This window comes from Sus scrofa, chromosome 6, assembly GCF_000003025.6.
Source record: "Sus scrofa isolate TJ Tabasco breed Duroc chromosome 6, Sscrofa11.1, whole genome shotgun sequence".
Taxonomy (NCBI): domain Eukaryota; kingdom Metazoa; phylum Chordata; class Mammalia; order Artiodactyla; family Suidae; genus Sus; species Sus scrofa.
The window spans coordinates 13265416-13325137 of record NC_010448.4 but is presented as its reverse complement, the minus strand read 5'-3'; the positions used below and the strand labels follow the sequence as shown (position 1 = coordinate 13325137).

Sequence of the window (59722 nt, the reverse complement as noted above, 5' to 3'; positions counted from 1 at the left end):
AATGTTTGCCTCTGAACAAATATGTGAAGAAGCTCATTTTCTAGTTTAGACCACTGGTACTCCAAGTGTGATCCCCTAGCAGTAGCATAGATAACACTAGGGGGCTTATTAGAAATGTGCAAAGTCTCGAACTTTGCTCCAGATCTACTAAATCGGGATCTGCATGTTAAGATCCTTAGGTGATTCCTACAGCACTTCATGGTATGAAAAACAACTCTTCAGCCAATTCCATTTGACTTGATGGTAAATAAATGAACATTCAAAGTCCATTTTATAAATGATAAAAGTAGCTTAGGGAGTTCCTATTGTGGCTCAGTGGGTTAAGAATCCAACATAGTATCTGTGAGGATGCAAGTTTGATCCTTGGTTAAAGATCCAAGCATTGCTTGAAGTTGTGATGTAGGTTGAAAATGTGGCTTGGATCCCATGTTGCAGTGGCTATAGCATAGCTGCAGCTCTGATTCAACCCCTAGCCTAGGAACTTCCACTGCAGATGTGGCTGTGGGGGAAAAAAAGTTTGCTTAGGTGCTGTAGAACCTAAGAGTACTTCCTTCCAAAACTAAGTATATTAGTAGCACTATCTTGAGCCCCTGTTACCTTCATCTTGCCTGGAGTTGACGGTCAATCAATATTCTACTGCAGAGCAAGCTCTGTATGTAGCACTCACTCTTACCTGCAGGCTATTTGTTTAGCCCAGAATAAATTAGATGTTTCCTAAAACAGACAACTAGCATGTTGCATTAATATAGTTTTCCTGGGAGTTCCTGTCATGGCTAATCGGTTAACAAATCTGACTAGCATCCATGAGGACGCAGGTTCCACCCCTCTCAGTGGGTTAAGGATGGGCGTTGCCATGAGCTGTGTTGTAGGTCACAGATGTGGCTTGGATCCTGGAGTTGCTGTGGCTGTGGTGTAGGCCGGCAGCTACAGCTCCTATTTGACACCTAGCCTGGAAATCTCCACATGCTGCAGGTGTGGCCCTAAAAAAAAAAAAAAGTAAAAAAAGAGATAGTTTTCCTGGAGCTCCCGTTGTGGCACAGCAGTAACGAATCTGACTAGTAACCATGAGGTTTCCGGTTACATCCCTGGCCTTGCTCGTAGGTTAAGGATCTAGCATTGCTGTGAGCTGTGGTGTAGGTCGCAGACATGGCTTGGACCCTGCGTTGCTGTGGCTGTGGCATAGGCCGGCAGCTATAGCTCCAGTTCGACCCCGTAACCTGGGAACTTCCACAGGTGCAACCCTAAAAAAAAAAAAAAAGGATAGTTTTCCTTCTATGACTTCCCATTGTGGCTCAGTGAAATGAACCCAACTAGTATCCATGAGGATGTGGGTTCAATCCTTGGCCTTGCTCAGTGAGTTAAGGTTTGGGTGGTGCTGTGAGCTGTGGTCTAGGTTGCAGATGCAGCTCGGATCTGCTGTTGCTGTGGCTGTGGTGTAGGCTGGCAGCTGTAGCTCCAATTTGACCCCTAGACTGGGAACCTCCATATGCCTCAGATGTGGCCCTAAAAAGCCAAAAAAAAAAAAAAAAAAAAAAAGGATCCAGGGTTGCCACGAGCTTTGTTCGCAAAGTAGCTGCACCTTCGGCCCTAAAGGAAAAGATAGTTTTCCTTCTATTAAAAATATTTTCTTATGGCCACACTCATGGCATATGGAAGTTTCCAGACCAGGAACTAATCAGAGCCACAACTATGGTAACATTCGATCCTTTAACCCACTGTGTCAGGCTGGGGATCAAACTCGCACCTCTGCAGTGACTGGAGCCACTAGGAGTTGGATTCTCAACCAGCAGATTCTCAACCAGCAGGAAGTTACGCCCTACCCCACCATTTCTTTTTTTTTTTTTTTTATCTTTTTAGGGCCACGCCCGAGGTATATGGAGGTTCCCAGGCTAGGAGTCAAATTGGAGCTGTAGCTGGTGGCCTACACATAGCTCACAGCAGCTAACAGCAACACCAGATCCAAGCCCAGTCTGTGCCCTACACCACAGCTCATGGCAAGGCTGGTGCTTAACTCTCTGAGCAAGGCCAGGGATCCATTGTCCTCATGGATGCTAGTCAGATTCATTCTGCTGAGCCACTATGGGAACGCCACTCCCCCCACCCCACCCTATCCCATCCCATCCCACAGGCATTTCTTGTAGGAAATAGGCTTCATTCAGCCTCCTTGACCTTCTGAGTTCCAAAGGGCAGATTCAGTTACTAATCAGTGAAAGGAGGGAATGCCAAAATGAGAACTAAAGCCCCTACCCAGATGGAGGATGGTAACTTCAGAATGACAAAATTCTGGAACACCACTCTGTTACCTTATCACCAACCCATCAGAAGAAAATCACACACCCTGCAACCCTCATCCCAAACTGTCTATAAAAACCTGTCTCCCAAATTGTGGATTTGGGGGGTTTTAAACACAAGCCACCCTTTCTCTTTGCCTGGCCCCGCAATAAATCCTTCTCTGGGAGTTCCAGTCGTGGCGCAGTGGTAATGAATCCAACTAGGAACCATGAGGTTTCGGGTTCGATCCCTGGCCTTGCTCAGTGGGTTAAGGAGCCAGCATTACCATGAGCTGTTGGTGTAGGTCGCAGACGCGGCTGGGATCCCGCGGTGCTGTGGCTGTGGCGTAGGCCGGTGGCTACAGCTCTGATTCGACCCCTAGTCTGGGAACCTCCATATGCCACGGGAGCATCCCTAGAAATGGCAAAAAGACAAAAATAAATAAATAAATCCTTCTCTGCTCCAAATTCCAAGGTTTTAGTTTGTTTGACCTCACTGTGTGTCAGGCACGTGAACTTGTATTTGGTAACAATATCTTTAACCCAATTATGTCCAACAGCACAATTTCATACCTTCATATTTAGATACAAAGGTTAACAGTGGAGAGGTTGAGGTCATGGGCTCAAAGCACGGGTTTGTCTTTTTGCCTTTTCTAGAGCCGCACCCGCAGCATACAGAGGTTCCCAGGCTAGGGGTCTAATCCAAGCTACAGGATTACCTTATCACCAACCCATCCGGCAATGCCGGATCCTTAACCCACTGAGCAAGGCCAGGGATCAAACCCACAGCCTCATGGTTCTTAGATTCGTTACTGCTGTGCCACAACAGGAACTCCAGTATACACAGGTTTGAATCCTGGCTCTTAGGCTTACCTTTCAGTGTGAGCTTAGGCAAGGCGGTTACCTCATTTGGAAAAGGGATGCCAGTTGACTTGCCTCATATGCAGTTTAAAAATTAAAATAATCTAGGAAATGTTTAACATAATGACTTGCATATAAATATTTGCTATTTTCCTAAGGCAAATCGAGAACAGCCGCCAATTCAATTGTCTCGCAAAGAGTAAGTTATTTCTTACTCCACACCAAATCCAAGAAGGTCTGACAAGGACAACTGGACCCATGGGCACCACATATCAGAATCTCTAAGGTCTGCATACCACTCTGCAACTAAAAGGAACACAACTATACACTAAGAGCTGTGACCGCTACCAAACACACGTCACCCTTCCCCCTTATCAACCATGTCAACTATTAGGACTTTGCGTAAGGCTACTAAAATGTCGGTCTCCAGAGTCCGCATCCTTACTTGTCACGTGACACGTCCCAGTCCCTACTTTCTTGGCCATTGCATCAGCCAATTTAGTGCCGCCTTCCCAGAAACCAACTGACAAGCTGGTTCGTTCTCCAGTTGATTGGCATGTTGGCTGACCAATACGGTAAGGCGCGGCGGGGCACTTTCCAGCGGCGGGCTCTGGTTGGACCGGACGGTGCGTGTTGCGGCCGCTGGTGGCCAGGGCTCGGTGTGTCTGCGTGTCTGCGGGAACAGGTAAATGCAGTCTCCTGGCGGTGGGCTCTGAGGGAGGAATTAGGAGCCGCGGCCCCTGGGAGAAGGAGGCGGGGGCCCTGAGAGAGTTCTGGGGCGCCGCAACAGAGGCTAGGGCCCGTGTCTGGTACGTGGGCCGGGCTCCCTTAAGACCTCGAACCGGGGCCTGGGCTGGAACCGGGGCAACCGCTGGGCGACAGGGCAGGCGGAGAGCGGCCTTTTGTTAGACTTCAGCACCGCTGGGGGTAGAGGGACCTCGCCGAGGGCAAGACCTTGGAAGGATCATCGTTGTCATTGACCACCCTCCCAAAGCTGAGGTTTTTAATCGCCACAGGTTTTAATCCCCTAGGGACGGGTGGGGTTGCGCAGGTCCCTTGCGGGTAGGGTGGTCAAGACCGGTGGAATCAGGCTGTGAGCCGTCCTTAAAATTAGCTAAATGGTGATACTAGTCCAGGCTCCTCTGAAAGCACTTTCTGTGCTCCATCACGTTCAGCTATTATTTTTTCAGACGGTCTGCATTTCCGGTGTGCTTTAAATTCATTCGCTATTAAAGGATTATTTTACTGTGAAATACTTACTTAACAACCACCATATTGGGTGCTGAGGATATACCCGTAATGATGAGCAAAAACCATCAGTCTTGATTCCCACTGGGCTGGAACTTACAGCCTGTTGGGGAGATGGACGTTAAGCCCTCAGAGGCACGTGGAAATTGAGAAAGAAGGCACCTAGGGCTATGAGAATAAAATTGGGGGAGACTCTGGTCAAGAAGACTTCCTTAAATAGGTCTCTTTGAAACTGAGATATCTTGGAGTTCCCGTCGTGGCTCAGTGGTTAACGAATCTGACTAGGAACCTCGAGGTTGCGGATTCTATCCCTGGCCTTACTCAGTGGGTTAAGGATGCCGCGTTGCCGTGAGCTGTGGTGTAGGTCGCAGACGCGGCTCTGATCCCGCGTGGCTGTGGCTGTGGTGTAGGCTGGCGGCTACAGCTCCGATTAGACCCGTAGCCTGGGAACCTCCATATGCCACAGAAGCGGCTCTAGAAAAGGCAAAAAGACAAAAAGAAAGAAAGAAAGAAAAACTGAGATACCAACAATGAGAAATTAACTAGGAAAAGGGAAAGAGGAGGAATAGGGCAGTCAACTTACCTGGCAAGTCTAGAGCCTGTTGAAAGGTCTGGTGGCTGGAGCCTTAAACCCAAAGGCCATTGTGGTTTAAAGTACTTAAGATCTTTATGGCTTCTGCTGGCAAGTGGAATCTGACCTCTTTTGTGCTACCACTCCATCCAGTGTAGCCTTTCATTATACTTATGTTGGATGAATGGATGGTGATGGTGATGCAGTTTTTAATATCCCTGGCATCCACAGCGGTTAACATTAATATATTGGATCCTTTTACGTCATCCTGCAGTTCTGTGTATGACTCTCCCCCTGAGGAGCATAGACTCTCGTTCATCTTGGTTCCCAGCATATAGTATGTGTTCAGTATGTTGAGTGAATAAGCAAAAATGGAAAATTCACGTGTCTTTTGGAATGGAACTGCTTATTTACCTCCGGCAGCGCGTTTAGAGGAGAAACAGTGAACCTTCTGTAACGGCTGTGACGTTGCTGCTGCTTGGTTAGGAATTAGTACCATTTGTTCATTGTTGCCACCACTATTGAGATCCTTTGAGGGCCATGATGATAAGGGACAGGAAGAAAGTGGCATGACAGTTTCTAGAAATGCTAGCCTTGACTCCTCAGCATGAACAAACCTCAGCTGTGGAGATTTTAGTCAGCTCTTTGGCTCTGTCAGCCAGTGTTTCACCATCTTTTTGCCCAAAGGGCTTTGAAAAATGAGTTGATTGAGTTGTGAATAAATCAGTTGAAATTGTGGTTAAACATAAATCTAGGAGTCCGCAGGAGTTCCTGTCATGGCTCAGTGGTAAGGAACCTGACCAGTATCCATGTGAACTCGGGTTTGATTCCTGGCTCATTTCAGTGGGTTAAGGATCAGGTGTTGCCGTGAGCTGTGATGTAGGTATAGATGTGCCTCGGATCTCGAGTTGCTGTGGCTGTGGTGTAGGCTGGCAGCTACATTTCCAACTCAACCCCTAGCCTGAGAACTTTCACATGTTGTGGTTGCAGCCCCTAAAAAGGCTAAAATAAAATAAGGGGCCCAGTTTCATTATGTTCTTGTGTTCTCTTTGTTGTATCTTCCTCCTAAGAAGGAAGAAAACTTTGAGCTAAGTAAGGGAACAGTAACAGTATCCAGTTTGTTCCCATTTACAGATTGCTTCCCAGTACAGGATGGCTTTTGAGCCCCACACCTCAGGTGGAGTAGGCAGAATAGATACACTTTTTTGCCGAAAAGGAAACAAAGTTAGGAAAAAGTGACTTTTTAAAGGTTAGAGCTAGTTCAAGAATTCTAGGTAATGTTGTGAATGAGATGGTTCGTATTTTTCCAGACACTCAGTGCTACGAGGCATTACAGCTCCATGCCAGTGATTAATACCCTCTACCAAGGCCTGTCACTTCTTTCTAACCTGCCTGTTGGAGAAGGCATGTAATGTATGTGAATGAGCTTTGAAATTGTAAAGTTGTTTTATTTCCTGCTTTCCTTCTCTTCTGATCTGCTTTCTCTTTCACTGACTCTGCCCTCCCTCTTCAGTGTGGCTCCAGCATCCTCACTCGCTCGTGGTGGAAGCTGGGAAGGCAGCAGTTTACCAGCTGGGTTCTGGAGGAGCCAAGTGGAGGCAGGTACATTCTTGCCACTTGCAGTCCCTTGTGCAGATCGGCCCATCCCCAGGTTCCCTGTTGATGGCAGCAGCCTCCGCAAGATGGTCGGGCCAAACCTAGAGGCCCTGGCTTTGAGGATAGTGGAACTTTGCACTAGGCATGTGAGTTACTTCAGAGCAGGAAGGTTCCTTAGAGTTTATTTAGTATGGGCCTTTTGTTGGTGAAGTAAAGTAACTCCCTTAAGGACTTGGAGGTAGGACTGGAACCCAGGTTTCCTGAGCCTTCCCCCATCCCCAGTGGTGTCTCTGCTAGATTGAACTGAGGTTTTTTGTTCCCATTTCCTAATTCCTGGCCTAGAGTTTAGTGCAGAGGATGCTCCATTCATTTTTGCAGTGAATGAATGCATGAAGAACCTCCCTGCTGCTCTACCTAATGTGTTGATGTATTGAACCTACTGAGGTTGGCCTTGGGCAGGAAGAGCACGTGGGGCTGCTGTCTGCTGGTGCAGCAAGTTTTCCTTCGATGATGACTTTAGCCTTGGACATTACAACATAGAGGCTTTAAGATCAAACAGCACAGCAATGTCCTATTTCGACTTGGCCTGAGAAGCTAGGAGTCTTGTGTAATGCTTACTTAGCTCTTAGTTTCAATTCCCTTAATTTTCTTTTTTTCCTTTGGTAGGTTCCATAAGGTTATTTTCAAGATGCATTCAACCCTGACAGCAAGTGAAATCCGGCAGCGATTTATAGATTTCTTCAAGAGAAATGAACATACCTACGTTCACTCGTCTGCCACCATCCCATTGGATGATCCCACTTTGCTCTTTGCCAATGCAGGCATGAACCAGGTAAGGGTGTTTTCTCTTCCCCTTGGCTTTTTATCCACGTAGGAGGCAGCAAAGCAGCCCTGGAGTCAGAATCCAAGTTCTATAACTTAGTGTGTTACCTTGCAGAATTTACTTTATGTCATTAAACCTCTGCTTCTTTGTTTGTGAAATGAGGAATAGTAATACTGTCTGCCTTTAGGTTACACTGAAGAGTAAATAAAGTAGTACAGGAACTCCCACCGTGGTGCAACGGGATTGGCGGTGTCTCGGTAGGGCTGGGCCAGCACAGCGGCTTGGGTTGCAACTGCCTGCAGCTCAGATCTCATCCCTGGCCCAGAAGCTCCATATGCTGTGGGGCAGCCAAAAATGAAAAAAAAAAGAAAAAGAAAAAGTAGTGCTTTGTTTGGCACATACCTCAAGTGCAGCCCTAAGAAAAAGGGGGGGGGGAATGTTCACCAGTGTTTGAAGTCAGTACTTGAACATTATTATTTATTTATTTATTTATTGTCTTTTCTAGGGCTGTACCCACAGCATATGGAGGTTCCCAGGCTAGGGGTCTAATCGGAGCTATAGCCACTGGCCTACAGAACAGCCACAGCAACTCAGGATCTGAGCCGCATCTGCAACCTACACCACAGCTCAAGGCACCGCGGGATCCTTAACCCACTGAGCAAGGCCAGGGATCAAACCATGCATCATGGTTCCTAGTCGGATTCGTTAACCACTGAGCCACGACGGGAATTCCAACTAATATTTAATTATTGATGAAAGATCCTGATGCTGCTGGATTGAATTTGTTTGCCTCTCAGGAAACATACAGTCTGCATCTAGTCTATAAAGTTTTGCCTTTTTTTTCCTCCTAAGGAAAAAGCTGTATCTTATTAGAATCAGACTGGGTTAATTTTGCTGAGCCCTGAAGAGACTTGTTAACTCTGTTATTGCGGTTCTGGTTCTCCTTCATCTTTTTATTGTCCTTGTTTTCCCCTTTGTAAAATAAGTCAGTTCTTCAGGATTCTTTTAAAGCTGTGCTTTCATTCTTTTTTTTTTTTTTTTTTTTTTTTGGCTGTGCCCATAGCATGAGCAAGTTCCCAGGCCAGGGACTGAACCTGAGCCACAGCACCGACAACACTGGATCCTTAACTGGCTGTGCCTTTCATTCCTGTTCTAGGGCATGCATAGTTTTATTGATTTTTTTTTTTTTTTAACTTCATTGTTGTTATTGTTTTTGGCTGGGGCATGAAGCATCTTGACATGGGACCTTAGTTCCCAAATCAGGGATTGAACCCATGTTTCAGTGGTGAAAGCACCAAGTTCTAACCACTAGACTATCAGGGAATTCCTTAAACTTCTTTCTTTGTCATCTTTTTAGGGCCACATCAATGGCATGTGGAGGCTCCCAGGCTAGGAGCCCAATCGGAGCTGTAGCCGCTGGCCTACAGCTCATGGCAGTGCCAGGTTGTTAACCCACTAAGTGAGGCCAGGGATGGAACCTGCGTCCTCATGGATGCTAATCAGATCGTTTCCGCTAAGCCACAACAGGAACTCCCTGAACTTCTTTCTTAAAGCAGCTGCCGCCAGTGCCAACATGGATCCACTGCTGAAGAAATTTGGTTAGTGGGATTTATGTTTGGGACAGTTGGACTATGAAAGATACTTGAATGTTTGATTGTTAAAGTTTTCTCTTGAAATAATGGGAGCATTACAAGTTTGTAAAGGTGTTTAAGTTCTCCTGTGGTGCAGCAGCGTTAAGGATCCAGCAGCCCAAGTCGCTACTGTGGCGTAAGTTCCACATGCTTTGGGGAATGCCCCCCCCCCAAAAAAAGCGTTTATAAGAATTTTTTCAGTACGCCTGTGACACTGAAACTTCTTTTATCCACTGGAAGTGGATTCAGGTTAGATGGTGCCTTCAGGGGCTTCCTTTGGAGGTTCTCTGGGTTCCCGGCTTAGCCCATGAATCCACCATTGCCTAGGATGTGCCTCACTCTGGGCTAAGTTGGCATTTTCTTTTCTTTCAGGCTTCTTCTTTGACATGGAAAATTAGAGGCAGTAGGAACATTTTCCACCTTGTGCAACATGAATTACAGTGTTATAAAAGTGCTTTTCAGTTGTGAATCCCATGCATACACTTGGAAGTGGAGGCATTGATTTTAGGTGGACTTATCCAAGGTGATGCTCTTTCTAGAACACTGGAACAATTCTTTTCTACTCAGGCAATCTAGGCACAGGTTTTGTCTTCTCCCACATGAGCTGACTGTACTTGGCTGAAGGACCCTAGGGTAAACATTCTCTGAATAATAGTACTGGTAGCCTGCATGTAGGATTTACTACATGCCAGGCACTGTTCTGTGTCGTACCTAGATTAACTCATTTGATCCTCACTCTACCATCCTGCTGAGGCACTGAAGGCTTGAATAAACTGCCCAAGCTCCTGAGGCTGGTAACTTCTGGATCGTGGGTTTGAACACAGGCAGGCGTTTCCTTATGTGCTCTACTTATTGCCTATTAATCAGAAATACCTTGACTTTTTTTTACTTTTTTTTTCCTTTAAAAATTTTGAATTATTGGAGTTCCTGTTGTGCCCAGTGGGTTAAGAAACCAGACTAATATCCATGAAGACACAGATTCGATCCCTGGTGTGCTTGGTGGGCTAAAAAACAGCGTTGCCATGAGCTGTGGTGTAGGTCATAGACATGGGTGGGATCTGGCGTTACTGTGGCTGCGGCATAGGCTGGCAGCTGCAGTTCCAATGTAACTGCTATCCTGGGAACTTCCATGTGCCATGGGTGCAGCCGTAAGAAGGCAAAAAAAAAAAAAGAAAAAAAAATTGAATTAGTACTTGCTAGACATCTGTTCTTTTTCAGGTAATATTTTAAGTGCTAGATATACAGAACTAAGTAAGTATTTTTTGCTTTTAAGGAGTTTATGGTCTAGCACAGGACTGTATAATAGAAACTTCTCATTGAGAACTATGTCTAGACACTTACATCACAACACAGCAATGGGAGGAAAAAGTATGTATACATGTATGTGTAACTTGCTGTACAGCGGGAAAAATAAAAGAAATTATTTTAATGATCATAATTCTGTTTTTGTTTTTTGTTTTTTTTTAATTTTTTAATTTTTTAATTTTCCCACTACAGCAAGGGGATCAAGTTATCCTTACATGTGTACATTACAATTACATTTTTTTCCCCACCCTTTGTTCTGTTGCAACATGAGTATCTAGGCAAAGTTCTCAATGCTACTTAGCAGGATCTCCTTGTAAATCTATTCTAAATTGTGTCTGATAAGCCCAAGCTCCCGATCCCTCCCACTCCCTCCCCCTCCCATCAGGCAGCCACAAGTCTTTTCTCCAAGTCTATGATTTTCTTTTCTGAGGAGATGTTCATTTGTGCTGGATATTAGATTCCAGTTATAAGTGATATCATATGGTATTTGTCTTTGTCTTTCTGGCTCATTTCACTCAGTATGCGATTCTCTAGTTCCATCCATTGTTGCTGCAAATGGCATGATGTCATTCTTTTTTATGGCTGAGTAGTATTCCATTGTGTATATACATAATTCTGTTTTTTTTATTTTTTTATTTTTTGCTTTTTTAGGGCTGCACCTGTGGCATGTGAAGGTTTTCAGGCTAGGCATTTGATTGGAGCTGTTAACCACTGAGCCATGAAGGGAACTGCCATGATTGTTTTTTTGTGTTTTTTTTTTGTCTTTTTAGGGCTGTACCTGTGGCATATGGAGGTTTCTAGGCTAGGAATCGAATTGGAGCTGTAGCTGCTGGCCTACATCTGCCAGATGTGCGCCACATCTGTGACCTACACCACAGCTCATGGCAACACCAGATCCTTAACCCACTGAGCAAGGCCAAGGATGGAACCTGCATCCTCATGGATACTAGTCAGATGCATTTCCACTGAGCCATGACCAGGACTCCTGTAATTCTGTTTCTAATCACACACCAGCTGTGTGTGATTATTGAACTAATGTGACTTAGTGTGACCAAGTTGTATTGATTTTACTCCCATAAAGTTCTCTTCTTGGCTCAGAGGTTAACAGTTCTGACTAGTAACCATGAGGTTGTGGGTTCTATCACTGGCCTTGCTTAGTGAGTTAAGGATCTGGCATTGCCATGAGCTGTGGTGTCGGTTGTAGATGCAGCTCAGTCCAGCGTTGCTGTGGCTGTGGTGCAGGTCACGGATGTGATGCTGGATCCTTAACCCATTGAGCAAGGCTAAGGATCGAACCTGCAACCTCATGGTTGCTAGTCAGATTCGTTAACCACTGTGCCACCATGGGAACTCCCCAGCAGGTCTTTAAAAAGTTGAAATATTTCTGAGTTCACATTGTGGCTCAGTGGATTAAGAACCTGACATCATATCCATGATGGCAGGCTCCATTCCTGGCCTTGCTCAGTGGGTTAAGGATCCACCTTTGCCACAGGCCGTCGTGTAGGTCGCAGATGTGGCTCGGATCCCTTGTTGCTGTGGCTGTGGCATAAGCCGGCAGCTAGCTGTAGCTCCAACTTGACTCCTAGCCTGGGAATCTATGTGTGACGGTAAAAAGAGAAAAGAAAAAGTTGGTATGTTTCCTTTCTTTTGTAGTTCAAACCCATCTTTCTGAATACCATCGACCCATCTCATCCTATGGCAAAGCTGAGCAGAGCTGCCAATACGCAGAAGTGTATCCGGGCTGGGGGCAAACACAACGACCTGGACGACGTGGGCAAGGATGTCTATCATCACACCTTCTTTGAGATGCTGGGCTCTTGGTCTTTCGGAGATTACTTCAAGGTAAGTTCAAAGAGGAGACCATTGGGAATTTGAGCAAAAGGGTCATTTCTACTAAGGGCAATAGGGTCTCACTGCTTGTTTTAAATTTAAGATATTGTTCAGGAGATGCGGTAGTGAAGAACATTTATTAATTCTAAGACTTCCTGGATGCAGTACCTGTAATTTGATGATTTCAGTTTACATTTGGATTTCTTGTATAAATTGATCCTGAATTTGACTGTTTATGGTGAAGGTATTGTATCATTGTCTTTCGAAGATCTGGACCTCTCCTACTCATACTACATAGATTTTGTTTTTTGGCTGTGCCTGTAGCATGCGGAAGTTCAGGTTGGACCCACACCACAGTAGTGATCCAAGCCACAGTCTTGACATGTTAGATCCTTAACCTCTAGGCCACCAGGGAACTCCTCATACTAAAGAGCTTTTGGATTGGTCATGTTCCACATCTTTCTTTTTGATCTTTTTGTAGGAATTGGCCTGTAAGATGGCTCTGGAACTTCTCACCCAAGAGTTTGGCATTCCAGTTGAAAGACTCTATGTCACTTACTTTGGTGGGGATGAAGCAGCTGGCTTAGAACCAGACTTGGAGTGCAAACAGATCTGGCAAAACTTGGGGTAAGAATGCAGCTCACGTGTTGAGAGTATGAGTATGGCGGAGTAAAATGGTGCCAGGGTCAGGTGTTACAACCTGGCATGCATTGCCATTTCTTAATGTGAGGTGGAGGTGGCTGGGAGTACTTATCCTTTAGTGCATCCGTTGCTTCTTAGTAGGTGTACTTAATCATTCTGTTTTTTTGTTTTCTTTTTTTGGCCACCCTATGGCATATGGAGTTCCCAGGCCAGGGATTACATCTGAGCTTCAGTTACAACCTAAGCTGCTGCTATGGCGATGCTGGATCTTTAACTCACTGTGCTGGGCTGGGGATGAAACTTGAGTCTCCCAGGACACTGCCGATTGTGATGCGCCACAACGGGAACTCTGATCATTCTGTTTTTGAAAGCCAACATAAAGTCTCTCTCCTTTTTGTTTTTGTTTTTGTTTTTGTTTTTTTGCTTTTTACATATTTTTGGAAATTTTAGCAATTGTGCATATAGTGCATGTGTTGTGAAATTTCAGACTATATGGAAAAGTAAAAAATAGGAATAGGAGACCCCTTAGATTCATTATTGTTAATAATTTGTTTTGTTATGTGTATTTTGTATTCCCTGTAGTCTCTCTTGAAAAGAATCGCGTTTTGTTTCCTCAGCAGCCTTTGAATGCAGGCTCAGCATTAGTAATTGCCAAAGAGTGAGCCTTTTTTCAAGAAATGCATAAGGTGGATTTGATGGATGCGAGTCTGCAGAATCCTGTCAGTGGCTATAACTGGGCTTATCTTCCCCGCTCTGTACAGGCTGGATGACAGCAAGATCCTCCCAGGCAACATGAAGGATAACTTCTGGGAGATGGGTGACACGGGCCCGTGTGGTCCCTGCAGTGAAATCCACTATGACCGGATAGGTGGTCGGGATGCCGCCCACCTCGTCAACCAGGATGACCCCAATGTGCTGGAGATCTGGAACCTCGTGTTCATCCAGTATAACAGGTGGTCTTGGGGTCCTGAACCACTTCTGCCAAGAGCAGCACCTTTCCCCAAGCCGAGTAGCGAGAGAGGAACTCAGCACATGGCTGTCTTCTATCCTTCTCTCTGGGGACAGTGGGACAGCACGGAGCAGACACCGAAGGCATCGTGGGATCTCGTGGACGTTCATTAAATTTTATTTCTCAGGTTTTTCTCTCTGATCTGAGATAGGGCTGAACCTATTTTTTTATAAACTAGTTTTTTCCGCATAATACCTGCTCAGGGGCTATTTGTATAATGGCATTTTTGCTGTGATTTGGGCTGCTGTTTTCAAGCTCATTTCCTTGGAGCTTGAATCACTCTTTAATGGACCCCAGAGAGTTTCTCCCTTTTCTCCCCCCCCCCCCCCGCCCCAACAAAACAGTCAGAGGCAAATGGCAAATAGTTATGCCTGCAAAGTGCTAAGTGAGTTTTACCCAGCAAGGGAGAGGTGGCAGCCCGAGTCCTTTTTCATCTTCCTCTTTCTCTGGCTCTCACAGAGAAACCGATGGTGTTCTGAAACCTCTTCCCAAGAAAAGCATTGACACAGGGATGGGCCTGGAGCGACTGGTGTCTGTGCTGCAGAATAAGATGTCCAACTATGACACTGACCTTTTTGTCCCATACTTTGAAGCCATTCAGAAGGTACTGGTCCTCCTGCAGACTCCTGGGGTGGTTTCCAGGCTGACTCTCAGTGCTGTCAGATGAAACAGTCACATGCTTTGCCAGGTGGGGGGACCTGTGACATTCTGTCTACTTCGTTGTCAATAACACAGGTTCTAAGCACAGGCACTGTAATTTATCAAGTGTAGGGGCCTGGCTACTCTTCTCTCTTGCTCCTGTCTTCTTTCTAGGGGTTATAGGATCTGGCAAGAGGGTCGTCCTTTCTCCTTAGGCCCCCTCAGCCCTCTCCAAACCTCTTAGGGTAAAACAACACCAGAATGGCTGCTGCTTGGTGAGCTACCTGCTGGTTTTTTCTGTAGGGCACAGGTGCCCGGCCATACACCGGGAAAGTTGGTGCTGATGATGCTGATGGGATCGACATGGCCTACCGAGTGCTGGCTGACCATGCTCGGACCATCACCGTTGCCTTGGCTGATGGTGGCCGACCTGACAATACAGGGCGGGGGTAAGTGTGTTACATGCTGGGCAGGGTTATGATCGATACTGTGAGGTTTGTGGCTCTTTTTGGAACTTACTGTTTTCTGGGTAGTTGGAGAGATCTTTTTTTGTGGGGGGTGGTATAAAGGAAGTTTCAACTCATTTGATTGATTGATTGATTGATTTTGGCTGCACCTGTGGCATTTGGAAATTCCTGGGTCAGGGATCGAACCTGCACCAGGATTGAATCCGAGTCACAGCAGTGACAGCTCCGAGATCATTAATCTGTTGAGCCATCAAGAAACTCTCTCAGCTTATTTTAGCATTCGTCATATGAAGTCTTTGCTGCTAATAAGTACAAGATGATAAGGATTGTATGTAAAGTTGTGTGGTAAGATATTGGCACTGGCACGGGTGTGGTGGATACTGATTAACCCCAGGGAACTTCATTGCAGGCAGGACCTGGGATTGTGGGCATCAAGTCAGCCTTCTGGTCTGTACTTCTTGCCTCCATCTCTGGTTCAGCAGAACAAGGTTGGAAAATATACCAGGGTTACTCCCTAGTTATCCTTGATGCACATTTGTGGATGTATTACTGAGTTGCGTGCTGGAATTAATGACCGCGGGGGAATGCAGAAACAAGCAGTTTTAAGATAAAAGAAAGTCTCTGAAAGAGAAAGAAAAAGTTGGTCATGTTGCTTTGGGCAGAATTCCAAAGAACCTACTGCAAAGTGCTGGGCTGGGCATGTTGTCTAGCAGGGGACTGGGTTCTGCCTCACACAGGTACGTGTTGAGACGGATTCTCCGCCGGGCTGTGCGATACTCCCATGAGAAACTCAACGCCAGCAGGGGTTTCTTTGCTACATTAGTAGATGTTGTCGTCCAGTCCCTGGTAGGTATATTTCCTGCTCACCTCTTCTGTACTAAAGCTCACACTCTAAGAGGGCCGGGGTGGGAGATACCACACTGTTAACAAGAATTTTTAGGGGAGTCACAGCATGGTCCCTGACTTCACTGGGCTCAAATCTGTGTTTCCTGTTTGCCAGGGAGATGCATTTCCTGAGCTAAAAAAGGACCCAGATATGGTGAAGGACATTATTAATGAGGAAGAAGTGCAATTTCTCAAAACTCTCAGTAGAGGCCGTCGCATCCTGGACAGGAAAATTCAGAGCCTGGGAGACAGCAAAACCATTCCTGGTAAGGACCCATTTGTTCATCAGGCTGATTATCTTTCTAGAAGAGAAGCCCTTTCTCACAAAGTGACAGTGGACTCCCCTGTCTCCAAAGGCTGAGCATACCTTGATTAACCTGCTTTTGGTGTAAAATGGGGCTTGGAGTAAGATTATAAAAGTAATACATTATTGTGGCAAAGTATTCAAACAGTATACAAGAGTGAAAATCCTGTTTCCCAAACTCATTTCTGAGAAGTAACAACTCTTCAGATTTTGGTGTATAACTATTCAGGACTTCTCTCCTTTTATATAAATGTATATGGGTGGGTGTGGGTGTGTGCAAGCAAAAATGGGAATGTATAGTATATAACGTTTTGCAGCTTGCTTTATTTTTTGCCAGACAGGAAAGTTCATTCTAGAAGTTTTTACTTTTTTTTTTAGCTGTACCTATGGAATTTGGAAGTTCCCTGGCCAGCGATGGAACCTGGGCCACAGCAGTGGCAACACTAAACCCTTAACTGCTAGGCCACAAGGGAATTCCCTAAACATTTTTACAATTTATTGAAACATAATATGCAAGGTGAAAACCGAACACACTGGTGTTCAGATTAAGAAACAGAACTTTTCCAGGGACCTCTTGGGCTTCCAACTAGGTCGATCCCAAAAGATTTGATGGATTTTTCTGACAAGTACTCACAGTCAGTACTAACTGGCCTGGCTCTTGACTCCCTCCTGTCCTCCTGGGAAGGGCTGAGGATGGCAAAGAAGGGGGCCGTCCCTGTCACTCTTACACGATCCCTTTGTGCTGTGTAGGGGACACTGCTTGGCTCCTCTACGACACCTATGGGTTTCCAGTGGATCTCACGGGACTGATTGCTGAAGAGAAGGGCCTGGTGGTAGATATGGATGGCTTTGAAGAGGAGAGGAAACTGGCCCAGGTAAAGCATTTGGGAAGTAAGCAGGAAACTCATCACCAAGCAAGGCAGGACTTGGCTGCAAAGCAAGACTTTCCTTTCATTAAAGACTCAGAAATTCTGTTTTCTTCCCAAGACCAGTGAGTCTCAAGTTGGGGCAGTTTGGCCCACCAGGGGGTATTTGGCAGAAATGTATAAAGACATTATTTTTTGGTTTTTTGCAGTGGGGGGTGGGGAGAGCAATGTTACTGACATCTAGTGGGTAGAGGCGGGAATGCTGCTCAGCATCCTTCAGTGGCCAGGCGCCCTAGAACAGGCCCCAAATGTCAGTATTGCTGAGATCAAAACACTCTGTTTTAGGAGTTCCCATTGTGGAGTAGTGGAAACGAATCTGACTAGGAACCACGAGGTTGCAGGTTCGATCCCTGGCCTTCCTCACTGAGCTAAGGATCCGGTATTGCTCTGAGCTGTGGTGTAGGTTGCAAACGTGGCTCGGATCTGGCATTGCTGTGGCTCCAATTTGACCCCTAGCCTGGGAACCTCCATATGCCGTGGGTGTGGCCTTAAAAAAAAAAAAGATAAACCCCCCTCTGTTTTAGAGCTTTACATTGGGCATAGTTGAGAAGGTTTGAGTCCATCAGAGTTTTTCTCTGACATTAAGATAAATTTTGTTTATTTTTCTTACTGGCAGCTGAAATCACAGGGCAAGGGAGCTGGTGGAGAAGATCTCATTATGCTGGACATTTATGCTATTGAAGAGCTCCGGGAAAGGGGTCTGGAGGCAACAGATGATTCTCCAAAGTATAATTACCATTCGGACTCCAGTGGGAGCTATGGTATGATGCTGTGCTCTTTTGGGGTGGTTTTCAATAGATAAGTCTCAGGGTTAGGAACCCAGGATGTCCATGGTAGGCCTGGTTGTGCAGTGCTGCGCAGTCAGGGTGTAATGTTATAGAGACCCTTGGCGGTTGATTTTCTGACTATTTTGGAATAACTGTAGATTCACAGAAGTTGTAAAAAAAAAAAAAATTTACAGGGTGATTCCTTATACCTTAAACCCAGTTTTTCCTAATGGTAACATCTTGCAGGAAATAAGGAAAATGACAGTGATACCACCTATAGTGGCCGTTGAATTTTGCATCAGGATAGTAGTGTTCTAAAGTTAAGCCCACTAAAAGAAATGCATAGGTGGTACATGGTTTTGCTTTTTTTTTTGTTCCTGCAGAGATAGCTAATCCATCTGAGGAAGCCCACAAAATGAATACATTCTTTAGGACTTGATCTTGGAGTAGGGAATTTATTACTGCCCTTAAATACCTACTAATCCGATTCTCCAGGTTTCGGCTCATAGCTCAGGTTAGGGTAGCCAAGTGTACCATTTTCCCACAGTTGTTCCTCATGTCCTGGGAAACGGCTTGGTCCCAAGCAAACTAGGACCCCTGGTCACCCCTACTGAGTATTCTCTATAGAAAACCAGCATGTTAAGCCCTTTTCTGGAGTCTCATAGGCTTGCTTCCAAAATAAAATTAGACAGGGCCTAAGGAGAGTTTGAGAAATAGAATGCAGCCAAAGCCAGCTAAGAAGTGTGATGTTTTCCGCTTCTGTGCAGTGTTTGAGAGCGCTGTGGCCACGGTCATGGCCCTGCGCAGGGACAGGATGTTCGTGGAAGAAGTGTGCACAGGCCAGGAGTGTGGAGTGGTGCTGGACAAGACCTGTTTCTATGCCGAGCAAGGAGGGCAAATCTACGATGAAGGCTACCTGGTGAAAGTGGATGACAGCAGTGAGGACGTGAGCCAACTGTTCTTCTTTGTTAGCTGGGCCAGGGGTCCAGCGAGGGGCCGGGCCTGGACTGGGGCAGCTTCTCTCCCAGCCTTGGGGGGCACACACCACCGACCTCTGGGTCGTGTTCCATGGTCAGCATTTCTGAAGCTGGGGGAGCAGCTTCTTGTGTTGTATCGCCTTTAGGGCCCCTTGTAGCCAGATCCTTGCCACTGGGCTGCTTAGGTTGATGCTTGGCTCCTCCAGGCTTTCCTCATAAATCGGGAGAGACAGCTCTCTGGAGGCCAGCTGTCCTCATAGAAGATGCGGCTGTAGCTTTGCTACCACTGGCTCTGTGGTCTTGGATGAGTTAGCTCGTCTCGTGGGCTTGAGGTTCCTTATGGCGACTCTTAATTTTCTAAGATGCTCCTTAATGGAGTGTGTGTGGTGTATGTGTGTGTACACACACTTGTATTGTGTATTTAAAGTGGTGTGTTTATGTAATGATACATAGTAGTCCATGTGTATATATAATATATATCATGGTATTAATGGGGGGCTGTGTGTATAACATAAAAGAATTCATACACACACACACACACACACACGCATACGCATATATACGTGTACACATACACACATGTGTATGTTTCCGTTGACTTACCTGTTGGTCTTTGCCTTGACTCCTCTTAGAAAACAGAGTTTACAGTGAAGAACGCTCAGGTGCGAGGAGGCTATGTGCTGCACATAGGAACCATCTATGGCAGCCTGAAAGTGGGGGATCAGGTTCGGCTGTTTATTGATGAGGTGAGTTGCTTTGTGCCGGTCATCACTGGATATGGTTGGTAATCCTCTCCCCCTCCCCTTCTAAAAAAATTTCAGCTTTATTGAGGCATAACTGACATAGAGATTTATAAGATATTTAAAGTGCACACCATGGTGATATGATGCACGTTCTGTTTTTTTGGTTTGTATTTTTGGCCATGCCTATGGCGTGTGGTAGTTCCTAAGCCAGGGACCGAGCCTGCACCACAGCAGTGACCCAGGCCACTGAGGTGACAAAACCAGATCCTTAGCCTTCAGTGCCACAAGGGAACTCCTAATACATTCTAAAAAAATTAATCTCCTTCTCTGGCTTTTAATTGGTCCATCATTATTATCCCTAAAAGAGAAATTTTAAGTAGATTATAAGTAAAGTGTGGGAATAAATCTTATGAGAGACGTGAGTGAGAGGTAAATCTGTGTTCCCAAGTCAGACCATGGTGATGTCAGTTGAGATCCTGTAGTTTTGTTTTCACAGATTGCCTTTCTCCAGCTTAATCTCAAATACTTCTTCCGTAGCCAAGGATCTTTTATTAAGAAGTAGATTCTAGAGTTCTCTGGGGGTCTGGTGGTTAAGGATCCTGCGCTGTCACTGCTGTGGCTCAGGTTCAATCCCTGGCCTGGGAACTTTCTCATGCTGTGGGAAAGAAATAGGTTCTGCTGCATGTGACGGAGCTCCAAAATAATTGTAGTATAAACTGAGGTAGAAATACGCTTCTCATCTGAGAGTCCAGGCTGATCAGAGGCCTTTCCCACAGTCATAGGACCTAGTTCTCTGCTTTTGGTTCTACCATGATTGCTGGGGCGCTGCCCTTGGTGATCCAAAAAGGTAGCTATAAGATCGATTTTCTGGGCCAGATTTAGTGAACTTTTTTGGTAAAGTGCCAGGTGTTTGGCTTTCTGAGCTCTGTGGTCTCCATCACAATTACTCAGGTCTGCTGCTGTGGCACAAAAGCACCACAGACAGTATGTAAACACATGAGGGTGACTGTGTTCCAATAAACCTAGTTATAAAAATGGACCACAGCCGTTAGGATGCAAGTTCAATCCCTGGCCTGGCTTAGTGGGTTAAGGATCCGGCATTGCCGCAGGCTGCCATGCACTGTGGCATAGGCTCTAGCTGCAGCTCCGACTGGGTCCCTAGCCTGGGAATTTCTGTATGCTACAGGTGCGGCCCTAAAAAGGGGGGGGAGAAAATGGACCGCAGGATGGATTTGGGTCACAGGCCATAATTTGCCAACTCGTGCACTAGACAGTGGGAAGAAGGAAGGGGAGGGCATTTTCCTTCCCTTTAAGGGTAGGCATCACTTCTGCTCACAGCCCGTGGACCAGTGCTTAGTCACACACAGAAGCTGTAGGCTTTATTCTGGGCAGCCGTGTGGCCAACTGGAAACTCTAGTACTGGGAAGAAGGGGAGGGCAGGTTTGGGGGCTGACGAGCAGTTCACTCCAGACTCTCCACCAGTCTGCTCCTCCCTTTACAGCCCCGACGGAGGCCTGTCATGAGCAACCACACAGCCACCCATATCCTGAACTTTGCCCTGCGCTCTGTGCTTGGAGAGGCTGACCAGAGAGGCTCCCTGGTTGCTCCTGACGCCTTCGGTTTGACTTCACTGCCAAGGGAGCCATGTCTACCCAGCAGATTAAGAAGGCCGAGGAGCTGGCTAATGAGATGATAGAGGCAGCCAAGGTAGGCTGGGTTACAGGTGAGCTCCTGGGTCATGAGCTTCCCTCCTTCCTGCCCCACCACTTTCTTTCTATGGTCTCATTCTGTTCCGTGCTCAGATCTGCTTATAGAATGATTCTCAACTGCTGCGAAAGGGCCAGTGCTGGTGTTTAGTGGAGGGGCCTTAAAGAGGGCTTTCTCCACCCCCCACTCAGGACAGCCAGAGCTCTTCGAGTTACGACTGTTTGACATACCACTTAAGAGCTGGTTCACACTTTAACAATAGTTGGAAATTCCTATTTTGATCCCTGTGACTTTACACATGGAGCCTTATCTCGGGAGGTTCAGGGCACTTGATGGCAGAGCCCTGCCTACAAGACCACACCGTCCTTTGCTGCTTCCCCTGCACCTCCAGAGAAGATCTTGTCCCAGCTCCTTTTCTATCTTCTTTCCATGACAGCCCGTCTATGCCCAGAATTGTCCTCTGGCAGCAGCCAAAGCCATCCAGGGCCTGCGGGCTGTGTTTGACGAGACCTACCCCGACCCTGTGCGAGTCGTCTCCATTGGGGTCCCGGTGTCCGAGCTGCTGGATGACCCCTCCGGTCCCGCTGGCTCACTCACTTCTGTTGAGTTCTGTGGGGGAACGTGAGTACCTCGGGGGGAGCAATGGGTGGACCTGCCTTTTATTAATTTTCATCACCCTCAGAGGATGTGGGAAATAGGCTAGACCAGCTAAGTTTGAAACGGGGGCCTCAGAAATCAGTTGCCTGGAGTTCCCATCGTGGTGCAGTGGTTAACAAATCCGACTAGGAACCATGAGGTTGCGGGTTCGATCCCTGGCCTTGCTCAGTGGGTTAAGGATCCGGCGTTGCCCTGAGCTGTGGTGTAGGTTGCAGATGTGGCTCGGATCCCGGGTTGCTGTGGCTGTGGCATAGGCCGCGGCTACAGCTCCGATTAGACCCCTGGTCTGGGAACCTCCCTGTGCTTCAGGTGCGGCCCTAGGAAAGGCAAAAAGACAAAAAAAATAAAAAACAAAAAAATAGATAAAAAATAAATGTTAAAAAAAAAAAAAAGAAATCAATTGTGTAACAGCATTACTGGGAGTCAGCATTTTCGTGTTCCCATCAGACCCCTCCTGTCTGACGTTGACATCTGCTGGGTCTGTGATGAAATGTTCATTCTAGGAGCGAAAGTTGGAAATGTTACCTTAATAACCTACCTCCTAGCGGCTTACTCTTGTTTCCTGGGCTGAAGGCCTGTGAGCTCCTGATTCAGCAAGGCCAGGGGGCTCCTTTCCATTCCCAGGCCTCACCTCATTCCCTTTGCTGCCTGGAGCAGCATCTCGGAGTTAACCCTGTTGCCTCAGAACCCCTGAGTCAGGCCCATGGTAGACCCAGCTCAGTCTGGCTGTGGGCAGAACCTCTTGTTTCTGCCAGCTTGGAGTCCTTCTGGGAGGTTCCTGCTTCCACAGGAATCAGGGTGAAAAGGACATTTTTAAGGCCATGGTAGGGCCCATCCAAGGCCCGCTGGGAGCCTCAGGCAGGCAGAGAGCAGCGGGCTGAGAGGATGGGGTAGGGATCTGGGTGTTCACATTCCAGGGCTCTGTCGAATTGGGCTTTCAGATGAGTCCCACGTGTGCCTTCATACATCATTACATGACACTGCAGGGCCCAGGAAACAGTTTTCAGAGATATTACACCATCCATGAAGAATGACTGAGAGTAGGAGTTCCCGTCGTGGCGCAGTGGTTAACGAATCAGACTAGGAACCATGAGGTTGCGGGTTTGGTCCCTGCCCTTGCTCAGTGGGTTAACGATCTGGCGTTGCCATGAGCTGTGGTGTAGATCGCAGATGCGGCTCGGATCCCGCGTTGCTGTGGCTCTGGCGTAGACCGGAGGCTACAGCTCTGATTCGACCCCTAGCCTGCGAACCTCCATATGCTGCGGAAGCGGCCCTAGAAATGGCAAAAAGACAAATAAATAAATAAATAAACAATTAAAAAAAAAAAAGAATGAGAGTAAATGAACGTTTGAGGTCCTCTGAGCATCTGCGGTTGTCAGGGTTGTGGTAAGATTTTAAAGGTAATCCACCGACACTCAGCTGTTGGCAGGGACAGAAAAATAGAGCTTATGTTCTACCAGAGAGGACCAGAAATGTGAAGAATGTGGAGCCCACTAGTAGTAACGTGTTCTTTAGGGATCACAAAGCACTTTCACTGATCTCATTTGATTTTCACAACAGTTCTATGAGGGAGAGTTACCCGCATTTTGTACATGAGAAAACTGAGGCTCAGAAAAGTGGTGCCTTGCTCAGTGTCTGCCCCGCCAGGCCTTCTCTGACTGCCATTCCCTGCCTGGCCAGAGCTGTGTTCTGAAATAAACACGAGGGGCCTTTTTCCTCCATCCCTGGGAACGGCCACTCATAGGGTCCTGCCCTGCAGCGAGGGCTCTCAGGGTGCCGAGAGGACCATGGACTTGGCCTTCTGCCATTCAGGCATCTGCAGAATTCGAGTCATGCGGGAGCCTTTGTGATTGTGAGTGAAGAAGCTATTGCCAAGGGCATCCGGCGGATTGTTGCTGTCACCGGTGCTGAAGCCCAGAAGGTGAGCAGATCAGACTGAGGGTTTGTGGCTTACTTGAACAAGGCGAGGGAGCCAACAGAGTCAGAAGGAGAGTATCACCTCCAGAATATCCTCCAGTTCACCTGCCTGGCTGAAGAAAGCCACCATGGCACAGGCCTTTCTAGCTAGCTTATGTTCACTCTTGTAAATCCTGCCGTAACGTGTCCATGTCTAGGAGGGTAGGCCGTGGTTTTGCTGTGGCTTCCGTGGCCCCAGCTTTTTGCCACATTTCCAGTGTGTACCTAAGTGCATAGAGTACAGGGACAGTTGCCCTGGGGTGGGGACGGTCGCTCGTGCCTGACAAGTGCCAAGGTTGAGGAGCAATCGTTTCATGGAGTGTGAAGGGCCTGTGACTTGTAAGTTCTCGGTCGGTCCCTGAACCCGAGTTCTGGTAGCCACGTGTGCGAGGAGGTGCTCCTCTCTTGGGCATGAGCCCGCGAACACTGGGTCCCTGCAGGGAGAGGGAATTCTGGTGTTGGAGTCGCGCTCTTCCATAGTCCACCACCAGCGTCTGCTACGGTGCTTTACAGACAGAAAGGTGAAGCCGAACGTTACCTGACCCTGAGCTGACCACTCTGATTGCCCTCCAGGCCCTCAGGAAAGCGGACAGCCTGATGAAATCTCTGTGTGCCATGGAGGCCAAAGTGAAGGCCCAGACTGCACCCAATAAGGACGTGCAGAGGGAGATTGCTGACCTTGGCGAGGTAGGGTGGCCTCCCTCCGCGGGTCCTGGTTCTCAGCGCCACCGTGGGCCTCTGGATGGACTTCTGTTCGGCAGCCTTAAAAGCGGGACTCTGTGGATCCTGGCCCAGGACCCCTGGAACCTGCCTGCCGCCCCTGTGCCCATGGCAGGGAAAGCCCGTTCAAGCTCGAGAGGGCACTGGTTGGAGGGTGGGGGAGACGCTGGAGGTGCCTCCTGTCTCCAGGCCGCCTGGTGTTTGTTAATATTTGGGGGCTTCTCATAATCCCCTCATAGGCTTTGTTCACTGCCTTGTAGGGACCAGGTGCAACAGGACCCCAGCTCCGTTTATTCTTTCCCTTTCTCTCTAGCCTGCTCATTACAACTGATGCAATTACTCGTAAAGTGGCTGGTCTCAAGGCCAGTGGACACCTTTGGTGTGTGTATGTTTCCTCTCTTTCTGGACAGTGGTTGGGCGGCTTTGGTGTTCAAAGCTGGAGGTGTGGGGTGGGCTCACGTCCTTGGGGTCCGGGTCCCAGTGGTGTTCCTGTTCTGGTTCCAGGCCCTGGCCACCGCAGTCATCCCCCAGTGGCAGAAGGACGAGTTCCGGGAGAATCTCAGATCCCTGAAGAAGGTCATGGATGACCTAGACCGGGCTAGTAAAGCCGATGTCCAGAAGCGGGTGCGTCGTGGCTATGCCGGTGGCTGGACGGGAGCTGGGAAGATTTAGCCAGGAAGGCCGTGCAGCCCGTTATCTCGGTGTCGGAGTCTGGGCCTTTGACCTGAGGCCTCTTTTCTGGACTTCCTTCCTTGCAGGTGTTGGAGAGGACAAAACAGCTCATTGACAGCAACCCCAACCAGCCCCTTGTCATCCTGGAGATGGAGAGCGGCGCCTCAGCCAAGGCAACCCAGGGGCTGGGGTTCCTCGCACTGCTCTGTGCCTGTCCCCTGCTTGTCTCGTCTCGGGGTCTTAGCAGCCCTCTGATGGCTGAAGCATGAGCTTTGTGGCTCTGAGCAGAGTAGTTGCCTGGGGGCTCACTCTCTGGGACTGAGGTTAGGCTGAGCCGTGGAGAGCTGTGGCTCCTGGGAATAGCCTTAGAGCTGGAGAGTGGGTGGGTGAGGCCCTGTACTTCAGCACCTGCTTTTAGAAGGGTGTGGAGACGAGGGTGCTCTGAGAACAGAGCTCTGCACACCTGCTGTGTTTGCGGAGAGCACGGCCCTCTCACTCAGGGCCATGGCCTGATGCTAGGTTCTCTGCGCAGGCCCTGAACGAAGCCTTGAAACTCTTCAAGACACATTCTCCTCAGACGTCGGCCATGCTCTTCACAGTGGATAATGAAGCTGGCAAGATCATCTGCTTGTGTCAAGTCCCCCAGGTCAGAACACCCTGTGGTTTTGCTCACAGCAGCTCTGGGCCAGTAGAAAGTGATGTCTGTAGCTTTTCTCAGGGAGCTCAGTTCCTAGTTGTTTGCCAAGACCCATGTGTGTGCAGCCCCTGTTAGAATGGCCATTCCTCTGCCTACCTCTTAGTCACCTCCCCAACACTGCACACCCTCAGCCCTTCCCTCCCTGGTGGATATGTCTAACTCTGCTGGCCTTACTACTCCATCTGTCTCCCTGGCTGTGGGACCAGCTGTAGGATCCGTGGACGCTGACAGCATCACCCAGGGCGGGATGGGTTATCTGGCTCCCCTGTTCTTTTTCTTTCCTTCCCCACTCCTTGTCTCCTTCCATCCCAACCTCTGTCCTGACTCCCATTTCTCCTTCCTCTCTTCTAGAATATAGCCAACCGGGGCCTGAAAGCCAGCGAGTGGGTGCAACAGGTGTCAGGCCTGATGGATGGCAAAGGTGGTGGCAAAGATGTGTCCGCTCAGGCCACAGGCAAGAACGTGGGCTGCCTGCAGGAGGCGCTGCAGCTGGCCACTTCCTTTGCCCAGCTCCGCCTGGAAGATGTGAAGAACTGAGGGGGAAGGGTGGCTTCCACAGGGAGGTGTCTCCTCACTCAGATGCATCCGTCCAACCAGGAGCTCTCCGTCTGCCACAAGGGACATTTTAATCTTGGGACCTTTAAGCAGCCCCATCTGTCCTCCTAACCCAGCAGTAACTGTAACTTAACCTGGGAGCCAGCCTGTGACTCAATGCCCTTGTTACATTTCTGCCCTGAACACGTCAGCACCATCTGTTAGAACCACTACCCTAGGATTGCTGTTTATCGTTGTCAAGCTTGTGTCTATAGAAAGAGTTCTCTGTAGACCCAAGGTTCTGGGCCTGCAGGAAGGAATCATTTTTTGCTGCAGAGAATAAAAGGACCATGTGCAATACTTGATAATGCCACATGATCGCTTCTCTCCCTTCCCTCCCGCACATCCTACCCATAGGCACCCCTGGTGTGAGAGCCTGTGGCTCCCCGGGTGTCTGTAGAATAAGTGCTCCAACTGGCTTCTGGTTGCAGCCATTGCCAAGTCTAGCCCTAGACCCCTGAACTTTGGGAATAATGGCTCAGGACTTACATGTAGAGGTGGCCCACAGAATAGGGGGGTTAGATGAAGAGAGGCATTCATCATTCAATGGAAGGTGATTCAAGGGATTATTGGAGGCAGAGAGAATCTCCTTGGAGCCTCTTGTAGGAAAACCTTTCCATTTCTTAGGCCCATATCCCTCTTCCTCTTGGTGTGCAGGTTGGGTGTAGATCAGAAGCATTCTTTGGTATAGGAGGCATTTAGGGTAGATCACTTGCTTCCCTCCACTCCTTTGCCTGTCCCCTCATTCCTGGTTCCAGGACTTAAAAGTTGGACATTGAGGATGGAGACTCTGACCTGGTTTGCCCCTTCACCCAAGTCTGAAGACAGCTAGGTTTGGAAGCAGCAGTGTATAGTAGTTGGTTGTGCCCCCTCTGGCTGATTTCCAGTCCACTGGGTACAGCAGGCTGGCTCTGAGGCCGAGGGTCATTTCTCAGTCCTGCTGACTTTGGAGAGAGGAGGAAAAGCAGGTCTATGGCAGCTGAAGCAGCAGAGGCCAACAGTCACAAGGCCTGGGAATGAAAGGCTGTTCTCACACGGAGTTATGAGAGCTAGGTAGAAGGAAGGTGCTGAGGCCCTGACTGCAGCAGCTGCATGCCTGGTATGGAGTGTCAGGGATACAAAGAACTCACAATCCAGTGCAGGAGACAGTTCCATTTATTCATTAGCAAGCGTTTATGCCAGCCAGGGCACTGACAGTACAGCAGTGACCAAGACAAAAGGTCACTGCACTCTTAGGCAAGGCAGTAGGAAACAGAAAATTGTCACACGGGAGTTCCAGTTGTGCAGTGGGATCATTGGTGTCTTGGGAGCGCTGGGACCCTTCGATCCTCAGCCCAGCACAGTGGGTGAAGGATGTGGTGTTGCCACAGCTGTGGCTTTCGTTGTGACTGGCTGATCCCTAGCCCAGGAACTCCACATGCTGTGGGATGGCAAAAAAAGAAAACAAAAAACAAAAAAATAATCATACAAATAAATGCAAAATTAAAATGACTACAATTTCACATCGGCTAAAGGTCGGCCAAGCAGGTCTAGGTCCCACTTCTGCAGGCCTGCCTCACAGCCACCCAACCACGAAGCACCTGGTGTCCTCGCTGCTGCCTGGGGCTCTACAGCGCTCGCCGTTCTCCCTCCGGGGCGGCAGGGGTCAGTGCAGCGCCGCCCGCTGCTATCCCGACAGCCCTCGCGCGGGCGCGCGACTTTAAGCGAGCGGAAGAGCAGGCGCGCGAGGCAGGACGGGCGGAAGTGGCTTGTACTCTAGGTGCTGCCATGCCCGGGGACCACCGCCGCATCCGCGGGCCTGAGGAGTCGCAGCCGCCGCAGCTGTACGCGGTCGGCGAGGACGAGGAGCCAGCCGCCCGTGACCCGACGCGGCTGCGGCCCGTGTACGCGCGCGCCGGGCTACTGAGTCAAGCCAAGGGCTCGGCCTACCTGGAGGCTGGAGGCACCAAGGTGCTGTGCGCCGTGTCCGGCCCACGCCAGGCCGAGGGCGGCGAGCGCGGCGGCGGCCCGGCCGGAACGGGCGGCGAGGCCCCGGCCGCGTTGCGGGGCCGCTTGCTCTGCGACTTCCGCCGCGCGCCCTTCTCGGGCCGACGGCGCCGCGCTCCCCCAGGCGGCGGCGAGGAGCGTGAGCTGGCGCTGGCGCTGCAGGAGGCGCTCGAGCCGGCCGTGCGCTTGGGTCGCTACCCGCGCGCGCAGCTTGAAGTGTCGGCGCTGCTGCTCGAGGACGGCGGCTCGGCGTTGGCCGCCGCTCTCACGGCCGCCGCGCTCGCCCTGGCCGACGCGGGCATAGAGATGTACGACCTGGTGGTGGGCTGCGGCTTAAGCCACACTCCTGGGCCCGCACCCACCTGGCTGCTGGACCCCACGCTGCTCGAGGAGGAACGCGCCGCCGCCAGCCTCACCGTGGCGCTCATGCCGGTGCTTAACCAGGTGGCCGGGCTGCTGGGCAGCGGGGAGGGTGGCCCGACAGAGAGTTGGGCAGAAGCCGTGCGCCTGGGTCTCGAGGGCTGCCAGCGCCTCTACCCAGTTCTGCAGCAGTGCTTGGTACGGGCCGCCCGCCGGAGGGGCGCCTCCGCGCCGCCTTGAACCATAAGTGTGAGCAACGACGCCGAGGAGCAGGCTACCGCTGTCGCCGAAAGAACCCGAGCCGTCGGCTTGCAGACGGCGCTGAGCCAAGAACTAGAGCCCGGGAGAGGATCTGGGAAAGTGCGCTCAGAACTGATGTGCCGGACAGCTGTGTTTTTTTTTTTGTTGTTTGTTTTATAAACTATCGTTTAAGAAACTTTTCTAATTGGGTTGGCGCTCAGCTACGACCCAGTTGAAGAAACCTGCTACTGCAGTCTGATTTCCAAGGTGGAAAGGACTTTAGGTGGACTTGCCTGAAAAACGGGAACCTGCAGCTAGTGCCTTGTGAGGGATGGACCCTGTGCGGGCCACTTAGTGACTGTCTCCTATCTAATGGGCCTGCTTTTGAGATAATAGACAAGGGGGTTGTGTCTTCCCACTTCTATCTGAACTAAAACAGAAATTCTTTTATAGCTGAAAAGTTCTTCTGTTGTTCTTCTTGGTACAGGATAGAGCAAGGCTCTCCTGAGCTGTGTAGTGTGTTCTTGGACTCAAGGCTTGGGACAGTATTATTTTAAATGTGTCCTGGTGTCCCTGGTCCAGTCTTGGTTCCTGGAAGAGGACATTTGACTGCCAAGAGTGAGAGTTTCTGAATGTTGGGAAACTAGATGCAGCCTGTTCCATTAGGGCAGAGCTGGCCTGTCTGACCACAAGGGTGGACTCGTCCCTGTGTGGCTCCGGAGCGCTGTGGGTTTGTGCTCAGGTCTGGATTGGAGAAAGGCCTGGCAGCCTGTTCTCCTCTGCCCTGACTTGGTGTGAGCTTCTGAGCTTGTGTGTCTCCGAGGCCTGCTCAGCTTCTCTAGAAAGGGGCAGTTGAGAGACTGTAGTGAGGCTTTGAGACTACACTAAGGACCCCTGACCAGGGAAAAGAAAATTTTATTTCTCCTCAGTGACATATTTTTCCAAAGCAGATCTGAAATATGTAAGATCACACCAGCAAGAGACAAGGTAGAAACAACATAAAAGTGATACTCCTGCTGAGACCCAGAGAGGACAGGTAAGGCTTTGGCGAGGGGCGGGGAGAAGCAGCTAGGGAGGTACCTGTAGTCAGAGGGCTGGTGGTGCTCCCAGGGGGGCCCTTTCCAGCTGCCTCTTAACAGGAGTGGCCTCAACTTTATGAGAATGGTGAGCTGGTGCTGGGCACTTGGAGGGCTCCTTCCTTCCCCGCTAGCCCCCAGATGGTCATCTGGAAACATGATCCTCAAGCTAAAGTCAGCACTGGGGGGAGGCTTCCCAGCTGGACTGGCTGAGCCATGCCTCCACTTCTTTGCGCTTGCTCCAGCGTGGGTGCTACTCAAGGCAGGGGATAGGAACCGCCGAAGAAAGTGCCTGGAGCTGATGAGACTGGGGGAGTTCCAGCCTTCTACTGGCTGCCCTCCTGGTCTGATGCGTGATTCTTTACCTGTAGAAGAAGCAGAAGCAGGACTTTAGCCCAGAGGGCTGAGAGGCAGGGTATGACTAGGAAAAGGAGGTTCAAATGCTAACACCTTCTAGTCTCCCATCCCCACCTCCCTTTCTTGGCAGCTTTGGCCTCAGTGCTACTGTAGACCTGGAAACCCAGAACCATCAGACAGAAGAAGGCATTTTTCTCCACCTAGCTCAGTCTTGCCTAGATGTGACTCAGTCTTGGGCGGCAATAAGGGTTACCGTGGAGCCCAGCAGGCCAAGGGGCAGCCAGAGCTGGCAAGTGGAGGAAAGGTAGCTCCTCACTGCGAATCCCCCAGCAGCCCTGGCCTTGCTGAGATGACCCCAACAGCGGTAGGGGCTTGGCCTGCCTCAGGGACCATCAATAGGAGAGGAGGATGTGTTAGGGCAGGGAGCACTCGCACCCTTTAACGCTGCGCAGAGGGCGCATATCAGATCCTGGCTGGGATGGGCTCAGTCTGGGAAGGTCGGTGTGCTCCTGCTTTTCTGGGGCACATGATACAGTGCAGAACAGCCCAAAGACCCTGGGGTCGCGGGTTGAGAGGGGCAAGCTTACCAGATGGTCCTCAGGCAAGGAGTTGGGGACCATGAGGCACACCTGTGATAATCCCTCTATAATGCTCAGCGCTCCTTCTCCACCAACTTTCCAGGAGGAGAGGGTGTTTTAGCCCAGAACTGGTTCAGCTCCCCAGCAGTAGCCCCTGGTCCACTTGAGCCATTGCAGCCCAAATTAAGAGGGCAGGGCCCCATCTTCTGGGCACTGCCTGTGATGGAAGTCATGTGTCTCTTGCACAAACCCAAGATCCTCCTTGCTCACAGGGAGGCCATAAGGACCCAAACATAAGGCTGAGGATGGGGGTGGGGGCGGCACCAGGCCACTCACTGCCTCCTTGGGGTCTTCTGGGTCTGTGATCGGGGAGCTGTCTGCCTCTGGATGGGTCCTCTGGCCTGTAGGCTCCTGATGAGGTTCTACGGTTCTGTATGAGGGACCCTTACTCCTGGAGCTCCGGTTCTGTTCGCAGTCCTCCGTCCCTGTACAGGGAGGGTCACTGGTCAGTGGATGGGTTTGAAGACCCCAGCTAACTCCAAAGAGGCCACTTGATACCCAGCACTCGTCTAGGGTTTCTAGGACTCGAGAGGACAAGATGGGTTGGGACACTGCTCTGGCTCCAGACAGCTGCTGAATGGCTGGGGGTCTTAGAACTATCCAGAAGTCAAAAGGGTCCTCAAGCAGCAGGAACACCCAGGGATAGTAGGGGAAGTGCACTCCAGGGAGGGTGAAGAGGAGCCCTGCAGATAGGGAAAGACGAGGCAGGATCCCAGGACCTTCAGGAGTGGAAAAACCTGAGCCTGCTAAGAGTGTGTCCTGGGCCTACACTGGGGGGTGTCTGACCTGGAAGCTGGTCCATCTGCTGGTCCATGCGGTCCACAGTCTCCAGCAGGTGATCCACCTGGGCTTTGATCTGGCTCAGCTCTCCTCTGATGGAGTGCAGCTCCTCAGTCTGGACTGTTGGCAGAGGGGCCAGAGTTTGTGCCCCACCAGGCTCAGGAGGCAGAAGGCAGTGCTGCCAGGACTCCTTAGCCTGCGAAGGGCACGCCAGCTCCCCCAGCCCTGCAGGTGACGGCTGTGCCCCCTCACTCACGCTTTATCTGCCCTGCAGGCAGTTGACTAGTCCTGGGAGCCTTGTGGGGACTAAAGCTGTGCTTGACCCCCGGGCCCACGTGGGTCCCCCGGATCTTGGTAGGTGCACGGTTGATTAGTGGAGGGATCCTTTGGTAGTCACACACCCTGTGGGGACAGGACAGAGAGATGTCAGGCCAACCAGCCCAACCTGCTTCCCCGAGAGGACCGAGGGGGCAGGACCCGCCTACCTGTAGGGGAATTCTTCCCTGTACAGCTCGTAATCCAGATCGTAGTAGCTGTTGCAGTAGAGAAAAATGGGGGAAGGGTCACTGTCGAGGACCGGAATCCTCGCCCAGATTCCAGCTTATATGGAGAAACTGAGGTATGCAGCTTTTTCTTAGAATCCCAGGGATCTCCACCAGAAGTGCTCCTAGGGACTTGACCCAGGTCACTTTAGGAGGCCACAACAAGCCAGCTTCCTATAGCTGGCCTCTGACGGGGCATCTTCTGAGTGGCAAGAGGGGGCAGTTGCCCACGGGTTTCTAGATAGCCAGATCTGGGCTCTCCAAAGGCTCCCCTGCCTGACCCAAGCATTGCTGGGCTTATTCTGGTTCTTAGTCTGGCAAAGGATGAAAGGGAAGAGTTAAATCAGGGCCCAAAGTCACAAAGCAGGTGTGAGAGCCTTTAATCCTTGCGTAGGAATGGCCAGGATGCAGAGCCCAGCACTGGCAGGGCCGGCCAGGCCACCTTCCCCTTGGCTCCAGTTCCCAGGCTGCCACTGCCTGCCCTCACCCCAGCTCTCAGCACCGTGCACCTCCAAGAGAATTGGTGCCCAAGGGCAGACTGGGTCCAGCCTAGGCAGGAAGGACCTGTGGGAATACAGCTGCAAGTTTAGGTTCAGCCTGAGGCTAGGTCTGGGGCGAGTGAGGAGTTGAGGGGGACGTGAGGGGCTGCAAGCCGGGGGCAGCAAAGTTTCTGAAATGACATTCTGGTACTGTGTGTCCAAGTCCTACTCCCCACCCCAAACACACACCCAAGCCCAGCCCTCAAGCCCTGCAGAGGCCCCTGAGGTGGAATAGAGGACATTCAGGGGCCCCTTTGCCTTCATCCTGTGAGGTCTCCAGGCCTGTGGATAAGATTTCCAGCCACCCCCGCTCTGATTTCTGGCCTCAGGAAGTCTGGGTGGGCAGCCAGGAGCGGCAGGGATGCTGATTCCGGTGGTGGGAGGCCCGTCCTTGGAGAAAAGAAAGTGAGCCAGCAGAGCGTGGGAGGGCAGGTACCCGGACCTTCCGAGCTTCAGGGTCGGCATCTGGGATCCGGATCGTGATGCAGGAAACAGCTCCCTGAGCAATCGGAACAGCCAGGCCGGGAAGGCTGGGGGGCCAGGACAGTTCAGCTGGGCATGAACCACTTGGGGAAAACTCTTGTTGAGGCCCCCTTGGGCTTGCCAGGGTCCCCTCTCCGCTCCTGGACCAAAACCTCAGCAGAGATCCGATACAGCTCATGGGAGGGGCGGGGAGGTCAGTAGCGGCCACCTGGGCTGCCTCAACAACCTCTATCCCACTGCAGCACGGGCGGCTTGGTGCTAGAAATCTCGCCTGCCACACGGGAGGCCTGGCTTTGATTCCCAGCCAATGGAGGAGGCAGATTCAGGTCTTTTTTCCTCACTCGTTTTTGTTTTGTTTTGTTTGTAATTTGCCTTTTAAAAATACCCAGAAATTAATGGTAAAGGAATGGTCATTCACTGAGGGCTGAGAATAGACTCAGGAGCTGCCTGAGTTGAGACAGAAGCAGGATGAGTTTGGGGGTTAGGTGTTAGGCTGTATTTGCTACCACAGCTTGCTGCAGGTAGAGGGGTCCCTCCCCGCTTGGGGGCATCCCTGCTGTTCCTCGCCCCTCCCACCAGCAAGGCACATGGCCTGGACTTGACCAGTTCTCATGGAGAAGTCATCCAGCAATGCAGGGGCCACCAGGACCCCACCCCCAAACTACTTCTCTTTGGGACACGCTCCCAAGGGGCCAGAGCCACAGCAATAGCCTGCTGCCTCAGACATGCTGTCCAGCCCTGGGGAAGGGCTTCATTCTCCTCACTGGTGTCCTCCGGGGACACAGGGGTCCTAAGGAATCCACCCCTGCCCCAGGCCTGGAACGCCAGGCACCCCTCTGGATGGAGTCTGCGTTCCTGCAGGACAGTTGTCATTACTCCCCACTGCTTCCCTGTTCCCCCACCTGCACCTGCAGGACTGGGTCCGAGCCTGCTAGGCAAGGGGGCAGGGGGCATGAACTCTGAAGGCGGCACCTGGAACCACACTGAGGAAGGGTTAACCCAGCCTCAAAACGGCCGTGGGAGAAAACGCAGGATAGGATGAAGGGAAGGAACCACTTACCTCCCGTCAAACAGCTGTTTACAAAACCCTAGCAAGCCCCCGATGAGAGCCCCCCACAGCACACCGTGTGCGCACGTCTGCATCACTGAAGAAACCCAAGTTTAAAAAACTGAGCTCACCCACGAGCTCGCACCTCCTCCTCAGCCCAAAGCAAACGCAGTGAACAAGGAGTCCACCCCCCCTAAAGGTGACGCAGACCCTCGGGCTGCCGCAGGCAGCGCGAGATTTGGCCAAATCTCTCTCGAGGTCAACCTGGAGGTGCAGAGGCTCCTCAGGGCAGCCCCCGCCCAGCCCTGCATCCCACTTCTGAGGAGATGAGACCCCAGAGGAACCAGAACCTTCTTCGGCACCAGGGCGTTTACACAATGCTGTCCCTAACTGCAACCACCTGTCCCGCTGCCTCCCGCCTCCCCCACCGGCAAGGCAGAAACCACTCAAATACCCACAGCTGGGCCAGGAGCCGAGCGCGGCCCCCACAAACACCCAGCGGAGGGCGAAGCAACCACTGGGTTCGCACACACCCTCGTTAGGCCTGTGAAAATGGCACGTTGGCGGGCAGTTTGGTGAGTACCTTTCTGAAGATGTTTAAAGGTTTCTTTAAAATGCCTTGAAGTGTCCCAAGTTAGAGGGAGGATTTCCTCCTGAAAGGTTCCCATTTTCTGCTCCCAAACATCGATACCCAGAAAAAGCCCCCAAGCATCCCACAGGCGAGGCTCCCTTTGGAGGAGCCACACCCCTGCGTCCAGGCGAGAGAAGAGGGCCCCACCATCAGGATGCTAGCTGGGTTATGTCAGCTCGAAGGGGCCTTGGAAGGAGCTGGGTCGACACCCCTCCCACCCAGTTTCCAGACAAAACCAGTGGCCAAGGCAGACAGGATCTCCTTTGGTGCCACAGTGAGTAGGACGGGCAGCCTGCCTGGCTAGTTGTCAGGCACTGAACAAGCCTCCTGCGGTCCGCGTTCCATCCTGGGGGGCTCAGCGCCCCAGTCAAGCTGGTGATCAGACTCCCTCCCCGGCAGGCAACCCCGACAGACTCACCAGGAGATGGCCGTGCCCCAGGGCCTCTTCTGGCCCGGCCGGGCAGGACCAGGCTTGGGCTCCCGAGCCATGTCTCTGTCTGAAGAGAGAGCCAGAGAGTGGGGCAGAGCTGGGGGGCGGTTCAGGAGCAGGGAGCCAAGTGCATGAGCACCTCCCTCTCCGCAGCTCTGAGAGGGTGGCCGTTGCCCCCTGCGAGGCGGTGCGGTGCAGCACCCATCCCTGGCCTGGCCTCTGGACCCTGGTCCCACCTCTTCAGGACCAGGCTCTGGCTCCAGAGGGGCCATCTCCATCCTCAGGGGACCACGGTGCTGAGACAGTCCCTTTGGCTCACTTCAAAAAAACCCCAAGGGTGGGAAGGCTGCTTTCCTTTTCCCCCAGACTGACCGTAGGAATCAACCCCACCACCCAGGCCCTGGAATTTGGGGCGATACCGTCAAAAGGCGGGAGTAGGGATGTCCGTGATCCTCTGAGGAGACCCGGCCCTGCGCAGGTTAATTCTCGAGTGTTCTCTTGCTGCCTGTCTGCCCGCCCACTGGCCTTCCTGCTGCCAGGCCCATGCCTGCAGCAGCTGCCTCTGGTCTAAGCTCCTGGGTTGGCTGTGTCTGAAATGGCCAGCGTGGCTCTGAATGAGAAACAAAGCAAGCAGGCCTGCGTGGGCTGGCACAAGGACACCCCGCTGCCCTCTCTTCTTGGTGGCGGTGGGGGAGTCAAGAGTCCGCTGAACCTGATTTGGGGTAGGGCTGAGAAGTCAGACAAGGCAGCCGTCTGTGCACCAGTCACGGCAGATCGTCTCTTTTATGGGCTCCTTCAGCGTTCACTCCTTGAGCACATGGCTCTCTGCTTGTGGGAGACGAGAGGAATCCCACTCATGGCTGTACCCCCACAGCTCTCTTAGGGCCTGGCCGCTTCTGCTGTCCAGTTGTTATCTGCTGAATAAATGGGTGGAATTCCATTAAATCAATTCCAGCTTTTATTTGTGGCTTGGGATCAGACCCCAGCGTTTCACCTGTGACTTCAAGGCCTCTCCCTGAGCCCACTCCCTTTCTTCCTGAATCTGTGATCAGCATCCGTGGCCCCCTTTTAGCTGCCAAGACAGTAACAAATGTGAGTCTTCTCTTTTTCCTGTTCACAAGACTTCCTGCAGCACAAGCACCAAGATGACTTATTCAGCACCTGCTTGCTCCTGGCGAGGAACAGAGACCAGCAACCATGTCCCTGAAGCATTGCCAATTCAGATCGAGTGTTCAATTAGGAAGTTGACGATTCTCTAACCCCTGCCCTCAGCCCTTCTCTCTTTCTATCAACCTGGAGTCTAGTGAGCAAGCAGGTGTCGGTACACACAAGTTCATTGAGCTCTCTGCTTTCCTGCCAACCCTGGAATTTGAGGGTAATATCTGTCCTGATTCAGGCTCTGCTCTCCTTGCATTTTGAGCTCTCCAATTTTACTAGGATCTGTTTTCATGAAGCTTCTTGGTAGGTCACCCATCTTTTCTAAAGGGGGAGACCATGATAACCTGTATTTTAAAATGGCTGTTGGAAAAGAGCATCCCTCATAATTAAGATATTTTACAGAAGCCAAAGGCCAGACAGGTTCATCCTAGTTCTTGGACCAGCATCTTGTGTCTTTCTGGGAAAATGGGTGAACTTTTAGAGAATTTGGAGTTACAATGGCCATTCTGGGGAAAAGTTTTTGTTTTTGTTTTTTTTTTGGCTACATCTGCAGCATCTCCGTTGTGGTTGTACCACTTTACATTCAGTGCAGGAGGGTTCCCTTTTCTCCACATCCTGTCCAGCATTTATTATTTGTCAACTTTTTGATGATGGTCGTTCTGACTAATGTGAGATGATTTACTGCAGTTTTGATTTGCATTTCTCTAATAATTAACATTGTCAAGCATCTTTTCATGTGCCTGTTGGCCATCTGTGTATCTTCTTTGGAGAAATGTCTATTCAGATCTTCTGCCCATTTTTTGATTGGGTTTCTTTTTTCTTTTTTCTTTTTTGTTATTGAACTATATGAGCTGTTTTGTATATTTTGGAAATTACGCCCCTGTCAGTCACATTGATGGAAATATTTTCTTCCAGTCTGTAGACTGTCTTTTCATTTTGTTGATGGTTTATGGCTGTGCAAACATTTATGAGTTTGATTAGGTCCCATTTGTTTATTTTTGCTTTTATTTCTTTTGCCCTTGGAGATTTACCTAAGAAAATATGGCTCTGATTTATATCAGAGAATGTTTTGTATATATTATCTTCTAGGAGTTCTGTGGTATCATGTGTTATATTTGAATATTTAAGCCATTTGGACCTTATTTTTGTCTGTGGTGTGAGCAAGCGGCTGTCCAGCTTTACCAACACCACCTGCTGAAGAAACTGTCCCTTCTCCATTGTGTAGTCTTGCCTCCTCTGTTGGAGATTAATTGACTGTAGGTGTGTGTGTTTATTTCTAGACTTTCTGTTTTTGTCCCAAAACCATGCTGTTTTGATTACTATAGCTTTGTGGTGCTGTCTGAGGTATGGAAGGGTTATGCCTCTAGCTTTGCTTTACTTCCCCAGTTTTGCTTTGGCAATTCTGGGTGTTTTCATCCTAGCATTTCTTATAACTATTTGCAAGGCTGGAAATCCTGGTGCTGGCTTCCCAGTTATTTATATGTTGTCTGTTTCATCTTTCAAATCTTCTATATGCTGCAGGTGCGGCCCTAAAAAGAAAAAAAAATGTTAATCTCATCCAAAACACCCTCACAGTCTCACCTAATATAATATTTGGCCAAGTCTCTGGATACCCCCATGGCCCAGTTAAGTTGACACGTAGAATTAACTATTACAGGAGCCAAGAACCAGGAAAGTAGGTGGAGGCAAACCAGGAAGGACTGGGGTGGAGGTATTTGCTGCATATTCATCTCTCACAAAGACCCCCCAAGACAGATTTCCTAAGTAACACCCTCTTGCGTTCCCCCAGATTGTGAGTCCTTGACTGCAGAGAACATGGATAGGACATTTAATGAATAGGAGTCTTAATGGGTGACAGATGATGCAAGGCTGGGGTGATTGGCAGTCAGATGGGAAGAAAGAAGGCTGAAGCAGAGAGGTCAGGCTGATGGAAAGATAGGAAAAGGGAGTTCCCGTCGTGGCGCAGTGGTTAACGAATCCGACTAGGAACCATGAGGTTGCGGGTTCAGTCCCTGCCCTTGCTCAGTGGGTTAACGATCCGGCGTTGCCGTGAGCTGTGGTGTAGATTGCAGACGCGGCTCGGATCCCGCATTGCTGTGGCTCTGGCGTAGGCCGGTGGCTACAGCTCCGATTCAACCCCTAGCCTGGGAACTTCCATATGCCGCGGGAGCGGCCCAAAGAAATAGCAAAAAGACAAAAAAAAAAAACAAAAAAAAACGGGAAAAGGAGAGAAGCAGGAGGTGAACGTATTGAACACCAGGTCCCCAGATCTCCCTGAGCCAACTCCCGGACACATCCACCCTGAATTCATGAGACGGATGCAAAATAGTTGACTCATCTTCACAGAGCTCCCAGCCAGGAAGGAAGGAGGGGGTCACTGTATCCTTCTCAATATTAAAGGTTGCAACCAGCAAGCATTGCGCCATTGCCACAATGAGTGAACACCAACTATTTGCCAGGCATTGTGCTACACATTTTATGTCCATCATTTCATTTAATCCTCACAAGCACCTTGCAGGGTGGCTGCTTCCCCATCTTGCAAAACGGCTACCGAGTGTGTCCAGAGTCACATGGAGAGCAACTTGGGAGAAATGATGGGATGTCAGCCACTTGCCTCACACAATTCCTATGGTGTTCCAGGAAGTTAGAGGACTCACTGAATGTCACCTCTGGGGTCCGCTAGAAGCATAGCCTGACTCTGTCAGCACCTCCAGGCTTTTGCACAGGGGTGCAGTGCCTTTGCACAAGGATGCTCCATTGCCCGCTTTACCCTTCATGGAACCCAAAGGCTGGCAAGGCCCTGGTTAGAGCTCTGCAGACCAGGGTCCCAGGTGCACAGGTGGCTTCTTGCAGTGGACCTGACTCATTCTTTTGGCCGCCCACATCAGAGTCCCCTTCCTGTATTAGAAGAATCTCCCAGCTTTAAGACGGAGCCTGCCTCCCAGGAATGAAGCTGAAAATATCCCTTTCTGCCTCCCTTTCCCAGCCTCCCTTGCAGCGAGGGCCTGGGTACCTGACTTGGCCCGTCCGCATGCCCACCTTCAACTTCAACTTGCCAGGAGTTCCCTGGTGGCTCAGGGGTTAAAGATCTGGCATTGTCATTGCTTTGGCACAGTTTCCCTGGCCTGGGAACTTCTACATGCTGTGGGCATAGTCAAAAAAAAAAAAAAAAAAAAAAAAAGGCAGCAGCAGCTGCCAACGGAAGAAGCTCATTTCAGCAATTCATGGTGGCCCTGGCAGCAGCTACATCCAGCTTGCAAAGGTGGTGGCACCTCCTTCCCTCATTGGTGGTGCCCATTGTGATATCTGTCCCCGGCAGAGGTAGTGGGGTCTCTTCCAGAGCTGATCCTTTGACCTTGCAGAACTCCTGGGAGCTAAGTAGTATCTTGGACAAATTCCTTTGCTACTTAGAGTCACCAGAATAAGTTTCTGTTGCTTAAAGAACCTTCACTGATACAAAAATAGGACTAGAAGTGGATGGAAGAAGCCTTGTGGGAAATGGGGGTGATGTCAGGGTGGAAAGTGGCCAGAGGACAGTGAAAATCCAGCTGGTATTAAGGGACAGGACACCAGCAGCCTATGGCATGCCATGGAGAGACAGTTAATCCTGTGGGCCCCCAGAACAAAGCGTCCATCAAGGGCAAGGCTTTTGGGACCTGGTGGCTCTTGCCATACAAGGATATAAAGATAACTCTGAAATCAAGGGATGTTGGGCAGGGTGTTGTGCCAATGGCACCAACAGCTTGAAAGAAAAACCAGCTCAAAGTCCAAATTTTTGAATCAAGAATTAGAAAGTTCTTGGTTAGAAAATCAGGGGATTTTTATACCTTGTAGCTGCAAGAGAGAGAGTTAAAACCCAATCTTAAGACTTGATTGGTGGCTTTAAAATGACATTATCAGGTGGCTTCACACTCTCTCTGGGGCTCTTCTCTCTTTTTTTTTTTTGTTTTCGGTTGCCCTGAGGCATATGGAGTTCCTGGGCTAGGGATCAGAACTGAGCTGAAGTCTCAACCCAAACTGCAGCTGCAGCAACTTAGATCCTCAACCTACTGTGCCAGGCTGGGGATTGAACCTGCATCCCAGCGCTTCCAAGAAGCCGGCGTTCCTATTGTGCCACAGTGGGAACTCCTCTCTTTTTTCCTTTTTTGGCATGTGAAAGTTCCTGGGCCAGGGATCCAAGCTGCATCTGCAGCCTGCGGCAGCACCAGATCCTTAACCCACTGTGCCACTGTGGGAACTCCCCTCTCTGGGTATGTAATTGGGAAAGAATGGAGAGCAGAGGCCATTAGAATGGGGCTCTTTGGGAAGGTGTGGAAGACTCAGGACCCCCGACCCCTGCAAAGTCCCCCCTGCTAGTCCAAGCGACTCTTTTTGGTCACTTGAAGGTCCTGGGGGCAGAAATTCACTAGCTCTTTGCCAAAACCATATCCCTTCCCTCCTGGTCACACATCTAGGTGGAGTTGCTCATCCTCCCTGGCATGGCTGAGGAGTGGCCAGTGGTGATGGGAGGGCAGGATGTGCACCCCTCACAGCCTGATCCATAGCATCCTCCGAGTGCCCACTCACCCTCCTGCTTCCCAAGTTGGCCACCTAAATGTCAGTGCCCTGAGTGAGCTGAGAAGCTATATGCTGTGGGGTGGCAGGGTCCTGCTCAGGCTGGGTTCCCCTCCCCCACTGCACGTGTGCAGTCAGGCCAGCAGCTAACATTTCTTTAAATAATACACTCTGGGCAGGTCCCATGATGGAGCAGCAGAAACGAATCTGACTAGGAACCATGAGGTTGCGGGTTTGATCCCTGGCCTAGCTCAGTGGGTTAAGGATCCAGCGTTGCCATGAGCTGTGGTGTAGGTCGCAGACAGCTCAGATCTGGCGTTGCTGGGGCTCTGGTGTAGGCCAGTGGCTACAGCTCCAATTAGACCCCTAACCTGGGAACCTCCATATGCCGTGGGTATGGCCCTAAAAAGAAAAAGAAAAAAATAACACTCTGTAATGACCTTGCCCTGCAGGAGTCCCCTTGTGTGCTCTCCCGCCTCATCCTTCATTTTCTCCAGACAGAAGAACAAGTCAGATCCTGCCAGGCCCCAGGAGGCCAGTGACTTCAAATTCGAGAGGAGGATATTGAAATACCAAAAGACCCCTGAGATTTTGCTAATCTATACTGGCAAAACCCTGCAGAGTAATCTGGGAGTGGATTCTGAGGGCAGAGAGTAGGGAAGGAGGAAAACAATGTTTGATGGGGTTGAACGTATTGGTATTTAGGATTCCATGGAGCTAGCTTGAGTGGCTAGGACAGGTCTAATATTTGTTTGTTCCAATGTTTGCTTAAAACTTGACTCAAGGAGTTCCTGCTGTGGGGCAGTGAAATCGAAGCATCTCTGCAGTGCCAGAATGCAGGTTCGATCCCCAGCCCAGCACAGCAGCTTAAAGGATTTGGCATTGCTGCAGCTGCGGCGTGGGTCGCACCTGTGTCTTGGAGCGGATCCCTGGCCTAGGAACTCCACATGCTGCTGGGCGGCCAAAACAGAAAACAAACAAACAAAACACCTCCAACTCGATTGTGGCCAAATAATATTAGCTAATAGCTAAGAATAAACATAGCTAAGACTTCCTGGGCATTTACTGTCTGCCAGGGACTGTTTTAAGCACTTTACTTATTTAGCAAATTTACTTAGTTAACAAATGAGGTTTAAATGGTATAATGTTCAAGTGACTGAGAACTGAAAGTGTTGGTTCTCACCAGGCTGTTTCCAACACTCGAATGTGCTCTCTCATTTTATTATCCTCACTTTACAGCAGAGGATCGTGAGGCAGAGAGATGTAGGGTGACCACCTGTCCAGTTTCTCTGAGATGGAGGGGTTTCCCAGCATGTGGGACTTGGAGTGCTAAAACCAGGAGCGCTCCAGGCAGACTGGGACAACTGGTCCCCCTCGGTGTTAACAGCTTGCCCAAAGTCGCAGAGCCAGCGAGTGGCAGAGCCGTCCTCAAATTTAAGTGGTCTGACTTTATACTCAAACTCTGCCTCTGCCCATGGTTCTCACAACCTGAGCCTGCAGCTGAAGTGGCTAGCAGTCTTGTTAAAACTCAAATTAGGTTTGGGGCTGAAATGAGCTGAAAATCTGCTTCTCTCACAGGTTCCCAGGTGATGCTAATGCTGCTGGTCCGTGGACCCACTTGGAGGACTGCCAAGTTAGGCTACCTGGCCTCCAGGTGAGAATGTTGGAGCGGACTTTTCAGGTAGGACCGGCTCACGGCTACCCCTACCCACGAAGCCCGAGATGGCCCCAAGACATCTCCTGCGCTGAGGCACTGGGAGGCACATTGGTGAGGGAAGTGCCCTAGGGCCAGGAAAGCTGATGGGAGAAACTGCGGCTGAATGGGAATCTGGTGTCTGGTGTGTCAGCAGCTCAGAAGAGCAGTGGATTGCCAGCATTTGTTGCCATGAAGGTGGCTCCTGAGCCGCTGCTGTTGGGGAATGCTCTGCAGCTCCTGTGCCTGGCAGCAGTGGCGTGGGCATCTACCCAGAGGGCTCTGCAGCAGAACTGGGAGCACCATTTCTGGCCACAGAGGCCCCCAGCATGGCTCTCTCACTCTTCCCAGGATTCTGTGACCAGCCATTTTGTCCTTTTTTAAAAAAAAAAAAAAATTGAAGTGAAATTTGCATAACCTGAAATTAACCACTTCAGTAGCATTTAATGCATTTTCTGTGTTGTGCAACCCCCACCTCTGGCTAAGTTCCCAAATATTTCTACCATTCACCCAAAAAACCCCATGTCCACTGAGCAGTTACTCCCCATTCTCCTGTTTCCCCTGGAAACCACCAGTCTGCACCTGTGGATTTACCTCTCCTGCGTGGTTCATACACATGGAACCATACAGCATGTGATCTCTTGTGCCTAGCTTAAAGTAATGTTTTCACGGTTCATCCACCTTGTGGCGTGTATCAGTACTTGAGTCCTCGTGCTGGTTGACGAATGCTGCATTGCGTGTGTGCCCACAGTTTGTTATCCATTCCTCCACTGAGGGACATTTGAGTTATCTTACCTTTGGCAGTTGGGAATAACACTGCTACGAACTTAGTGTTTCAGGATTTGTCTGGGAGCTTGTCTTCATTTCTCTTGGGTACATACCTAGGAGTAGTGTTGGTGGGTGCTGTGGTTGCTGTGTGTTTAACGACGTGAGGAATCTCCCAACGGGTCTCTGTCGTGGCTTTCACATCAGCAGGGTCTAAGGGTCCCAGCTGGTCCCCATCCTCCTCACACCTGTCATTGCCGGCTTCTCTGATAACAGCCGTCTTAATGGGTGTGACGTGGCGTCTCCTCGTGGCTCCTACTGGGATTTCCTAATGACTAGCGATGCTGAACATTCTATGAGTGTTGGCCCTTTTTTAGATCGTCATTGGAAACCTTTCTGCCAAGTCCTTTGCCCTTTTAAAAAATCATTGTCTTGATAAATTCCTTTTCCACCATGACTAGCCAGAGGTGTTCCTGTGTCTCTGTCGGTTGCACTTAAGAACTGGGGCTGACCTCTCTATTGCCTGGGCCCAGGCCACGCTTCTACTTCCAGCCAGCAAAGCAGCTTGATGTTCACACTCACAGTGTACAGCCTGGCCCTAGTACATTCTGGACACTAATGGTAGCACCTTTCAGTCTTGCATGTGCCTGGACTCCCCCTCTCACCACTGTAGGAAGAGGAAGGCGATGGGACCATAACAGACCCCGGTTCAGATGGTCACAAAGAAAGAAGAGACACGTGGAAGCAGGCATCATGAATAAAGGGAGCGATGGGAACAGAAGGACACAGCTGAAAGGGGCAGTGGTGAGAGAAACTGGAAATTAGGGATGCAAACGAGGCTTCTAAATCTGTGCGTTATTTAGGAATTGAGAGTCTGAAAACCTCGGGCAAGTGGCCTGGGTCATGTGGGTGAGCAGGGACTGGGCTTCGGTGGGCAGGAGGAAACCCGCCTCCCCAGGATCATTCTGGGTTGTCTGAATTCCCTTCACAATGAGCATTCGCAGGTCTGGCTGATCCATAACTCAGTTTAATCCTTTGTGGGGTGCATCCTGGGCAGCACAGAGGGTCAGCCCAGATGGAGGAGAGTGGTCTCTTCTGACCCCTGCCCAGACTCCTGTCTCAGTGCTGAATTAAGACCCATCTTCTCAATCAAAACCAGAGCGGGGGACCCCAGTCTCCCCATCTCCTGTGCAAGTCTCCCTGTCCGCCTCCGTTGTGCCCCTGCCCCACTCCCTGCAAGCTCTGAGGCCTCTTGGGTTGTTGGGCCTGCAGCCCTAGGCCAGCCCTTGGTCTAGACAGGTGGGCAGACAGGCAAGCAGGGCTGCGCAGTCAGGTGCTGGCAGGGGAGAGGCACGGCCGGGGCTTAGGGCCCTGGGTCCCACCGGGAAATGTGCTCCGGAGCTGGGAAGGAAGAGAACAGAACGAGGGTCAGTGACAGCCAGGCAGTCCTGGGATGGGACCCTGCCGCGCTTGGTCCAGAAATGGCCATGGTCCCCTGTGCCGTTCCAGAGAAATGGCTGTGATCCCCTGTGCAGTTCCAGACTCTTCCAGCAGGTGCTGCCAAGGGCTAGTTCTGGGCTAGGTTGCACCTCTGCCCCTACCATAGTTCACTGGGCTCTGGGGAATCAGGGAACACCAAGGAAGCTGACAAGTTCCCTTGTGGCAGCTTTAGTGACAGGAGGAAAGGGACCTTGGGGAAATCCCCAGCCAGGCCGTAGTTCTGGTCCCGCCCCTGCGTGGACGTGCTATGTGGAAGGGGGCCCGTCTTCCCTCTGGGTCTCAGGTGCCTACAGGTCCAGCAAAGCCCTGAGCAGGACGTCCTCGAGGCCCTGAATGCCCAGACTCTCTGGCCTGTCACCTGGATATCCTGGACAGGGGCCAGAGGAGGGAAGCCATAGGAGGGGCCTCACCAAACTGGCAGATGTAGCGGTTTCGGGTTTTACAACGTTGATCATTCCAGTTGAAGGCGGCCGATGCCTGCAGCTCCACACAGTTGCCAAAGCTGCTGGGCCAAGATATCGAGTGCTCAGGGTTGAGGAAGGAAATTAGGAGTCTGCGGGAGGCTTAAAGCCTCCACCCCAGGGGGCCATCTGCCTCCTAGGTGCCCCAACCCACATATGGGGCCTCTGGGAGTCAGCCCCACCCCTAGGCTCCAGCCTGCTCCTCCGACCCCTGCAGCTCTTCTTGGATCACAGCTCCCCCCGCCCCCCCAGCACACAGACCCACCAGCTACGGCGGGGCAGAGGAGGAGGGATGGAACAGACAGGCCCACGTCCTTCCTCCCACCAGGGAGACGGTATGGCTGGGAGCCCACCAGGCCAACTTCCTCTAGTGATGCGCCGGAGAGCTAAGCGGGATGTCTGGAGCTCTTGGTGGCCATGCAGCCTGAGCACCTCCACCCCTGCCCTGGGGAATTCCTGGGCTCTGAAGACCAGGGCCAGGCCTTGTATAGGCTGACGGCCGGGCAGATGTGTGTGTGAGTGGCTGCAGGCAGGTGGCCAGCTGGGGAAGGCAGACTCAGTGTATTGATAGAGGCAGAGGAGGCACTTGGGGAGGGGTGGATAGTAATAGAAAGACAGCTGAGGGGTGACGGGGGCAGTGGGTAAAAACTTCTGGGTTCCCTCTCTTTTACATGAGCCCCTGAAATCCGCAGCACTGGGCCCATACCCAGCTGTGCCCAGACTTCCTTGCACCTGGGTACCAGGTAAGGCCCAGACCTTCAGGGCACTCTGCCAGGCAGCGGGCTGGGTGGAGGTTGCTCTGTGGTGTCTGAAGGCTCAGCCAGCAGCCCAGGTGAGAAGGGGGCTCCAGGGGAGGCAGGGCACCCAGACTCACCCCTGGTTGTCAGGCTGCCCAAAGGCGAAACTGGTGAAGGACTGGTGTCCCCGGTGGTCCAGCGGAAGGAGTCCTTAGCAGTCTTGTAGGTGAGCCCTGGGCCACAACAGCCAGCATTGGCCCCACACCCAAGATCCCTGGGCCCCACTGGCAGCCCAGGCTCCCTGAGATGAGAGCCTGAGCCCAGAGCCTACTGCCTAACGCCCGTCCGGCCCCAGCCCTTAACCCCATCCCGCACTTCCAGGCCCCCTGGTGGCTGTCCCTCCCTCAGCTTTCTCCCCAGGGAGCCTGCTGGTGGGTGCTCTGGGTTTTCACGGCCCAGATTTCAGGAGTAGAGTGAGGAACCCCAGCCCCCACATGCCCGGCACCGCCCCCCATTCAGGCACTCACCGATCCAGAAGTTCCTGGTCTCAAAGTCACTGTCGGTCACCTCGTTGGTGGTCTCTAGGCGGCCCAGGTAGAAGGCGAGGATGTCCTGCACTTTCTGGCTCTCAATCTGGGCCAGCACCCCGCCCTTTCCCTGGAACCCCACTCCGGTCACACGGGCCCCAGAGCTCAGGCCAGCCCTTCCTGCCCATCCTGCCACCCACTGTGGCCATCGAAGTCAAATCTGCTGCTGGCTGGGGCTGTGCTCCCACCTCCTAGAGCAGGGTCCGCCCTCTTCTCCCCACCCACATCTCCCCTCTCTGTGCACAGGGGCCCAGACTGGCAGTGACCCACCCTTGGAAGGATTTTGTTTCACTGGCTCAGTGTCTTGAATACGTTTGTGTTGGTTGCCAGTATTAATCAATCGAGAGAGGTCAGTGAAAATCTGAATTTCTGGTTCTCTTGAAAAATCCCAGGTTTTGACCTCTCTGAATTCACATTCCTGCCTAGCAGCCAGGAGCTCGAGCTGAGTGAGTCAAGGTGACCTCTTAGATGGGGTTGGGTGGGCCTTGTCCCTGCATCCCTCAGCTCATTAAGTGACCTCCTGGCTTCCATGGGCTTCTGAGTTGTGACCCCTGCTTTCTCTGAAGGATGAGAATCAGTTTAGGAGAAGTCGAAGGAATTCATGTCTTGGTCCAGGGTCCCTCTGTTAAGACCCTTGCTTGAACCTGGAGGGTGGTCCCTGGGTGGGCAGGGGTCAGCTGTCACCTGGCATTTCATCTTGGCTCCGTAATAGGTGTCTGCCTCCGAGGACACCATGAAGCAGTCTCCGTCGATCCTCAGGTCGCAGGTGTGGAAGGGAAGTGCACCTTGGCTAGAGGGAGGGGAGCCTGATTTTGTGGGTGGGGACCTCGAAATCACTACCCCTCCTACCCTGCCAGGGAGTTAAGGTCAGGCCACCTGCCACCTGCCTGGCCACCTGCTCCAAGCCCTAGCGGAGTGGGGTCAGTGGGGTACCGGTACATGTGTAACAGCCAGCTTTTCTCACTCTCACAATGAATCTATGATTTTAGCATTGCCATTTCTGTGCTGTAAAGACCCCCGCCATTGCCAAGTTCAGTGTGATGTCACTGAATGGGGAAAGGGGAAGAGGAGCACAGGGTAGGCTCCTGTGAGCTGGCCTGAGCCAGACCCAGCACCACCCAGGCAGTCCGGGGGTGCGGGGGAAGTCCTGAGAAGGGCCTGGCTTCTGGGAGGGCTTTGCGGCAGGACTCACTGGCACACTGGGCTCCCCCATAGCCGACATCACAGATGCAGGAACACTCCTCTTCCCGGAACCGGCCATGCACACACTGCACGCTGCACCGCACTGCCAGGGTAGATGGGAGAGCCGGCACTCAGCTCGCAGCCCCTGGACCCCGGGCTGCCCCTCACAGGCCGCAGATGTGCATGGGATGGACAACCGCGGCTAGAATAGGCCTCTCAGGGATGGAACCCTGCAGAGCTCCCAAGTGCTGCCTCATCGGGCATCTGTGGTTTGATCTTGTTGTAGAGAGAAGCCAGTTGGGATTTGCTCAGGGCCATGGAGCTGGGGGGGAGGGACGATGGCAAAGGAATCCACTTCTGGATCCTACTACTGTCTTCCTCCCGTCATCCCAGAGCCTAAGGGGGCCAGGTCTGATTTCACTTTTAAATGCCCTGCACAGCTCAGGGTCTGGCAGAGTCAGCGCTTGGTGAGTGCTTCTTGGACGACTACGTGTTGTGCGCACAGCACTCACTGTGCCCCCTCAGTGTCATGATCTGGAATTCCAGGCACCCTTCACCTTGGCAGTATCTGCCTGTGTAGCCAGGGGGACAGTGGCAGTGGCAGGTGCTGATGTTGAGATGTCCGTGGTTCCGGCAGCTCATGCGACACGGGTTCCTGGGGACCTCTGTTCAGACAAGAAGGAGACGCTGAGAGGGGGCATCCTCCCGCCAGCCAGGCAGGGGCTTCTCTGGGTGCTGAGGGCCAGGGCTTCCGGACCGTCCCTCAGGGGCTGCCACCCTCCTCTAGGATCACCCGATGAAGGTGCCCCAGCCAGAGGCAGGCAGCATGGGGCACTTACCACAGAGCCCCCCGGCGTGGTCCCAGGCTTTGAAGCAGCCCGAGACGCTGGCTGTGCAGAGCGAACACCAGGCGCCCTTCTTGTAGGGGACGATGGTCCTCCCGTTGGCCTCCCAGTTGCCCCTGTGAGAGCAAGCGGCACAGGGCTGCCAGGGCCAGGCCTGGCGCATGGCAGGGGCGGGGACTTGCCGCCTGCCCCACCGGCCCCTTCAGCTCCTGCTGGCCCAGCCGAGGAGTCAGGGAGCTGGGTGAGACAGGGAGACTTCCTGGGGCAGAAAAGATGATCTCCAAATGAGTGTGGGGCAGCTCCCTGAATGCGGGGTGCGGCTCCCAGGAAGGGTGCTGCCCACTTCTGCCCCCTCTCCCTTTCCTCCTTTGCCTCTCTCTCACCCAGGGTGCAGACCAAGGGATAAAGGCCTGTGGGTGGCGAGGGGAGCTCCCCCTCTGGGTGACAGATCCCCTACCCCGCAGCCCAGCAGGGGCGGGCAGGGCGGCTGCCGTGGGGGGGCTTACCCGGGAGAGTAGGCGCAGACAAAGGCTTCCATCTCGCCCTGGGCCCCAGAGCAGGGGTGCCGCCCACAGCCCAGCTGGCTTGAGGTGGCCCACACGAGCTGCAGGAGACACAGTGGCTCAGAACCCCTGTCACGGGCCACCTCCAATCCCAATCTGGGGAGCAGCGACACAGATAATGCCCACCTGAGGAGGACAGACAGCTTTTGCCCCAAACTGGGCGGACAAACAACTCTCCCACCTCACTAGGGACCCCAGAAGGAGCAGCTGTGCTGGGCAGGGAATAAGGAGAGTGGAAACAGTCTCGATAGGCCTCGTGGGGGGGCGGGGGTGAAGTTCGGCAGATACCCGAAGGGAAGGAAGGTTGTGGGTGGTGGGAGGAGTGGAAAAGAAGGATTTGGACATCAAAGTCCTTGTGATGATTGCAAAAATGGCCACGAGTCTTGACTTCTCTCTACAGCCCCCTCTTTATAAAATGCGGCTTTGAGGTTCTTTGTATCAAGAAGAGGAGTCTCCTTCCTATGTCTTGAATCTGGCTGGCCCTGTGGCTTGTGTTGGCCAACAGAATGCAGCAGAAGTGATACTGAGCCATTTTAAACCTAGGCCTCAGGGAGTTCCCATTATGGCACAGCAAAAATGAATCTGACTAGTAACAATAGGTTGCGGGTTCCATCCTGGCCTCAGTCAGTGGGTTAAGGGTCCGGTGTTGCTGTGGTATCAGTTGCAGATGCGGCTTGGATCCTGCGTTGCTATGACTGTGGTGTAGGCTGGCAACTGTAGCTTTCATTCGACTCCCAACCTGGGAACCTCCATGTGCCACCAGTGCAGCCCTAAAAAGCAAAAAAGCAAAAACAAACAAACAAACAAAAAAAAAACCAACCAAACAGTAAAACTTGTAAGCCTCAGGAGACCCTGCAGTTTTCACTCATCCTCATAGAACTTCCATGTTCAGCCACCATGTGAACAAGCCTGTGAAAGGTGAAAAACCTTACAGGGCAGAGATGAGCCAGCTGAGGCCGCTCTGGACGGCCAACTCCCAGCCTAGCCCACCCCAAACTGCCAGTTTGCAGAATCCTAAGATGCTAAATTTGGGGATAGTGTATCAAGCAGCAGCATAACAGATACAGACAGATATTTAATAGCATTTAAAACTTAGACTTCAAGTTTTAGAATCTGAGCCAGCTTGGAAACAGCATAATTGGTGAATACACAGGAATAGCCACACAAACTCTGGTAGCCACTAAAAACGACAGGCATAAAAAAAAAATGACAGGCATGAGGAAGGGAGATAATGCACTGTAGTCATACATATGTCTCCAGCAAGTAGAGAATATGCATTCTTTTTAAGGAGTACATGGAACTTTTTGCAAACAATGACCCCCTCACAAAACCATAAAGCAAGATTCAATACATATCAAATATCCAATATCCTACAGGCCGTATTCTCTGAATTCATTGCAATAGAATTTAAAGGAAATAATTTAGAAGTAAGTAAAGGAGGCGTTCCCATCATGGCTCAGTTGTTAACGAATCCGACTAGGAACCATGAGGTTGCAGGTTTGATCCCTGGCCTCACTCAGTGGGTTAAGGATCCCACGTTGCTGTGAGCTCTGTTGTAGGTTGCAGATGCTGCTCAGATCCCGCATTGCTGTGGCTCTGGCGCAGGCTACAGCTCCAATTAGACCTTAGCCTGGGACCCTCCACATGTCGAGGGTGTGGCCCTAGAAAAGGCAGAAAGAAGAAAAAAAGAAGGAAGTAAAGGAGAAAACAAGCTTGAAAATTTAAATATATAGTTCAAAATCATAGACAATCTCATAATGGAAAATAGGAAACTCACAGGCCAAAATGACAATGAAGTCACTAAATATCAAAACTTATGGAATGTAGCTAACAAAGTTTAGAGGGAATTTTTTTTTTGTTATGGCCACACTCACAGTACATGGAAGTTCGCAGGCTAGGGATTGACTCCAAGCTGCAGTAACACCAGATCCTTCCTTAGCCCATTGTGCTGGGCTGGGGATTGAACCCATTCCTCTGCAGTGACCTGCAGTCAGATTCTTTTTTGTGTTTAGGGCCGAACCTGCTGCATATGGAAGTTCCTGTCATGGTTCACTGGTTGACGAACCTGACCAGCATCCTTGAGGATGAGGGTTTGATCCCTGGCCTTGCTCAGTGGGTTAAGGATCCAGCGCTGCCATGAGCTGTGGTATAGGTTGCAGACGTGGCTCGGATCCCACATTGCTGTGGCTGTGGTGCAGGCTGAAAGTAGCAGCTCTCATTCGACCCCTAGGCTAGGATCTTCCATATGCTGTGGGTGCAGCCCTAAAGACAAAAAGAAAAGAAACTCCTGCAGTCAGATTCTTAAATCACTGAGCCACAGTGGGAACTCCTAGAGGGAAATTGATAGCTTTAAAGGTTTAGAGCAGAGGGCATTCCCTGGTGATCTAGGGTTAAGATCCGGCACTTTCATTGCTGCAGCCCAGGCCCAATCCTTGATCTGGGAACTGAGACCTCCACATCAAGACACTGCATGCCCGGGCCAAAAAAAAAAAGGCATATAGCAGCAATGAAAAAAGAGCTAAAGTTAATGAGTTAACCCATATGAGGAATATAAAAACGGTGCTCGCTTCAGCCTCAGCAGCGTATTTACTAAAACTGGAAAGATACAGAGATTAGCATGGCCCCTGCACAAGGAGGACAGGCAAATTTGTGAAGTGTTACATATTTTTATAGGCAATGAAGCCCTGCTGTATAGCACAGGGAACTATATCCAGTCTCTTGTGATAGAACATGATAGAAAGTAAGAAAAAGAATGTGTATGTATATACGTATGAATGGGTCACTTTGCTGTACAGGAGAAATCAACACATCGTAAATCAACTATAACAAAAATTTTTAAAGAATATAAAAAAAGAATAGAGTAAATGAAAGTAGAAGAAAGAAAATAAGAAAAATAAGGACAGAAATTAATAAAAAGAATAAGGAGGCAGTTCCCTTGTGGCCTAGCTATTTGGGGATCTGGTGGTGTCACTGCTGTGGCCCAGGTCACTGCTGTGGCGCAGGTTTGATCCCTGGCATGCAAACTTCTGTATGCCATAGGCATGGCCAAAAAAAATGAATAAATAAATATAAAAGAAGTAATTAGACTTATTTTAAAAAAGGAAGAATAAGGAAAAAAGAATAAAAACAAAACCTGATTTGTTAAAATAGACAAAGCTCTGGGAAGATTGGTGAAGAATAAAAAAGACACAAACAAAAATAACAATTTTAAAAGGATATAGCTACAGACACAGGAAATATTTAAAAATCTGTTTAATTCTAGTTTCAGATATCTATTAGATAATGAACAATTAGGACCAACAAGTTGGAAAACAAGAAACGGGCAATTTCCTAGAAAATAGAACTTGGCAAACTGTCTCAAGAAGAAATAGACGAGTTACCGTCGTGGCGCAGTGGTTAATGAATCTGACTAGGAACCATGAGGTTGCGGGTTCGATCCCTGGCCTTGCCCAGTGGGTTAAGGATCTGGTGTTGCCATGAGCTGTGGTGTAGGTTGTAGATACGGCTTGGATCCCACGTTGCTGTGGCTCTGGTGTAGACCGGCGACTACAGCTCTGATTCAGCCCCTAGCCTGGGAACCTCCATATGCCTCAGGAGCCGCCCAAGAAATGGCAAAAAAAAAAAAAAAAAAAAAAAAAAAAAAAAAGACGTAGACATGAGTTCTCCTGTGGCACATTCAGTTAAGGATCTAGTGTTGTCACTGCAGTGACTGGGGGTCGCTGCTCTAGCTGGCGTTCATCCCTGTCCCAGGAACTTCCATATGCCACAGGCATGGCCAAAATAAAAGAAGACATAGAAAATCTAAACTGATCTCTGACCATTTCTACAAGTTGAATCAGTAGTTTAAAATCCAAGTATACTTAAACATCCGCACAAAACAGCCAACCAAAAAACAGAACCAAGCCCAAATAGTTTGATAGGACAGTTAAAGCAAATATTACAGAAACTATTCTAGGAAATAGAAAATGAGGTAAGATTTCTAACTCACTTTATGAGGTTAGTATAGCATTGGTGTAACTCAGGTAAGGGCAGTATGAGAAAAGGAAATCAGAGTTCAATTTCACTGTCAAATAATATTTCACAAATACTAATTTAAATCAATATTATTATTAATTTAAAGCAATAATAACATAACTCACACCCTCCATATCACGTTATTTCACATGACATGACAAGAATGCAGATAGTCAAAATATTTAACTAGTAGGCATAGGCACTTGCTGTTCAGAACAAATGTTGGGAGAGTTCCTGCTGTAGCCCAACCAGTATTCATGAGGATATGGGTTTGGCCCTTGGCCTCGCTCAGTGGGTTGAGGATCCAGTGTTGCTGCAAGCTGGAGCGTAGGTCACAGAAGCAGCTCAGATTTGGTGTTGGCATCGGCCTGCAGCTGCAGCTCCTGTTCATCCCCCAGCCCCAGAACTTCCATATGCCACAAGTGTGACCTAAAAAGAGAACGAAAAAAGAGCAGATGTTGGGCAGAATCCTAGAGACCTGCTGCTGTGCCAAGCATTCACTCTGTTTCCATCAGAGGAGAGATCCCAGTGTCCCAGGGAAGAGGCTAGCACAGGTACATTCTGGCAACTTGGGGTAGCAACTGTTTACCAATACATAAGTATTTTAGCACTTGAATGTTATAACAGATGATACATAGATGAATTACAGCCCTGCAAACAAGAAGGTAAGGAAGAGTTAACACTTTAAAATATGTATCAATGTTGGTATTATGATTATTTTTTTTAAAGTTACCTTTTAGAGATATTTATTTATGTATAAATACTATGTCTAAAATTTGTTTAAGGAGTTCCCATTGTGGCTCAGCAGTAATGAATCCAACTGGTATCCATGAGGACAAGAGTTCAATCCCTGGCCTTGCTCAGTGGGTTAAGGATCCAGCATTGCTGTGACCTGTAGCGTAGGTCACAGACACGGCTCCGATCTGGCATTGCTGTGGCTGTGGTGTAGGCCAGAAGCTACAGCTGTGATTTGACCCCAGGTCTTGGAATTTCCATATGCTGAGGGTGTGGCCCTAAAAAGACCAAAAAAATTTTTTTTGCTTAAAAATAATATGGTAGGAGAGGGAAATAGGTAAAGATATAGATGAAACAAGATGAGCCATGATAAGATTATGCAATGGAGAAAAGAGTCTCTTCAGTAAGTGGAGCTGGAAAAACTGGTCAGCTACATGTAAAAGAATGAAATTAGAACATTCTCTCCAATTGTATGTGAAAACTCAAAGTGGAACAAAGACTTAAAGGTAAGACTAAATACTCTACAACTCCTAGAGGAAAACATAGGCCGGACAATCTTTGACATAAATTACAGCAATATTTTTTGGCTCTGTCTCCTATTTTAAAGGAAACGAAACAAAAGTGAGCAAATGGGACCTAATTCAACTTAAAAGCTTTTGCATAGCAAAGAAAACTATCGACAAAACGAGAAGACAGCCTCCTAAATGGGAGAAAATATTTTCAAGTGATAGAACCGATAGGGAATTACTATCCGACATGTGTAAATCGATCACACAACTTCACATCAAAAAAGCAAACAACCAGATTAAAACATGGGTAGAAGAGCAGCCATTTTTCCCAAGCAGAAATGCAGACGGCCAACAGACACGTGAGCAGATGCTCGACATCTCTAACTAGCAGGGAATTGCGGATCAAAACCACAGTGAGATATGAGCGCAGATTTGTCAGAAAGGCTAGTTATTAAATTCATATGAAAGAATCAGGAGCCCAGAATAGCCAAGAAGTTTTTGAATGATAATAATAATATGGGGGATTTTTTATCAAAACCTTTTATAAAGCTATAATAATTAAAACATGATGTGTATAGGAATAAACGAAATAGCAACAGGCTAGAAGAGAGAGGAGTTCCCGTTGTTGCTAAGTGGTAGTATCCATGGGGACACAGGTTCAATCCACAGCCCGGCTCAGTGGGTTAAGGATCCAGTGTTGCCCTGAGCTGTGGTATAGGTCACAGATGCAGCTTGGATTTGGCGTTGCTGTGGCTGTGGCGTAGGGGGCAGCTGCAGCTTTGATTCAACCCCTCGCCTGGGAACTTCAGTATGTTACCAGGCGAGGGGTTGAATCAGAGCTGCAGCTGTCGGCCTACACCACAGCTCACAGCAACACCATATCCTTAACACTCACTGGGGCCAGGGATCAAACCTGTGTCCTCATGGATACTAATCAGATTAATTAGCGCTGAGCCACGACAAGAACTCTGGGAGTCCATTATTTGATTTAGACTTGAAATATTTCATATTTAGAGCTGAAGAAACCCAAACTGAACAAATGAGAGGAAAAGCAAGCACCAATTTTGGGATAAACTGTAGCCCTTCTGAGCCGCCCCAGCAGGGCAGGGGCCTTAGAACCGGTACTCCAGCCTCACCTGAGTGTAGTGGGTGCAGGTGGCGTTGGGGGCACACTCGGCCGCTGCGTGGCTGTACCGCTGCCCCTCTGAGAACCACAGGCTCACCACGTGGATGAAGGATGCCGAGCCTCTGGGCAGCAGCTGCACATTCCAGCCCACTTGGGGTGCGGCCCGGAGGATGGAAGCCAGGCTTGGGGCTGGGGCGCCACAAAGGGCCGCCCTAGTCTGAGCCTGTTGAGCCAGCCTCTCACTCCAGTCCTGGGGGATTAGTCAGCACAGTGACATCAGCAGGGGGCCCCTGGGCCAGACCAACACCCCCTGCCCTGCCTCCCACACATCCAGGGGTGCTGGTCCTGCAGAGAAGAGAGCCTTGGACCAGGGCTCCTGCTGGGCTGCCTGAGCACTAAGCTGGTTTCACCTCTTCACTGGGGCTGGGGAAGGTCAGACAGGACCTGCAAGGGATGCTCCAAGGTTTTGGGAAGTACCTGCCCTGAATGACCCCACGCAGAGCCCAGCGCCACCCAGGACTTAGAACCTCTGTCCTCCAGACTCCTGCTCAGGCCTTGCCCAGGATTCCATCCCAAAAGAGAGATGGGTGTTCCTGGGGGCGTGGTGCCAGCCCTCTGGTAATGTGAGCCCCAGGCAGTGCCCAAGCCTTTCAAACTGGTTCTGTGTTAGGTAGAACTGGCCCCGGCCATTGTCAGAAACACTCAGCAGCTCCCTCTTGGCTTCCCTTCTGTGATGGCTGCTGTGTCTCGTTCCCTAATCCCGGCTTTGGAGGGTAGGGGACACCGGCTGGGAAGCAGGACCAGGGAGGGTGTAAGTGGCCTCCGGGGCCTCAGCACTGTGGTCTCAGCCAGCAGAGTCCTCTGGAGCGGCTCTGGAGCGGGCCCCATCTGCTCCTCCCACTCACACCCGCTGCTCTTGCCCCTGCCCCCAGCCAAAGCCGCCTCCCCTCTGACACAGGGGGCTCAGCAACCAGGCTGACATGTGTCACCCCATCTTCATGTGCTGGTCCAGCCCAGCCACCTCATTCCAGCTGTGTGACCTCTAGCAGTCTCCTAATCTCCACGAGACCCAACATACTCTTCCGTAAAGTGGGATAATAAGGCACCCATAGGATTAGCTTGTGTGGTGATGAAATGGATTTAGGGAGAAAAGTGCACTTAGGGCCTGACCCACAGCAGCCCCAGGAGATGGTGGTTGTGATTTTACTGCTGAGCGGACGCAGGGGCTGGCAGCAGCGGGGTCTGGCACCCAGGACCCCTCAACAGCTCAGCACCACCCCCAAGGTCTCAGCCTCCACTGGGTAAAAGCCCTAGAGGCCCCCAGGGCTGCTCAGGACCAAAGCTGTGGGTGTGATGGAGACTGAGTGGCGGGGCTCCACTTGCAGTTTTTTTGAAATGCACTTTTCTAAGGCTTTGGCCGAAGGGCCACAGGAAGTGTAGAACCTGACCCAGAGCGCTGCCACACCAGGCGCTGGGGCTGGGAGTGGGAGAGGATGGGAGCCAGGACCTGGGCCTGAAGAGCGGCAGGGCCGCTGCAGAGCAGGGAAAGGGGGGAAGCGACCCTCTCCCGCTGGGGCCGCCCCACCCCCACCTCCTGGGAAACTGACCCTGGAGCTCTCAAGGTCGCCGCCACTGGCCAGCCTCCGAGGAGTTGATGGGAAGCAGCCATGGGGAACCCTGTCCGCCCCCACGCCGTCTGCCCTCACTCCCTGGACTGTTAACATGGGCCCGGGCAGCTGAGGTCCCACACTATGGGGCCGTGTTTCTGGGCCCCAGGATAACATCTTCAATCCCAAAGCCCCAAGGGAATGGTGGGAAACCCTTTAGCACCCCCCCACCTGGTCCCCAGTGAAGGGGCATGGAGCCTGGGAGGGGCCCCTCCTAGTCTCTCGGGGAAACTGCTGAAGCAGCAGGCAGTGGCTCTGGTCACACACCCCCACTCCCAGCGGGGTGCTTCTCCCTCACTAGCCTCCCATCCTGCTGGGACTCCTTTGTGACGCTGTTTTTCCTGGAGGAGGGGACCCCAGCTCTTTCCATGTCTTCTGGTCTCCGGGGTAACGGGAAGGGATGTGAGGAAAAGCCCAAGGGCTGCCTTTCTGGGGAGGAGGAAGCAGCAGCAGCTCGGCAGCCAGCGGGCAAGTTGGCGGGCCGCCCTCCCGTCCTGTCAGGTGGAGGGGCGCCTGGCGCCAGCTCGGCTCCTCAGCCCTCTTCAGGGCTGCCCTCCAGCCGCCCCTTCAGTGAGCCCGGCTTGGGGATACTCACCATTCTCTGCATGTTGGCTGCAGGGGGGTGGACCCGGCTGCGCAGGCGGTTGTGCAGCGAGAGGAGCAAGAAGCTCTCCTTCCTGCTCAGGGCTGGGGTGAGAGACAAGGTCAGGTGACCTGGGCCTGTCCCCTGGGTGATGGGGTGGGGGTCACCATGGCAAGATGAGAATGCAACCCTGAACTTACAGAACAAGACCTGAAATGGGACCGGCCATGGTGGTGGGTGTGGGAGGATGCAGCGCAGAGACAGAGAGAGGTAGCGAAAGGAGGGGGCTGAGACCAAGAGACGGGTAAAGAGGTCCAGGAGCCCGGGGCTGAGAGCTGGGGGCCAGGGCTGGGTGTGAGGAGGGGACCAGCCCTGGGCTCCCGGTAGCCCCTCTGGCTGGGGCTCATCTCCTGGTGTTCCCCGCTGCGGGCTCCCACTATTCTCCTTCACCCCCAAGCCGAGGCCCACTTTCCTTCATTCCTCTGCCCCAGCTCCAGCCTCCCTCCATCTACCTCCAGGCATTTCAAAGGTGGCTCTTTAAATCATGCAGCCTGCCCAGGGCGCAGGCCTGGGGTCTGGCTCCCAGAAGCCCCCGGAAGCCCTCTGCAGAGCCCAGAGCTCCTCTGCTTCTTCCCACACGCAGCGGCTCCTTACCTCCGGCATTGGAACCTGCTTCTCCTGCAGCTGAAGTGGCTGCACTTCTGCCCAGGTCATGCCAAGGAGAGCCAGGAGCATGGGCAGGAGGCCAAGCTGGTGGCCCCCCAGCCGGGGGGAGGCCTCCAGCCTCAGCATGGGCCTGTTGGGCACTCTGGGCGCAGCCCGGCTCAGCTGTCCAGCTTGCTTCCCAGGCTGGATGGAGCTATTCACAATCTCAAGGAGTCAGGCTGGGCTGGCAGACAAAAGGGGGAGGCTGGTGAGTAATCGGTGTGTCCACACAGCCACTGGCCTGAAAGGAGACAGGCAGCTCCAATCCTGGGCTCCCTCCCTCCTTTGGCCACTGGCCTGGTCAGCCCTCCTGCCGACAGCCGATCGACCAGCCTCCTGAGTGGTTTGCACTGACCCTGTGGCCCCTGCTAATCATTGTGGGATTATTGGAGCCCTCGGGGAGCCCCCAGAGACCCCGCTGATTGGCCCACAGACATTCCAGGGCTGTGGATTAACGAATAATGGCTATGCCCTGGCTGGGACAAGGTCCTCGGGGCCCATTGGTAGTTTCTCCTCCCAGCCCAGGGCCCAGGGAGGCTGGTGTCGTGTGCCCTGTGGGCTGGCAGGAACTGGGCAAGACCCCAGGGGAGTTCTTTCCTTTCCTGGGAAGCTCGTCCCAACCCCAAGCCATGAATTAAACATAGAAGAGTAACCGCACACCAGTCAGGTGCCACCGGTGAGTGGGGCATGGGGCAGTGGGTTTGTAGTGGAGCGGCTGGGGCTGCAGCAGT

At 51.0% G+C, this 59722-nt stretch overlaps 4 protein-coding genes and 1 long non-coding RNA gene across 7 annotated transcripts; 3 read left to right on the top strand and 2 right to left on the bottom strand.

Moving 5' to 3' along the window:
* Positions 3715 to 26802, top strand: AARS (alanyl-tRNA synthetase). The gene is given in 23 exon segments (XM_021093791.1): positions 3715 to 3816; positions 6464 to 6552; positions 7213 to 7378; positions 11959 to 12147; positions 12617 to 12762; positions 13539 to 13730; positions 14246 to 14390; positions 14729 to 14874; positions 15630 to 15738; positions 15893 to 16043; positions 16832 to 16956; positions 17624 to 17768; positions 18542 to 18720; positions 19384 to 19497; positions 20996 to 21104; positions 21107 to 21201; positions 21638 to 21822; positions 23671 to 23779; positions 24388 to 24501; positions 25039 to 25158; positions 25293 to 25379; positions 25739 to 25852; positions 26255 to 26802. Coding segments are annotated over 21 exon segments (2904 nt in total). The 5' UTR covers positions 3715 to 3816; positions 6464 to 6552; positions 7213 to 7234; the 3' UTR covers positions 26441 to 26802.
* On the top strand, positions 28196 to 29547 carry EXOSC6 (exosome component 6). The gene has a single exon (XM_021093792.1). The coding sequence runs from the start codon at positions 28265 to 28267 to the stop codon at positions 29081 to 29083; it is 819 nt and encodes a 272-aa protein (XP_020949451.1). The 5' UTR covers positions 28196 to 28264; the 3' UTR covers positions 29084 to 29547.
* LOC100525750 (RNA-binding Raly-like protein) lies at positions 29969 to 37525 on the bottom strand. 3 transcript variants are annotated; one of them, XM_003126878.3, is made up of 7 exons: positions 36027 to 37525; positions 35596 to 35674; positions 32420 to 32467; positions 32191 to 32336; positions 31941 to 32054; positions 31431 to 31579; positions 29969 to 30524 (listed from the first exon to the last, which is right to left on the bottom strand). In XM_003126878.3, exons 2-7 carry the CDS (start codon positions 35664 to 35666, stop codon positions 30486 to 30488), a joined length of 567 nt encoding a protein of 188 aa, XP_003126926.1. In that variant the 5' UTR covers positions 35667 to 35674; positions 36027 to 37525; the 3' UTR covers positions 29969 to 30485. The 3 variants fall into 3 exon arrangements, with proteins under 3 accessions (XP_003126926.1, XP_020949452.1, XP_013849930.1); XM_021093793.1 differs by lacking the exons at positions 35596 to 35674; positions 36027 to 37525 and adding exons at positions 33458 to 33545; positions 34559 to 34634; XM_013994476.2 differs by lacking the exons at positions 35596 to 35674; positions 36027 to 37525 and adding an exon at positions 34559 to 34905.
* On the top strand, positions 35035 to 43692 carry LOC110260917. Its single transcript, XR_002344511.1, has 2 exons — positions 35035 to 35121; positions 42898 to 43692. It is a non-coding gene; the product is annotated as an uncharacterized LOC110260917 (long non-coding RNA).
* On the bottom strand, positions 44785 to 59363 carry CLEC18C (C-type lectin domain family 18 member C). Its single transcript, XM_021097531.1, is given in 15 exon segments — positions 44785 to 45178; positions 45688 to 45779; positions 46613 to 46661; positions 46664 to 46708; positions 47003 to 47132; positions 47747 to 47841; positions 47844 to 47852; positions 48255 to 48347; positions 48802 to 48909; positions 49084 to 49205; positions 49596 to 49693; positions 56047 to 56286; positions 58299 to 58390; positions 58487 to 58634; positions 58941 to 59363. Coding segments are annotated over 15 exon segments (1497 nt in total). The 5' UTR covers positions 59079 to 59363; the 3' UTR covers positions 44785 to 45140.

Excerpts from the sequence above, each read along its gene's own strand:
- LOC100525750 (XM_013994476.2), bottom strand. The coding sequence starts at position 34,641 with ATGCAGACGTGCGCACACGGTGTGCTGTGGGGGGCTCTCATCGGGGGC. Across the intron at positions 32,337-32,419 it reads AGGGAAGAATTCCCCTACAG|GGTGTGTGACTACCAAAGGA; the intron begins GTAGGCGGGTCC and ends CTGTCCCCACAG. Across the intron at positions 31,580-31,940 it reads GCAGATGGACCAGCTTCCAG|GGACGGAGGACTGCGAACAG; the intron begins GTCAGACACCCC and ends CTCCCTGTACAG.
- EXOSC6 (XM_021093792.1), top strand. The coding sequence starts at position 28,265 with ATGCCCGGGGACCACCGCCGCATCCGCGGGCCTGAGGAGTCGCAGCCG.